Source organism: Ruditapes philippinarum, unplaced genomic scaffold (genome assembly GCF_026571515.1).
Source record: "Ruditapes philippinarum isolate M1 unplaced genomic scaffold, ASM2657151v2 ctg833_1_1_1_1, whole genome shotgun sequence".
In the NCBI taxonomy this organism is placed as follows: Eukaryota; Metazoa; Mollusca; class Bivalvia; order Venerida; family Veneridae; genus Ruditapes; species Ruditapes philippinarum.
Genome location: NW_026853013.1, coordinates 251,570 through 323,658, shown reverse-complemented (window position 1 = coordinate 323,658; position 72,089 = coordinate 251,570). Strand labels below are relative to the sequence as shown.

At 31.4% G+C, this 72,089-nt stretch overlaps 2 protein-coding genes across 3 annotated transcripts; one reads left to right on the top strand and one right to left on the bottom strand.

The window, feature by feature from the left end:
* Positions 1–11,153: 11,153 nt before the first annotated feature.
* On the top strand, positions 11,154–12,688 carry LOC132731549 (uncharacterized). The gene is made up of 2 exons (XM_060717744.1): positions 11,154–11,741; positions 12,299–12,688. Exons 1-2 carry the CDS (start codon positions 11,721–11,723, stop codon positions 12,686–12,688), a joined length of 411 nt encoding a protein of 136 aa, XP_060573727.1. The 5' UTR covers positions 11,154–11,720.
* A 22,705-nt stretch (positions 12,689–35,393) lies between these two features.
* Positions 35,394–53,896, bottom strand: LOC132731527 (leucine-rich repeat transmembrane protein FLRT3-like). 2 transcript variants are annotated; one of them, XM_060717728.1, is made up of 8 exons: positions 53,788–53,896; positions 51,028–51,262; positions 50,656–50,810; positions 49,960–50,226; positions 48,523–48,634; positions 47,385–47,519; positions 46,008–46,073; positions 35,394–36,247 (listed from the first exon to the last, which is right to left on the bottom strand). In XM_060717728.1, exons 2-8 carry the CDS (start codon positions 51,236–51,238, stop codon positions 36,036–36,038), a joined length of 1,158 nt encoding a protein of 385 aa, XP_060573711.1. In that variant the 5' UTR covers positions 51,239–51,262; positions 53,788–53,896; the 3' UTR covers positions 35,394–36,035. The 2 variants fall into 2 exon arrangements, with proteins under 2 accessions (XP_060573711.1, XP_060573705.1); XM_060717722.1 differs by lacking the exon at positions 35,394–36,247 and adding an exon at positions 42,933–43,194.
* Between the last annotated feature and the right edge of the window lie 18,193 nt (positions 53,897–72,089).

Here is a 72,089-nt window from a genome sequence, read left to right as displayed (position 1 = left end):
GGGCAGATCCGGATACAGTTTTTAAATAACTTTGGTTGAGCCTTATGCAACTACATGTTTATCTTTTTATCAAATTAAATGCACATGCAAGATGTGGTATGTTATAATACAAATGCCAGTTTAACTTGCATGTCCAATTACACGTGTATTAGTTAGCCTATTTATTATACAATGAATTTTTCCTGGAAGTGATGTTTCAGTGATATAGAGGGAAAATGCGTTACAATGTAAATGTCGTGCCGTCTAGTGCGTGACTAATTTTATTAAAAAAATTTGATTTGTGCGAAAAAAACACTCATTGTTCATTAACAGGACATGTTTGATAAATCAAAAGAATACCTCGTTACTGTTGTCAATTTATTTCACATGGACATTTAATTTATGGTTTACTTTTTAGCTCACCTGAGCACAATGTGCTCAAGGTGAGCTTTTGTGATCACAATTTGTCCGGATCCATCGTCCGTCAGTGCGTCCCAGCGTCTGTGCGTCCGTCGTCAACTTTTTATACAAACAACTTCCTTCTCAAAAACCAGTGGGCCAAATGTGATGAAATTTTTATGGGATATTCCTAGCATGAAGCTCTACTAAAATTGTTCAAATGGCTTTGCTGAATTGGGCATCTGGCCCCGGTTTCACAAAGAATCTTAAGTTATTACTCATAATATAACTCAAATTATGTCGTAAGTCGAATAAACATTTAAATAAACATATTTGCTCAGATGAGTAACTACCTTTTTGTGCATTTCACGAAAATACTTCAGTTTAAAACTCAGTTTAGTCGAAAGTTATAACTAAAATTAATCAAGTTATGACTCAAGCGATAATATTTTGAACGGGATAAGGTGTCACATCCGGTAACTTTTCAGCAAAAAAAAGGTAAAGAACTCAAAAAATCCGCGAAAGGCTGCCGTCTGTACATAACAGTTGTTAACTTATGAAAAATAAAATAAATGAACGGGCAGCGAATTTGGGAGCGGTAGAACGTGTCTTTGGCTTTTAATTGATTCTCGAGAATCTAAATTTATTGAATGGAAAAGCATTTTGGAGAGCATCGAATGGTGCCAAATCAAAAGAGAAAAATTGGCAAAACATTTTCGATTAGTTGAAAGCGTCAGTATAATTATGCATCACTTGTATTTCTGTGATGATATATCTTTGGATTATAAATATTAATACTACACGTAGCGTAAGTAAGATTTCTAGAAAATTACAATTGTTTATGATTGTAAACACACGTTTATACACATGGAAATCGTGCATTGAATAATTAAAAAATTTCTATAATCTGTAAATCGATTTACGGTGAACTGGTGAACTGTTTTGTGGTTGTCTTGTAACTATTGTCAGCAAGGTGACCTGGATTTTACTTTGTCCGCAAAATTCAGTACCTTTTTGATAATTAACCATACTTTCAATATAGTCTGAATATTGATGTCTTTTATGAAATAATTTAAAAATAAATAGTATTTTAGTGTGTGCCAGTTGTTCTATATGGAAAAAAGACACTTCATGCCCCAGACATTTCAATCATTCAAACATCCCCCTTCAGTTCTTGAAGACGCATCACCCTTTTATTTGGGTAAAACAGCAAACAAAAAGGGGGTCTGCAAACAAAGGCTTGGGATGAACTGTCTGAGGGGTAAAGTATTAGAACAAACTATTTAATCAAAGGCAAATTTAATAATATTATCAACATATATATTGCAGGAATATTTTTTTCTAATCTCCATTACATTTTAAAATTTTCACCTTCTTTAATGTAAAACAGACAACAAAGTTGGTGAGGGATGTTGTTTGGGGTTTGGTGTCTCAATCAGATTTCATAATAAAGTGGTGAAGTGTCTGCCAAAACTGGCTTTTGATGAAGTGTCTTAGGGTTGAAGTGATTGTAAATCTAGTATATTATTCTATTTATAAAATGATATATCATTATTATTTCAATTCAAAAACTACATCAAAGAAAAACTATTATTGGAATTTCTCCAAATTTAAGTATGTGAAAGAATCGCAACACAAACATGCATTGTAATTGTGATTTTCTTTTTTCAAAATCTACATTCAATTTTGCATCTAATTTCAAAAACTGTCAAAATACATTAATTGAAACTTAATATATATCTGTTTTTTTGTGTTTTTTTTGGGGTGGGGTGCATGAGAATGATGATATGAAGTGATTTTCTGAGATCCATTTCATCACAAAAGTTAGACATACATGTAGAGAGACAGAGTTAGTAGAGCATGACAATAATGGTATTTTAATACAATTTGATAACAATAGAACTGCTTTATCTGTCCCTAACTTTCTCCTTTTCCCCCACTTACACACATTTTTCCCTCTTTATGGGCCTTAAGTCTGCCATCATTCCACTAAAAGTGAAAAACAACACACTGATCGGATGTAGTGTCACAGACACAAGTACTGGTTGGACTCAAAAGTGATAAATATAAGATTTTGTTTTGTAATCAAGCTTAAATAAATATGATTAAACTAGTTGAATCCCTTGAAGAGCAGGAAATGATTCACATAAAGTAGATGTGTCCTGAGTAAATAAGTTATTCATGTTTACAGTCATCATTATGGTGTCACTATTTTATGAATGTTTTTTGAAACTGAAAAAAAATCAACAATTAATTCAATTTTTTTTTAAATTAATGGGTTTTTATTATTTGAAATGTTTCTTGGTCTAGGTTCATATATGAATTTGAACATAACTTCCAAGTAACACAGAATAACTGTATAATTTTAGGAAAATGTTTTGGTTTTGATATTATAAAAATACTATTGTAATCACTTAAAGTAGGTCTGGACATTCAATATGTGACAGAATCTCGTCAGACATTACAAAGATGTTTTGCAACATAAAAAAACAGAGGTAACTCTCAATTAAGAATAAAATATATATTTACATAAAATACATGTATTTTCTTATTTCTACTGTATTCTTTATTTAACTACTGGCATTGTAAACATGACCAAGGCAGGTGCTAAATTAATGTGAGATAGACAAAACAATATGGTCACTTTTGTTTAAATTTTGCATACACTGAGGTACATTTTTATAATGTAAATAATTCAGATGTGTTGCCAACTTTCAACCTCCATATAGTGTCTTTTAGGATGTCATACCTGAAGATGATTTTGACAAAATTATATTGTCAGTTGATATGTAAAGTTTAATGAGTCTTACATAACACTGTCTGTACAAACACAGAAAAAATCTTCTTCTTTTTTTAATTAAGCTAAAGTAAAATACGATCAAAGTAAAATAAACAACAGGGTTTTCCCGGCCCCCGTTGGAGGACCAGAATGTCTGGCAAACAACAGAAGACAGTTGAAAGGGTTGGAAACTGGAAGTGATTCCATGTCAAGTAAATTGTAAGCTTATTAGTATGATTTCTTACAGATTATAGAACATATGTACATAAATATTTATTACATACCTGTAGATTTCATTCTCAAAATACAAGCAAATCATGAAAGGGTTCAACATGACTAAAAATATTGTGTTAGTGACAAAAATATTACCATGTTTGGGTATCATTTCTCATTTGTCTCAATTTTACTGTGCATTGCATATCGATTCAAACTGGAATCAATATTATAGAGGGCATTGTCTATTTTAAAAATAATTATTTATTCATCCGTCATTCGTGAATTTCATTTCCTCGTTTTGTATGAAAATTTCATTACCGTAAATAATGAAATAATAATTTTGTAGTAGCTTTCAGAGGAACACATTACATTTTGTTACACTGAGAATATAGGAACATTGTGTGTCTAGATGTATTTTATTTTACAATTTTCAAATAAATTCTTTATCAATACATCATTGAATAACCTTTATAAATTCAATAGCATAATTATAAAATTACATTTAATACATTATACTTATATATAAAATTACATTAACAGGACGGATGGATCTCATTGAGGAGGAGTGCAGTGCTTAAGAATGAAAACTCTACCCTGCATTATTTTTGAGTTATTGCCCTTTGTTATCTTCAAAATTAATTTTTGTCCAGAGCATAACTCAAAAAGCCTTTGAGAAAACAAAATGAAACTTCATAGGTGCATAGTTCTAACTCAGGAGGTGTGCACTGCACAAGAATGATAACTCTACCTTTTATAATGTTTGAGTTATTGCCCTTTGTTATTTTTCATACTTAATTTTTCAATTCATTTTTTTTCTCAAAAGTATTTGAGGTATCAACTTGAAACTTCATAGGTGGATAGATTTTACTGAGGAGGGATGCAGCACACAAGAATGATAACCTACCCTGCATTATTTTTCAGTTATTGCCCTTTGTTATTTTCAGCCATCAGTATTCACATAGGTTTCAAATCTGTAATCACTATAGCCATCAGTTTTCATTACCAAAAGACCTCTTAAAATGGAATTATTCTGCTCTACTACATATACATTCTTCCAATGAGCAAACACATTCGGCGGGGGATGGCCATGTTGACATGGCTCTTGTTAGTTTTAACTTTTCGGCATTTTCTAGTTGGGTGGTTCAAATATTCCTACTTGAATAATGTTGAATCACCCTTAGGATATGTTGCCTGCTTTTTAACTTTGTCTTTTGACGTCTTTTGTGATGGTCCCCAAGTAATAAAAAGCGTGTGCCCTAAACGAGAAAACAATGGGCGGAATTAAATAAAATAGAATTTTGAAAGGGGATCAGAGGTTATGAAGCCTGCGTATCACAGATAAGAAGTCAAAAGACAAATTAAAAAGCAGGCAACATATTCTAAGGGTGATTCAACATTATTCAAGTAGGAATATTGGAACAAGCCAACTAGAAAATGCCGAACAGTTGAAACTAAAAATACCACAAGCACAATAATAATGTCGTGCTGAACGATCTTCAAGGATCGAAAATATAACATCATTGATTAAATGTACGGGGAGACTTTTTACAGCCGCCACACATAAGCCTTGGGTCTAGACAAGCCATATTCCTAACAAATGAAAATTTGAGTGGGGTCTTTTCTATAATCTTTTTCAAAACACCTATCAAGAAAGCTTTGCATTGCATTTTAAACTCCATTAACTGTTTATCTGAAGCTTTAACATCTTTCAACCTTTCATCAGCACCTAACCCAACATCTATTTTCTTGTAGCTTAAATGATTTTCTGTGTCAGAAATTACAATTTTCACAAGTTTTCCAGCTGTATCTGCTTGATCAAGCACATTACTTTTCACAAACCTTCTCATAAGGTTTCTGATCAAACCAGCTAATTCAACTGACAAAAATGGTACAAGTGGTTTTTCTGACTGAAAATTGCTGAGGAATGGTTGCAAGATGTTAGCTATGAGACAAAAGAATTCAAACTTTGCATATATAAACTGATCTTATACAGCTTGTTCAAGAACATCATATGACCTACAAGATGGTTTAGAGTACTTTTTTGCCTTAACACCTTTTACATTATCAATTACATATGGCCAAATCAGGATGGCACGCTTACAGACAGGAACATTCTCTAGCCACCTATGGTTCACAAACTTTAATGGTAATTTTGCATCAGACCCTGAACAGTGAATAAAATCTTCCCTCCTGGCTGGGGCGTCATTTAAAAACAAATTATACTTGCTGGATAGAACACTATAAATGTCCCATTTTGCTTCCGATAAACCAAGTTTAAAAGCATTATGGAGGCTATGAAGACCGCATGAGCCGATGTCTATAAGGGAATGTCCAAAGTCATTATTTATTTCCTCCTGGAATATGTTCAATAATATAAGGTTCACTGCTGGACCATCCATACTAATTTGCAGCATATCTCGAACATTAAGTTGTCCTAATATCTCCTCTTTTATTGCTTTCAAAAGATCGTCAGTTTTGGCATGTCCTGAAGTGACAAAGAAAAAAAAACACACTGTAACTATTACAGTAATACTAATTATAACTTATATCACATAATTTTATTATTTATACATAAATTAAAACATACATACTCATACTGTATTAAATACATTTATTAGTCTCCTACCGGTTTACCGGAGGGGACTGTAGGTTTACCCTCTGTCCGTCTGCCTGTCCGTCTGTCCGTCCATCAGTTCGTCCGTCCACAAAACTGTATCCCGCGATAACGCAAAAAGTACTGAAAATATTTTAATGAAACTTGATATATGGATAGATGGCAGTATGGAAATTATGCACGTCTTTTTCTTTTCTTCCTATGTTGAAAATTCTGGTTGCTATGGAAACAAAGACTGAAAATATGGCAAATTTTACACAAAACCTGGATCCAGTGATAACGCAAATATTACTGAAAATATTTTTATGAAACTTGACATATTGGTAGATGGCAGTATGGAAATTATGCACATTCTTTTCTTATCTTCCTGTATTGAAAATTCTGGTTGCTATCGCAACAAATAGACTGAATTTCAAGATTTCTGATTCTAGTTTTTCAGTTTTTGTGTCGCCTTGAAAAAGGTGACATATAGGGGTTACTTTTGTCGGCGTCGTTGTCGGCGTCCCCTTAAGCTTGTCCGGAGCATAAGTCAGTCATTATAAGTTGGATTGACTTCAAACTTGGTATGCATGCTTCTTATAATGACCCGAAGTGCAGTGCATAAGAACCGGTACTCTGCACTTTCTATTTTTTGAGTTATTGCCCTTTGTTAATTTTCATACTTCATTTTTGTCCGGGCCATTTCTCTTAAAGTATAAAAGCTATGGACTTGAAACTTCATAGGATGATAGATCTCATGTAAAAGAAGTGCGGTGCACAAGAACTGGTACTCTGCATTTTTTATTTTTTGAGTTATTGCCCTTTATTTATTTTCATACTTTATTATTGTCCGGGCCATTTCTCCTAAAGTATAAAAGCTATGGACATGAAACTTCATAGGATGATAATCCTCATTAAGAAGAAGTGCAGTGCATAAGAACTGGTACCCTGCATTTCTTATTTTTTGAGTTATTGCCCTTTGTTTATTTTCATACTTTATTTTTGTCCAGGCCATTTCTCAATAATTGTAAAAGCTTTAGACTTGAAACTTAAAAGGATGATAGATCTTTTTGATAAGAAGTGCAGTGCACAGAAACTGTTGCTCTGCATTTCTTATTTTTTGAGTTATTGCCCTTTGTTGATTTTCAAATTTCATTTTTGTCCAGGCCATTTCTCCTAAACTACATTGTTCACAAGGCGACACATCCGACTTGCGGAGTTCTAGTTTCACTATAAGTTCTTTATTTCTTAAGGTATTTTCTTCAAACTTTAAATATAAGTTGCTAGTCATCAACCACATCATATGTGACAAAGTTTACAACTTTAGCACAAAATTTATCAGAATTACCTCCCTGGAACTCAAAATTTTCATAAAAAACATTGTTTTTTTAATAACTTCTTTTTTTCTGAATGTATCTACTTCAAACTTCATATAAATGTTTCTTATTATCTCTCAACATTTGTGAGTGTTCAATACTCTAGCAAGACTATTTCCAGAATTATGCCATTTTTGAACTTGACGTTTTTAGCTCACCTGTCACAAAGTGACAGGGTGAGCTTTTGTGATCGCTTTTCGTCCGGCGTCCGTCGTCCGTCGTCCGTAAACTTTTACTTTAAATGACATCTCCTCATAAACCACAAGGCCAATTTCATCCAAACTTCACAGGAATGTTCCTTTGGTGGTCACCTTTAAAAATTGTTCAAAGAATTTAATTCCATGCAGAACTCTGGTTGCCATGGCAACCGAAAGAAAAAACTTTAAATATCTTCTTTTAAAGAACCATAAGAGCTAGAGCTTAGATATTTGGCATGAAACATCTTCTAGTGAGTGTCTACCAAGTTTGTTCAAACAAAAGCCCTGGGATCAAAATTGGCCCCGCCCCGGGGGGTCATTGATTTTCCCTATATGCATATAGTAAAAACTTAAAAAATCTTCTTTTAAAGAACTGAAAGAGCTATGGCTAAGATATTGAGCATCAAACATGTTCTTATAGGTGTCTACCAAGTTTGTTCAAAGAATGGCCCTGGGGTCAAAATTGGCCCCGCCCCAGGGGGTCATTGATTTTCCCTATATGCATATAGTAAAAACTTAAAAATCGTCTTTAAAAGAACCAAAAGAGTTAGAGCTTAGATATTTAGCATTAAACATGTTCTAATAAGTGTCTACCAAGTTTGTTCAAATAAAAGCCCTTGGGTCAAAATTGACCCCGCCCCGGGGGGTCATTGATTTTCCCTATATATGCATATAGTAAAAACTTAAAAAATCTTCTTTTAAAGAACTCAAAGAGCTATGGTTAAGATATTTAGCATCAAACATGTTCTAATAGGTGTCTACCAAGTTTGTTCAAATAAAAGCCCTGGGGTCAAAATTGGCCCCGCCCGGGGGTCATTGATTTTCCTTATATGTGTATAGCAAAAACTTAAAAAATCTTTTTTGAAAAAACCCAAATAGCTAGAGTTAAGATATTAAGCATGAAACATCTTTTAGTGAGTGTCTACAAAGTTTGTTCAAATAAAAGACCTGGGGTCAAAATTGGCCCCGCCCCGGGGTCATTGATTTTCCTTATATGTGTATAGCAAAAACTTAAAATCTTCTTTGAAAAAACCCAAATAGCTAGAGTTTAGATATTGAGCATGAGACATATTCTAGTAAGTGTCTACAAAGTTTGTTCAAATAAAAACCCTGGGGTCATAACTGGCCCGGCCCCAGGGGTGTCATTGTTTTTTAACTATATGTGTATCTTCTTTTAAATAGCCCAATGAGCTAGAGCTTAGATGTTAAGCATGAAACATCTTCTTATGGGTGGCTACCAAGTTTGTGCAAATAAAAGCCCTTTGGTTAAATTGGCCCTGCAACGTTGGAGGGGGGGGGGGGTTGGGGGGGGCCTATATACAGGTGAGCGACCTCAGGGCCATCATGGCCCTCTTGTTTTGAGAAATTGGTAATTTTCTTCAATAATGATAGGATTTTCTTCAAACTCCCACATCATAATAATATGACAATAATATGACAAGGTTTATAAATCTAGCATCAATATTTCCAGAATTATCTCCTCCTTAAACTTTTTATTTTTCCTATTCGTTCTTTTAACTTTCATTTACTTCAAATTCAAAATAAACATTCAATATTCATACCTTCATTACTAATTATTTTTTGTAACACATCATGTATGACGTCGTTATGTCCTTTTTTAAAAAATTTGCTTTAAAAATGTTATATTTTGATAACAGGGATGTTTAAAAAATAACTTTAGAGTGTCCTTTCACGGTCCGTCATTTCTATAATAAGATGTAGATGGGAAAAAAAATTAAAAGGTGCCATGTTTGATTGTCTAAAATCCGTACTACTAGGTATACAAATAGGTATGGCTAACTGCTAGACGCGGTAATACGGACTTTACAATACAATATCTTTATACCTAAAAAAATGTTTTATCTCAAGAAAAATGTTAATAAACAATTGTTCCCAATTATAAAGTAGAAATATCGTTTGTCTTTTGCATCTTTTAAAGGCATAAGATATGTACCAATAAAACAATTAGAATATATATTTTTTTATTTTTACAGATAAGCAAATATAGTATAAGTACTGCATACAAAAAGTCAAACATGGACCATCTATCCTTTTCAGCAAGTATCGAAATGGTAAATATTTTGTTATCCCCCGCCAAAAAATTTCGGCGGGGGATATAGAAATAGTCTCCGTCCGTCCGTCCGTCCGACCTTCCGTCCGAAATTTTTGTCCGGAGCATATCTCTAAAAGTATTTGAGTTATCAACTTGAAACTTCATAGGTGGATAGACCTCATTGAGGAGGAGTGCAGTGCACAAGAATGGTAACTCTACCTTGCATGAATTTTGAGTTATTGCCCTTTGTTATTTTTCAAAATTGACTTCCTTCCGTCCGAAATTTTAGTCCGGAGCATATCTCTAAAAGTATTTGAGTTATCAACTTGAAACTTCATAGGTGGATAGACCTCATTGAGGAGGAGTGCAGTGCACAAGAATGGTAACTCTACCTTGCATGATTTTTGAGTTATTGCCCTTTGTTATTTTTCAAAATTGATTTTTGTCCAGAGCATAACTCTAAAAGCCTATGAGATATTAACATGAAACTTCATAGGTGTATAGATTTCACTCAGGAGGTGTGCAGTGCACAAGAATGATAACTCTTCCTTTCATAATTTTTGAGTTATTGCCCTTTGTTATTTTTCATACCTAATTTTTCACCAGTCCTGAGTGGAGCATAACTCAAAAAGTGTTTGAGATATCAACATGAAATGTCATAGAAGGATAGATCTTATTGAGGAGGAATGTTGTGTGCAAGAATGATAACTCTTCCCTATACAATTTTTGAGTTATTGCCCTTTGTTGTTTTTTTCATGCTATTTTGTCCGGAGCTTATCTCAAAAAGTATTTGAGTTATCAACTTGAAACTTCATAGGTGGATGGATCTCATTCAGGAGGAGTGCAGTGCTAAAGAATGATAACTCTACCCTGCATTATTTTTGAGTTATTGCCCTTAATTAATTTTTGTCCAGAGCATAACTCAAAAAGCCTTTGAGATATCAAAATGAAACTTCATAGTTGCATAGATCTCACTCAGGAGGTGTGCACTGCACGAAAATGATAACTGTACCTTTTACAATTTTTGAGTTATTGCCCTTTGTTATTTTTCATACTTAATTTTTCAATTCAATTTTTTTCTCAAAAAGTATTTGAGGTATCAACTTGAAACTTCATAGGTGGATAGATTTTACTGAGGAGGGATGCAGCACACAAGAATGATAACCTACCCTGCATTATTTTTCAGTTATTGCCCTTTGTTATTTTCAGCCATCAGTATTCACATAGGTTTCAAATCTGTTATCACTATAGCCATCAGTTTTCATTACCAAAAGACCTCTTAAAATGGAATTATTCTGCTCTACTACATATACATTCTTCCAATGAGCAAACACATTCGGTGGGGGATGGCCATGTTGACATGGCTCTTGTTTGTAATTATTATTCATTAGACAGCACGTTTTCTGTTTGCCTTAATAATTATTTTTAATACTAAATTTAAAAAAGAATAGTCATGGACCTTAAGCTATGTTCCCGATGGGACAAAAATAATCTAACTGTCCAAATGTTTAAATGTTTCCAACATATATGGGTACTGTTATGTTAATTGCAAAAAGTAATTGTTTTAAGAAGATTATATACATACTGTAAAAGTGAATCTTCTTATCAAGGGTCAAGAAGTGGAGATAGAGCTGCCAATTGCAAGTGATGCCCCGGCAGAGTGTACAGCTGTGGAAATTATTGACACACAAGTAATTCTTTAAATTGGACTCTAGTTGAAAATACTAAACAGTGCATTTCTTTATTAAACAATTCAAAACACTAAAATTATACACATTCTCCATAGCTATATAATTATGTAACTGATCAAGTGGGATAAATTTTATCCTTTTTTTAACAACTCTGATTAATATCTTATGCATAAGTCTTACATAATTATATACTTTGATATAAAATCATTTCAAATTGAAAAATTAAAAATTATGCAACTACATAGACATACATTTTTAACATCTTTTGATCATATTTTATAAAAATTGTAAATATGTATTTTAACACACAAACTATTTTCTAGACAGAAGACTGCACAAATGGTGACAGCAAAAAAAATGCAAACCACCACACTGGAGCCATAAGTTTAGATTACATAACAGATAAGAGGGCTCGCCAGAAGTGTTTCTCCAAAAGGATGAAGACATTTAAGTCTCAGGTGAGTACTCAGAACACTATTCAATATCATCTATCAACATGTAATAGAAATAGAAATATTCTTCTTTGCATTTACCCTTTACAGTTTTTGTAAATAACTCTTCCATAATTTTTGCTTCTTTCAGAGGTTTTAAGTCCAGCATTTGGAGAATTTTTTTATGTATTTCAGCTTTAGATTGGGTGTGGATCGATTGTTTTTCATTCTTCTCCTCTTCAGTTATATAAATTATTTCTTTCTTGTAAACACTTTATTCCTGTGAAATAAATTCCTGCAGATACATATCTTTGATAGCTTCACTCTGTGAAGTGAAATTTTTCAAATCATCACACAATTTAATGTTCCCATTTAAGCTTGAATGTGGCTGATTTTTTTGCTTAGGATTTAGCAAATATTTCCTGCTCCTTAACATTTCCCTCATGGGTACAATTTCATTGTTTTCTACTTTTTGTTCTTGATTGTTTTTTCAATTTGCAACACCAGATGATGTATCCAGAATCTTCTTTTTTACCTTGAAGAAAAATAAGTATTGAACAAACATAAATTTCATATTTTTGCAGGCAATTGCTTTGCATAGAATGTGTGGAGCACAAGTCTCCTTAACAGTTGTGGCAGAAAGTGGCAAAAAAACCACTCTTTCTCTGCCACAAGTCCTGTCAAGGCATGTGAAGTTACAAGCAGGGGAAAGTTCATTCTCAAAGCATACGAGACAGATGTCTTCCCCTCCGCCACCACAGTCGCATTCCCCCAAGAAGACAAAAGTTATTAACCATATGCCAGGCAAAAAGACCACAGGAAAGAAAAAGCATATTAGTATTAAAGAAAGAATTTGTAATAAATTGTCAGTATGCTTTGTAATATTTAATTATAAGAAAGATCAACTATTCAAAAAGAAACATGGAATAAATGCTGTCTGGCTGGGGTGTGACCATGATGGCTGTCACTACTGAGCGCATGCTGTATGTGCTGGTCAGAAGATAATTAGTATGAAAAATATTCCAACTATGAAATTTCTCTGTCCAGCACATCAGTAGTGTCAAGTAGTGACAGCTTTGTTTCAGACACAGAAATTGAGTTTAATGTTTATCTAATTTAGATTTTTATTTTTCTATTTAAGTACATGTCCTTAATTAATTAATTAATTTATTTATGTATTTATTTATTTATTTACTTGTTATATTTATTTATTTATTTATGAATTTATTTATTATAAATCTCTCAAATCTTATCTGTTTATAGTACATTTATAAATTCAATTTCATTACACAATTTTGAATTGTTTTCACAAAGTTTACTTATTTATATTTGTTTGCTTGAATTTGTTTTTGATTCATTAAAAATTTACTACTGAATATTTGTTTTTGTTGAGATTATCAAAAGGCCAAAATATGATCATTTAATAGTAAGTAAGTAATTCAAAAATAGCATACTGTCATCAAATTATCAAGATTTCGAAAGACTCTTAGCCATTCTTTATCAGATGGAATTCCTTTTGGTGAGATCCAACATTTGGCCTCTTTGTTAATTTCTTCAAGACATGCATCACCACCCTGGTAATGTCCAGTGTTTCCTGTTCTACTTAGAGTTAAAGAGGACTTCACTATATCTTTCAGTTCGTCAGTCATCATTACCTCAATATATCTACTTTGTGAAATGATCCTTTGATAACGGGGGTGGTTCCTGGGAAAAAATAAATGTTACATCTTTTCACGCCCTGCAACTATAGCATCTGCATTACCCCTACGACATCCAACTCTAAACAGTATCATACTATGAAGATAGGTAAAAACCATCTGCTGTATAAACATATAATTTGGGTCTTCAATATCTGATGCCCATAACCAGTACCCTTCTACAGATGGTTCAATATTTGAAATTTTACATTCCTCTTCATACGGTACAAGTAGCTCATCAGCTGCGGCAAGATAGAATATTTCTAGTATCTTCCAGCTTTTGTGGTGATCACCACAACTTTTTGCATAATCTAATGCTTTTAGTGAATTATAACCAAGTTTCGTGCAAAAGTCTTTAAGAACAACATCCCATGTTATTTCAAAGAATACTTTGCATGCGATCATTTCAATATGAAGAGGTCCAGGTAGTGGTACAAGCTACCCATATTGGTGCTGAGGCTGAATGTTATGCAGTATGCTACATCGATGTTCTTAAAAGTTGTCATAACAATAAAAACCTTCATCACATTGTGTACAGTGATAAACATTAAATATAAGTTTATCTACTATTGAATATATACCTCCATCACATTCTAAAAATAACCATTTTCTACCAGACTCTCTGTCATTAGTAAGTCCTGCTCTCTCTGATACATTTGTCAAAATTTTTGCAACATTTTCAAAACTCACAGGATTGCATAGATCTGGCTCACCTGTTTTAACAGAGAAGTTATGTGTTTCAGTTTCAATGCTTGAAAAAAAAAAAGAATATGGATTTAAATTGTTTTTCTTATCATATATATCAGAACAATTGTGGCATTCATGGACCAATGGTCCTTTACAATTAGTACATTTTCGACCTGTGAATTCGTTTTCAGCCCCACGGTGCAAGCAGACCTTTTCCAGACATGCTTTTCTACTTAAAACCGAATCAATAATATCAAAACTTCCATTTGAATGTTCAAGTTCAACAGACACAAGGTACCTTGATATCAAATTGTTCCTAGTAACTCTTAATACATTGACACAGTTTTCATCTTCACTTAAAAATAAAGCCTTTTGAAGGTCATTGGGTTTATCAAAAAGCCAATTACTTGGAGCAAACTTTTCATCATTTTGTATTGTACTTTCTGGGTCAATACAAATAAACAGGCGGCTTGTAACAATACTTGTGGGGACTTTACTGTTGTGCTTGTGGTATTTTCAGTTTCAATTTTTCGGCATTTTCTAGTTGGGTGGTTCCAATATTCCTACTTGAATTATGTTGAATCACCCTTAGGATATGTTGCCTGCTTTTTAAATTTGTCTTTTGACGTCTTATCTGTGATACGCAGGCTTCATAACCTCTGATCCCCTTTCAAAATTCCATTTTATTTAGTTCCGCCCATTGTTTTCTCGTTTAGGGCACACACATTTTTTTAATTGGGGACCATACGCCGCTTTTCATGGAATGGCACTACTGTGTCACATTGAAGGTTCCATGATAACCGCCGTATGAACACATCTGCGGATGTTTCTAAATTCAAAATTTTACTATTTCATGTTTAAATGTTGAATTCTGCTTAAGCCGGTGCTAGGGGGCGTGGACGGTAACTTGCACTTTCCAGTACCGTCCATGAACAGGCTCAATCAAACCGAGCCTGCAACATTTTCAATTTTGTCGTGTTGGGCTTTCTTTAGGGATTCTGTATTTATCTATTTTATGATCACATCCGTGTTATTTGTGCCGTGTGGCGGCTGTAAAAAGTCTCCCCGTACATTTAATCAATGATGTTATATTTTCGATCCTTGAAGATCGTTCAGCACGACATTATTGTTGTGCTTGTGGTATTTTCAGTTTCAATTTTTCGGCATTTTCTAGTTGGGTGGTTCCAATATTCCTACTTGAATAATGTTGAATCACCCTTAGGATATGTTGCCTGCTTTTTAAATTTGTCTTTTGACGTCTTATCTGTGATACGCAGGCTTCATAACCTCTGATCCCCTTTCAAAATTCCATTTTATTTAGTTCCGCCCATTGTTTTCTCGTTTAGGGCACACACATTTTTTTAATTGGGGACCATACGCCGCTTTTCATGGAATGGCACTGCTGTGTCACATTGAAGGTTCCATGATAACCGCCGTATGAACACATCTGCGGATGTTTCTAAATTCAAAATTTTACTATTTCATGTTTAAATGTTGAATTCTGCTTAAGCCGGTGCTAGGGGGCGTGGACGGTAACTTGCACTTTCCAGTACCGTCCATGAACAGGCTCAATCAAACCGAGCCTGCAACATTTTCAATTTTGTCGTGTTGGGCTTTCTTTAGGGATTCTGTATTTATCTATTTTACTGTCTGCTTTAATTCTATAAGTTTTTTCCAATCACTTGTTCATTGTCAAACACAGTTCTAACTAAACCTTTTGGAAACTCCACTGGAGTGCTAGCTTCATCTGCAAGCCATTTTGATATAGTATCACTACTTCCAGCTGGAGATACTTGAGTTATGTGTCAGCAGCTGCTTATTTCTAGAAATTGAATAAATTAAAAGGTTCTCCTGGAATGCCAATGGAAGTACTAGCTTAGAATTTCTACAGCCATATATCAATTCCACAATCTTAGCTAATTTGAACTGATTCTCATTTGTGATGTTTCTATCTAAACCACACAATTCTCGTAAGAGACCAACAAGTGCTTTATGTCGTTCTATGAGCAATTTCTCAGGGTCATAACCAAGTTAATTAGCTAAACTGCATTTGTCCCTGTTGTTGTATAACTGTGAAATATCAGATTCAATTAAGTCTCTTAAAGATTTAGCAGTGTCAATACGAGATTTGTAATCACTGATGTCCTCATCATATTATGCTGCTGAAATTGTGTTTTCTTCAGGCTGTGATACAACATAGGATTTTGCACTAGTATTTTGTTCAGCCTTAAGAACACAAGAATGGCAAATATACTTAGTTCTCTTTGAAATTATGTGTTTTTCAAAAAGGAAATCCAAAGTTGAACGTTTTATTTTTTCCCCTTTTCTATATTGTATAATTTAGAAGAGGTAGGTTCTGAGTCATTATGTGTTTATGCACCACAAGATTTTTTAAATGTCCCTCTTGAATCTCTTTCAAAGATCTACTGTCTTGTTTTTGGCATAACTCAGCTGAATAGGCATCACCTTAAAAGAAGATAATAAATTAATAGATATTCATGTTGTAAAATAGTGAGACATTATTACGTCACATTAGTATTTTCTACAAATCACAACAGTCATACAGTTGTAAATCATTACAGTTACCATTTTTTTAAAAAAAAAATCATCAGTTTAAAATACCTTATAACATCTGTTAAGAAAACAGTACATAAACATTATAGTTCAAGTTTTATTTGAAAAAGAAGAAATTATTCTTCAGTTCATTCCAATATCAAAAAATGACTGCAAGGCATTTGATAAGTATTGAATGGTCAATTAAAGGCTATCATGTGAACAGACTCAAACCACATAACAGCATGTATCTGAACCAGAACCAACTAACCGGTTTGACAGACATGCTTTTAAAGTTTTGATGCCTGGAATTAATCAGCTGCCTGACAATTTAAGACACATGATGCAATGGCAACAAGTAGCAGGAAGACAAGTTGATCATGTTCCTGCCAACCTGAGCAGGGTTTTTAAACAATTAATTGACTTATTGATGATAACAATATCTAATGTTAAGTGTACTTACATAGGGTCAGTTAGACTTTCAGCGTTAGTTACGATGAAACAAACTTTTTCCAGCCGTGACTGTCCTGGCGGTGGTGCTGAGCTACGAGCCAAATATAGCGAATATAGCGTGTCCCAGAAGTATGGTTCAGGGAGGCAATGTGTGTCTTCGAAGGAATTTTAAGTAAATGCTGATGAACTTAATATGATTGCTTACTAAAGCTTAATATAAAATACTTCATATAGTTGTTTTAATGACAAAATAAAATTAAAATAAAGCAACATCATTGTCACTTCATTTGGAGACTTCCTGTAATATTTTGTACTCACCTTAGATCTGTCACCCAATCTGGAGACTGTAACCTCAATTTGAGAGAGTCTCCCGATTAGGAGACACAATAATAATCTGTATAACAATGAAAATACTTTATAGAATGAGTCGCCCGAATTGGAGACATTCACAAAATGTGAGATTGTCTCCAAATATGTGAATCTTCCTTAGCTGCAAGAGTAAATGTCGAAGTTGCCTTTACATTAACAGCATGTTTGTTCGCTTTTTGCATGCGATTTAAGGGCAGTTTCACCCATATTTCTAATGTCGATTATTTTTCCACAAGGCCGGCTTTTTGCTTTTGCTTTGTCGTCACAATCTTCTACCCATTCTATTATACATTTTTTTTATTGAAAACACGTTTTCCAGTCGCCATTTTCTTGTTTTTACCGTTTCTATAGAAGAAGAACAAAGGGGCCAAACTACTGTATATTCGTACCCAAACTAGTCCGAAACAACTGTGATTCGTCCCCTTACGATTACGTTGTGCAAACAATTAATTGATTTTGGTAAAAAAATGGATTGTTTACTTTGTTTAATATCGTTTTTTATTGACAATATATCATTCAATCATTTTCAAGCGCATTTGCAGCAAATTTAAGGACTTTTTAAGTACTTTTTTAAGAGAGAAATCAAATTCAAGGTTTTTAAGCACTTTTTTCATTTTTAAACACTTTTTTTAGAAAGGGCCTTAAATTTAAGCACATTTAAGACTGTACGTACCCTGACACTTCATAGTGCTGGCATCAATGATCCCGAAGGACCAGAAAATATAACGACACTGAAGTGAAGTGAGGGGCAACTTTTTTACAGCTGCCACACAGCACTTGACACCTGCTGTTGTGAAGTACAAAAGGCGGCGTTCAATGAACGCAACCCCCATATGACTCAGCAACAAGAACCAACGGCAAGGAGCCTAGGCGGACCCCAAACAAAAACAGGACAGAGCAAAGACAGAGCACGGACAGGTTAAACATTAAATGATAAAATAATTTATAACTGATTAGGAATTCAAAGAAAATAATAAAAGGCCAACAAAAGGGAAGGGAACAGGAGACCGGGGGGAGGGGGCGGGTAATCAAAGAAATAAAAACTAGAGGCAATGGGGAAGATACTTACCGTAGACGAGAAAAAGCCTGCATATCATAGATATGACGTTAAAAGACAAATTTGAAAAGCAGGCAACATATCCTTAGGGTAATTTAACAGTATTCAAATGAGGAATACTAGAACCACCCAACAAGAAAGATGCGGCAAGAAAGAACTAAAATACAACAAGCACAGCAAAAATGTCATGCTGAACGACCTATAAGGATCGGAAATATAACATCCCTGATTGAATGTACTGGGCGACTTTTTGCAGCCTCCACACGGCACAGACAAGGCTGATGCGGTGACAAAATAGAGAAAAATAAGAATGCGAAAGAGAGCTGGTTTTAAAGAAATAAGGTTTTAGAAAAAAAAGGTTGAACCAGTTATATTATCTCCGTAATTATATTACCAAGATAATTTATACTATCAAGAGACGCGCTTGTCTCTTTGTCAACATGTAAATATGTCAATTAAAATGATATTATTTAATCGTTTTTGTGTAACGGTGTACACATCAATTTCAAGGCATTCTATTCTGGGCAATAACTTGTTAAATATTAAATTTGAATGCAATTAGAACTTGAAAACTTTAGAACTTGAAAATAATATTCATGTTTTTTGATTGAATGTTATCTCAGTATGTTTCTCAAAGTGAAAGTTTTCACAATTCTCAGCAGTTACTCAATTAATTATTCAACTTGTGTTGAATTTAAGATGATAGCTAAAACAGAAAAAAAATAAAGAACTAAAACTGATAATGAATTAAATACATTGTCAGTTTACAATTTTTGCACAATCATGATGGTTGATTTATTTCTAAAAACAAACGGATAGAGTCAGTATGCATTTTGTCGCATACAAACTTTATTTTAAACAAAATAAAATAAAGTAAAACAGAATCCCTAAAGAAATTCCAACACAACAAAATTGAAAATGTTACAGGCTCGGTTTGATTGAGCCTGTTCATGGACGGTACTGGAAAGTGCAAGTTAGCGTCCACGCCCCTAGCACCGCGTTTAGCAGAATTCAACATTAAACACAAAACTGGTGAAACTTTGAATTTAGAAACATCCGTAGATGTGTTTATACGGCGGTTATCACAAAACCTTCAATTTGACATAGAAGTGCCATTGCATGAAAAGCGGCGTATGGTCCCCAAGTAACAGAATGATTTTGGTCAAAATAGAGAAAGCTAGAATCCTTAAAGAAAATCCAACACAACATCATTGAAAATGTTGCAGGCTCGGTTTGATTGCGCCTGTTCATGGACGGTACTGTAAAGTGCAAACTACCGTCCACGCGTCATAGCACCGGCTTAAGCAGAATTCAACATTTAAAATGAATTGGTACAATTTTGAATTTAGAAACATCCGCAGATGTGTTCATATGGCGGTTATCATGGAACCTTCAATGTGACACGTAAGTGCCATTCCATGAAAAGCGGCATATGGTCCCCAAGTTAAAAAATGCGTGTGCCCTAAACGAGAAAACAATGGGCGGAACTAAATAAAATGGAATTTTGAAAGGGGATCAGAGGTTACGAAGCCTGCATATCACAGATAATACGTCAAAAGACAAATTTAGAAAACAGGCCACATATCCTAATGGTGATTCAACAGTACTGTATTCAAAGTCTTCGTTGGAAGTGATTCTTAATGACTATTATCTAAGATGTTAAAAAAGACATTATGTTCATTTTGTCATTTTAAATTGAACGATTGCAAAAGATTAACTATTGAATAGTGAATGAAAACAGTTGATACAGGAAAATTATAAATCTACCAAAAAATATAAAAATATATAAGATTGCCACATTCCTTATTACAGATAACTGGCGATGGACTTTTACAGACATTTTCTTAAATCGCAAGAGTAATTTATCATTCATGCAAAGTAACTAATTTGTCTGGAAGGCAATTTATAGTAGGTTTCCAGACATGTTATTCTAATACGTTAAACCCCCCTTAAAGTAATTGCATAATAATTTTATTTTTTTAATTATCAAAAGTTTATAATTAATGGACATCAGATGCGAAATAATTAGTTCTTATAAACACCAAATTATACCAAGTTATCATGTTTGCCACCTTTATCGTCCGTCTGTTCACTTCTCCATCATCCCTCAAAAAGTTTACTCAAACGCACTAAGTCTGGAAACACCATGTAATTAAGTTGTGGTGTCACCTATTTTTGCTGAGTTTTAAAAGCAGACGTTTTTCTGGTGATTTTTGAATTTATCAGTAAATAACATTAATTTTTCGTTCGCCACGGTTTTTTGTTGTTGTTTTCTCTATTTGTGTTGATGTTGTTTTTGTACCACAAAGACAATACCTGTAGAAGCTTTTAATTTTATAGATATAGTCAATAATAGATCGATCGTATTAAGATAAATTATTGTATATTTAGTTAGTAAAATAGTTTTAAAATATTTTTCTACGGAAATGTGATTTCTCAATAACGTCTATTCAGCCTCATGCAAAAAAATAGAGAGAAACAGAATCCCTAAAGAAAGCCCAACACGGCAAAATTGAAAATGTTGCAGGCTCGATTTGATTGAGCCTGTATATTTTTTTTTCAAATTATATACACATGTAAGATGTGATATGTTAGAATACTCATGTCAATCCATCTGGTTTATCCAATTACACCTGTATTAGCGAACTTATTTGTTATATAATGAACTCATCCAGGAAGTGATGTTCCATTGATAAAGAGGGAAAATGCGCTTCAGGGTGGATGCTATGCTGTTCATTGCGTGACTTATTCCATAAACATTTTTTGATTTGCATGGAAAATCACTTTTCATTTCAAGTTTCATTTTTACTATGCTGTGACTTTTATTCAGAATTAAGAAAATAATATCAACCAATTAAATACATAAATGCACCATCCCAATATTAATGTCTACAAAAATGATGATCTTATAAAGGGAATAGCAACATTTTAGTATTACGTTTTTGAAAAAAGGAAGTTAAACAATTAATTATGCTTAACAGTCATTTTCAGTTAAATATAAATAGTATATGTTTAAACATTGTGCACATGCTATAATTTTGTGTAAATTGTTTCTTTGCTTATATGTTTTTGCATGGGCCGGAGATTACCTGGTTACTATCGTTAGTACATGGATATTGATGGTTTACTTTTTTATTATATTTACAACAGGTTTACTTTTTTATCATATTTACAACACTTGTTGAAACTTATTTAAGTCACTAATGGCACCAGATTTTATCAGAATAAATTATAAGTTTAATCACAAATGTTATTTTTAGAGGTCTTCAAAGGGACACAAATTTATTTAGAAATCATACGCAGCTTTTAAGAGTGGCAGACAAATGTGTCATTGAAAATTTCCTAATGACTGCCATATAGATACATATGTGTATGTTTCAAGATTATACACATTATCGATTGTTTGATTGTTTGCCAATTTAGCGTTTCACTTTTTATCTATTTTATTGGAAATTTGATCAAGTGTTATTTTTCATTGTTGTTGTTCTGTGTGTATCGTAGTTTTTGTGTCGTTTTTGTTATAAAACTCGCATTGCAGATATGATGTTTATAACGGGAGCAATAGGGAGTTATATGAAGAAGGAGCATGTAATTACTGCCAGTTGACAGTAACTATTTTCATACCATTAATATACCGTCACCACATATAGTGGAGGGAGTCAGTGTCATTCTTGAAGGTCAAAGGTACAAATATAAGGCAGATACGTATTCTCTTTATACATCCTATACGCATTGATGGATTTTCTTCAATCCTGGCTCAAATGTTTATCATTACAAGGTAATTATAAAACCTATTCCACCCCAGTAATGGCTTAAGGTCACCCATGAAGGTGAAATATCAGAAAATTTCGTGTCTGCTCTATAAATCTTACACACATAAAGGATTTTCTTCAAACAATGCTGAAATGGCCCTCTCAAAAAGGCAATCTCAAGGTCAAGGTCAAAATATCTCTTGCTGAAAACGATGATAGGGGCCTGGATAGAAGCTTTCACTTTCCAGTACCGTTCATTAACAGCCCCAATCGAAATGAGCCTGCAACATTTTCAATTTTGCCGTTTTAGACATTCTTCAGGGATTCTATTTCTCTCGCTATTTAACCAGTAAAAACATTGGTGTAAATAACGACAAATTCTATGTCAGTATTTTGTTTTATCATTGTCTTTTTTGGTCGAAAATCAATTACTTTCTTTAATAGCTAAATATAGTCTGATTGAAATATTTGAAAAGAAATTCATAATATCAATAGAAGACACGGCTCGATAGAAATCTTGCAATTCAAACAGAACGCTTCGAGTTTTTTTGGACAACATTTTGAGAATATCGAATATGTTAAAGTTGTATATTTGTTTTGAAATATTGCTGTTTTTCTGCTATTGTATTCTTGAAATGCATTTTTTTGTCAGAGGAGAAACCTTCGATGTGACCGTGTAAGGCGATTTTCTAAGATTCTTGTTATACCTCATTTAAAAATATTGATATCAAAAGAGTAAATTTGCAGGTTGTTTTTTTTTTGGTATTTCTTTTATTGATTTTTTTTCATTTTTTTAACTTTTTTTTTTTTGGTGCGGGACGGTTGTTGTTGTTTAATTTGTTTTTAGTGATTTATTCGAGGAATGCGCTTGTGCATATTTTTTTTATATTCTATTCGCTTTTTTATGGTGTAGAATTTTGATTTAATTTTGTTCGAATGGCATGTTGTTGGTAAATAAAGTTAACCTGTTCGGCCTGTTTGAATGTGGTTACATGTAACTTATTTCAATCAGTTATTATACTTTGTATATATGTAATTCAAAGAAATGTAAAATGATTCAATATTAATTAAAGCCACAATTTACATATTATGTGCGATTAAAGACTTATTTTTCATCATTTTTCTACTTGGTGACTATTGCAACAAAGGGCTACTTTTACGTATTTCAACTCCTTTTGGTAGTTTAAGTGGAATGCGGGTGTCGTTTCATATTCACTTCCAAATAAATTTTCAAACTTTTTTTGAAAAAAGCATGAATCTAGAGACATGCTTCCTTTAAGTTTCAAGAATAACTCAATGAGGTGAGGGAAATAGTGTATTAATTTCAAAGATAAATTTGTCTGACCCCGTAAAGATATACATTTATTTCGAATAAAAAAGAACTTTGCATTCAAATGCAACGTGTTTTGTTCCGTTAGTTACTTTAAATTTCAAAGAAAGACGGACAATGTTCATGCATGTTAACGGTAGTACTGTTCATAAGAAGTGCATTGAGTGTATTATCTTATGAAATTCAGAAAGGAAATAAATTGCTATACCAATATTTGTAGTTTTGCTTATTAATAACTGCAAGCTGCATAATCTTTGAAACTGTCAGTTAGATTATCAATTATTCAACACTTAATAATCGTTATTGAGAGTTAAGAAACCAGGGAAATTATGATGCATTTGTTTACTGGCTAATAATCAGTTTTAGTCTAAAACATTGTTAAACAATGCTTAAACCATGAACATTTCTAATGGAAACATTGGAAACAATATTGTATACTATCTTTAACAACGAATTATCATGCTATATGTATGAAGTTTAATTCTAGGCAATTTTATAGTTAGTGTCGTTTTTCGTTTTGAGAGTGACTGGAAATCTGAATGTGATTGCATTCGGTTTTATTTACATACTTTACTATGCGCATTAGCTTTTTGATTTATTTGGTTTTGTTGTCATTCTTTCTATGTTTTGTATCTTCCATGTCAATGAATTGTTATTGTCTGAAAATATAATATTATCAACCACCTAAAATACTGCATCGTTTGTCATAGTTGTCTCTTTGTCATCGTTTAAAGTCATCAATAAAATGCAATTAGTAAAACAGTAAGATATTCATTGCCTTACTACGTCATAATTAACTTATAGACTTTTAAGATATTCCCGAAGGACCATGATAACGGTTTATTAATATTGTCATTATAAAATTGTTCTCCCAGCGACCGTTGACACCATTCCTCAATAAATCATTTGAGAGTCGATGACTTCTAATCCAGTTACCTCTCTGGCGTGGGTTCGATCCCCGGGAGATGCTTTGGTAGTTTAGCGCGGAGGAAGGTAGTCTAGTACTGGTGTAACTCTCCAGGAACGATGGTTAGGAAACTACCCGCCTATATGACTGAAATACTGTTGGGAAAAGGCGTAAAATGAAACAAACAAACAAAAATCATTTTACCTTGTTTACTTTCATTTTTAATATAACCCACTGGCAGTTGCTTTAAAAACGACACAAGTCATTTGCAAGCTTACATTGTCTTGTCTTGTTAGACGTTTACGATAAAACGCACAGTAATAAATACCATTGTCTGACTTGCTTGTGTAATGCATGCAGTATGTGAAGGCATTTATTGGTTATAAATAAAGCAACCGTTCATTCATTTTTACATCAGGTAATCCAATGTTTCTCTTTCCAATGTTTTGATTTTGATAGGAATGTATAAGCATGTTCAAAATATGGAAAACAAGCAATTATCATAGTATTGCAAGCAATCCATAAGTCCCCTACCGGTAAGAGCCCAAGCAACATTCTGAAGGGCCATTGGCCATTCACTTAGGTTCCTATTTTAAGTAATTGAAAAAGTTCTTTAAAGGTGATCACAGGAAACAGTTTTTATGTACAGACAAGATATTTTTTAAACATCCCTGTTATCAAATATAACATTTTTAAAATCCTATCATGATTGAAGAAGTTGGAGTAAAAATTACCAATTTCTCAAAAAAGTTCAAAAGGGGCATAATTATGGAAATAGTCTTGCTAGAGTATTGAACACTCACAAAATTTAATGTTGAAAGATAATAAGAAACATTTATATGAAGTTTGAAGTAGATACATTCAGAAAAAGAAGTTGTTTAAAAAATAAATGTTTTTTTCATGAAAATTTTAAGTTAAAGGGAGGTAATTCTGATAAATTTTGTGCTAGAGTTGTAAACCTTGTCACATATGATGTGGTTGATGACAAGCAACTTATATTTAAAGTTTGAAGAAAATACCTTAAGAAATAAAGAACTTATAGTGAAAAAACTTAAAAACTAGAATCGGAAATCTTGAAATTCAGTCACATATGATGTGGTTGATGACAAGCAACTTATATTTAAAGTTTGAAGAAAATACCTTAAGAAATAAAGAACTTATAGTGAAAAAACTTAAAAACTAGAATCGGAAATCTTGAAATTCAGTCTATTTGTTGCCATAGCAACCAGAATTTTCAACATAGGAAGATAAGAAAAGGATGTGCATAATTTCCATACTGCCATCTACCCATATGTCAAGTTTAATAAACATATTTTCAGTACTTTTTGTGTTATCACTGGATCCAGGTTATGTGTAAAATTTTCCATATTTTCAGTCTATTTGTTGCCATAGCAACCAGAATTTTCAACATAAGAAGAAAAGAAAAAGACGTGCATAAAATCCATACTGCCATCTATCCATATATCAAATTTCATAAAAATATTTTCAGTACTTTTTGCGTTATCGCGGGATCCAGGTTATGTGTAAAATTTGCCATATTTTCAGTCTATTTGTTGCCATAGCAACCAGAATTTTCAACATAGGAAAAAAAAGTGCATAATCTCCAAATTGCCATCTATCCATATATCAAGTTTCATTAAAATATTTTCAGTACTTTTTGCGTTATCGCGGGATCCAGTTTTGTGGACTGACGGACGGACAGACGGACGGAGGGTAAACCTAATGTCCCCTCCGATAAACCGGTAGGGGACTAAAAACGATCATCAAGGAAGAACGAACCCCCCATTCAATCCGGCAACCAACAAATAGTGTGCAACCCCTATAGGTTGAAGCATTTGTCTCATGTGGTCATAAAATCAAAATGAACACCATGTACTTTAATCGTTTCGAATTCTTTTCTAATTATCGCACTGTAGAATCTGATCAACACGCAACAGTAGGTCTATCAATAATTCAATTGTGCTTTTTTCCATCTTAAGAAAGGAGGTAGGAAATAACTTTACTTGCATTTTAATTTCTGTTCAAACTTAATTCAGGTACAAACTCTCGAAACTATTACAATTTTTGTTCAATATTATTCAAATTAAGTTCCTTTGGTCAACATTGTCGCGACACCGGAGAGATCAGACACGTTTTTCCTTTTAAACATATAGTAAACATTACCAAAAATTGTTTTCCTCAAACCGAACAAGGGTCACATCCTAGATATTTTCGTTTTTGTCAAACTGTATGGTATGATTGTTTTTAACATTACTTTATTTGTTGAGAATTATGATTTATCAAAATTAATTCAAGTTGTCATTTTTGATATGACAATAAAATATAATCACGTGAGTTTTGAAAACTTTTTAACAATGCCAGTTTATCTATCAAAACATTCAAGGTCATGATGATCTTTGTATTTACAGTTTTTTCTTCTTCCGTATTTAGCTATGTTTGTCATGTAAAGTGAAGCACGTAAAATGCCAAACATGCTTACCTATTCTAAAAACAAATTTAACCTTTTAATGGTATTCCTTTCTTAATTTAAAAATCGGTTCTCTTATTTTTAACGCGTTCAAAATAATTTTATTTTATCACATTTCAAAAACAAAATCAACAATAAATGAATAACAGATTATGTTTCATTGCAGATAACGGTTTGATATAATTCTTCAGCGATGTATTTCAACAACGCAATGACATGTTGTTTGGGTATTTCTGATTTTGCTGATGTTAACATACTCAGTTCGATACGGAAAGCATCAGATAAGTAATTATTGGATTACTTATTTTATTCTCGGACGGGGTGAAATTACTTCATAGCTATAGCGCGACACATTGAAGTGACCGTGTGATATTTAATATCATTATAATTAAAAATTAATGTGAGAAAACGATATTTAAGAATAAGAAAGAATTGCCAGCTTTATCTTATTGAATTGGTAATCAAAATTTGAGAAAACATTTTTTATTATCTACTTAACAATAGAACAGCATGTGACGGGGAATCAGGCGATATATGTGTCTCTATGTTAATGTTTAAATGTCTCAATAAAATGCAATTTTAGAAACCCTGGTAGGAAATCACTGCATATTTACTTGTAAATGAATTTAAAGGCAATTAAGTCGCTCTCTTAGGATTACGGGGACTCGATTATCAACTTATATAACTCGGATCAAATCCTCTCCAAGCTACCAGTGACTTTTATTCCTCAAACTTTCTTTACAACTGACATACATAAAGACGAAGTGCATGTATATGATTGTAGTAAAGTCGACTCTCGTTATCTGGAAGTCATCGGTCCCGTCCAAAAAATATCGAGATAACGAAATGTCGAGATAAATATATTAGTGTTTGGACAAGGCAGAAGCTGATCTTTACAAAAGACATGTACATACCTTATGTCCAAAAAAAAAACTATGATATCTCCATGTCTTCTTTTTATAAGCCTAGTATCACAAAGTCAGTATTAAACAAAATAGCATTGGCGGATGTTAACTAGTGGAAATATGGGTGTCTGTGATAAAAACACATATTGAGGTTTACTCAGTAATACACCAAAATAGTGAAAACATTGTTTTCAGGGTGGTTGATCCGGATAACCCTTGGCCCTTCTCGATTGTTCGAGGGCTGTTGGATTTTTTGATGTTGTGAAACAATATTGTAACGATAACGTTTCTATACTTTAACTATTTCATTTACAGTTAAAGTCATATTGTCTTATGAATTAATACAGTGCTCGAATATTTATAAAGAACATCAAATTTGGTCATTTTAGACATCAGTCAATCAACACGCTAATTAGATTAACTTTTATGATAACAGCTCAACTTATTACAAACATAATCATTATTTTTAACGCGCTATTGAGCAATAAGTTTGTGTTTTTCTCAAGACGAAAATTATTAGTCGAGATAAACAAAGGATAATAGTGCGAAAATAACTGTTGGGATAGGAATTTTACATCGAGATACTGAATATATCGAAATAAAAATATCGAGATAAACAAATATATCCAATATAGATAAAGAAGGCAGAAAATCAGGAGTTTCAAAATTTCATCGATATTACGAAATATCGAGAAAAGCGATGTCGAGATAACGATAGTTGACTGTATATGTGTTAGCATTTGCGAATAGCTGTAGCTATAACTTCTAATTATTTACAGTTGCGTTATTTCTGAAGATATTAGGAATATGTACAATTCAAATGGGAAGGGAGACAATTGAATTTAGTGATTAAAATCAAGCAAGATATAATAATATATAGAAATGTTGATATTTTTAAACCCACATTTTTCCACACATTAAAAAGTTTAAATCCCGGCTTGAAAGTAGTTGGCATAATATTTTCAATTTTTACTTTCACTTGAACGAAAAAATATACTTACCTTATTCTAGCATTTTTTTGCATGGAATAATACCATACTTTAGATAGAGCGAGGATCCTCAAGGGTTTAATGTATCTGCCATTAAACAATGACTTGTAGGTTCGAGCCTTTTTTGGTCAAAATGACACAAGTACTGTTAGTTTCAGGAACGCAGATTCAAGAGCGGTTCACATAAACTTTAAGCTTTTATCACGATTAAACTGTAATAATTTTCTTTTTTGTCAACTACATATTAAAAGAAAAAGATTGTATTATTATTGTTTTAATTTTGTTTTAATATTCATTCAATCAATGAATAAAACCCATCTTGTAAATCCAAGATAATGAGAATTATTTGCTTGCATAACGTAGATTTAAGGAGATACGTTCAGATACTTAGGCATCACTTTTAACAAAAGGCATCATAGCTTATTAAAATTAAATTATTTAGAGAAGCATACTGCCACAAAATGAATTAGTCAGATATCAGCATGATAAATAACTGCTTTAAAAATAAATATTTAAACATAAAATTTCGGAACCAGATTTATTATTCTCGTAATTAAATTACCAACATGATGTATACTATCAAGAGACGCGCTTGTCTCTTTGTCAACATGTAAATATGATAATAAAATGTAATAATAATCATGAATTGTATTGTGTAATGGTGAACACTTCAGTTTTAAATCATTCGAAGTATTCTCTCCTAGCCAATAACTTGTTAAAAATTAAATTCGAATGTATGGTGTCTAGATAGTGATGTTTGAATTCTGACTTGAATGTAATCAATCAAAATATATGCAATTAATTAGTTTTTCTCGCTGTAGCTATTGGTTTTGTTTTTAGCGGTCTTGTTTCAGCCAACAATCAAAATTCATGTACACAACAATGTTCGGTGCAATTTTAGATATTCAGAACAACTTGAAATATGCTCAAACAAGTTTTTGGTTTGCTCATCGGACGAAAAACAAGGTATAAATATAGATAAAATATAATGTTTCAGGACATAATTATTTACCAAGACAAGTGATTAAAAACTCCTATTATATCCTTCTTGAATGAAACACTTATAAATATCAAGCTCCTCTCACCAGCATCAGCTTATTGTTTCATGTGTAAAGGGGTCCGAATATTTTCTTTTAAAAACATCTTCTTTTCTTAGTTATTTGCTTCTTCAAAAAGGAAATACCCATTTAGCTCGACTTTTTTTAAATAAAAGTTCGAGCTAATGCGACAATCATGGTCTTGTTCAAGTTGACGTAGTCGGTGACAGTGCTGTTGCCTTTGACGATTACATACTTTGACATTTTTTATTTCGTTGTCTTCATACCTGGATATAATTAATTAATTGAATATACAAATCGATAAAAAAAATCTGACAACTTACAAATATGATTTAATTTCTCTTTCAACATCTACCACGATAAATAGTTTAAATAGTTTTCTTTATTTATCAATCTATTTCAACTCTATTTCAAAATATGTATAGGCTGAATAGGGATTAGTGCAGATGTTGTAGCCACAAGCGGGCAAAGGGTTAGACCGAGCATGCAACATTTTAAATTGTGCCGTTTTGGACTTTTTAGGGATTCTTAGGGATTCTTAATATAAGAAACGTATATTACTGATTAGACATCCAACAGCGATGTATTGCCCCCTTTAGAACAATAATCAGAGCTCGTTGTCATTCTCAACACATGTGACTGATACTGGATTTCATGTGATAAATAAATTCAGAGACCGTAAAATCTTACACGTCATGACAGATATAATTGCATTTAAAGCAAAGTTTGGGAATCTTCCTTAAATGTGATTATTTATTGGACCACGTGACATCCTTTATTCATGTTCTCAAACGTTGCTAGTCCTTTTTGAAAACAACACGGTCATTCAAAAGTTTCTTGTATAATCTTGCAAAAAAGGACGTGGAATCTAGAAGAAAAGATAAACACGGTAAATTCGTATCATTGCTCTAAAACTCTCATTGAAAAAGATGTTTTAAAGATGAAATTCATGGCATATAATATGTGCCTCTATCTCCCAAAATTATAAGATAATACATACATGTCAGCACGAAAGAGGTTGTAACTGATTTCTAAATTCATCTCTGACACTTTAGTCAGATTGTGATTGCTGGTCTTTGCCCATCAAATTATTGATAATTTCATCATATATTCATACATGTTTATATTCAGCTTTGTTCTCTAGAAAACTGAGGGATGATGATTGATAAGTTGACAGAACTAATGTTAGTCAGTATGCTATTAGATCATATGATTCTAGAACAGAATTTACAAAATGTTTTTGAACGCTCTGGGGGAACATGATATTACTGCTTATTGACATGAATTCTATCTTCATTTTATTATTGTATCGTAGTTTACTATCATATATTGATTCAAAACACTCAAATTTTCTTAATCTATCTAATTCCCATATATTGTCATGTTGAGTTCCTTTTTTCTAACACTAAACTTTTGTTTTATTGTAGCTACTTAAGTATGTCATATATATTCAATGTAAACTATTTTAAGTTCAGGTCAGATAAATACGTGTAAGCAGACGATCAAAGTATGTAATTATGTAATGATTTGTGTTTCTCTGTAGTTGTGCTGTGTCTTCATTCAAAAAGTTCATGTCTTGTGCTTATTGAACTATATCTCTAAAAAGGCTGATGTTCGTCAACTCAACCTAAGTCTTGTGTACAAGCTCTTACATCAGTGGAAGTATGTTACAAGACTCATGTTTATAAATAGATATATTGAAATTAAACAACTCTTATTGAATTACAAGTACACCTCTGTTGTTTGATTTATTGTTGCTTTTATTTTTCTATAATGAAGTAAATTCCTTTAACGTCTGATGTACTGTTTTTTATTCAAAGAAGGGCAAATCCATAACAAAAATTCAACAATTTAAGGGTAATGATAAAATTAAGGATAGGAATGAATCTTGGATATTAAAATAATTGTTTCATTCGTTTTAATAATTAATTTGTAGATTTTAACTTTGCTATAGGATTATAAAACAATCTATTTATGATATAACAAATGTTTTCTAACAGTTACGTTGTATATATGAATATCTTACTACGATTTCTTAACTGCATTACAACCAATGGTTGTTGAGTGTTGTATCTAAAAGAACACTACAATGTAATGAAATTTATAAGTATTCGTGCATTATGTGATGACATAAATACGATCTATATTTCTTTAAAAAACATATGAAAGATGTCAAAAGCAAAACCGGTTCAACTTCATTAAATGAAATTTTCTGTCTCAGTTTTACCTTAATCTTCGTTCTTTTTCAGAAATATTCTGCATTTTTGTTCTTTGTTCTTGCTGGCACCAACATGAAATGTCAATAATAAACGAATATATTGACCAAAAAACAAATAAAGATTATTATTTCTTTCTATAAAATAATGATTTGAAGATGATACATGTGCAAACCAACTTTTGCTAATGAAGTTACAAATCACTGACTAATTTATGTGTGCATATGTTCAGACTGGTCCTTAAATTTACAATTCCAGACTTATATTAAATGTGAAAAATTAAAAAAACTAATATCTAATTGGTATCCTTATCATCAAGGTTGTTTAATTTCGCACATTGTTTTCTCGTTTAGGGCAAACGCTTTCTATTACTTGGGGACCATACGCAGTTTTAACTGCCGTATGAACACATCTGTGAATGTTTCTAAATTCAAAATGTCATCACTTTTATGCGAAAACGTTGAATTCTGATTCAGCTGGTGCTAGGGGACGTGAAAGATAGCTTGCACGTGACAATACCTCCATACACAGGCTCAATCAAACCGTGTCTGCAACATTTTCAATTCTGCCGTGTTGGACTTTCTTTAAGTATTTTTTTATCCATTTTCTGCTGATGTGAGCTCTGCTATAAAGATTCTGTTCTGGAATGAATATATTACTGTTAAATATTTATTCAATATTGCCATCTTTTATGCAGCTAATGGAATTAGAACTTGACAAAGAAATTATTCATGTTTGTTTTTATTCAGTGTTATCTCAACATGTTTCTCAATGTAAAAATTTGCACAATTCTCAGCAGTTACTTTATTAATTATTCAACTTGTGTTCATTTTTAGATGAGAATTAAAACAGGGATAAAAACTTTTTTTTAAAAATGTTAATGAATTAAATACATTGTCAATTTACAATTTTTGCACAATCATGATGGTTGATTTATTTCTAAAAACAAACGGATAGTCAGAATTAATTTTGTCGCATACATCTTCATTGGAAGTGATTAATAAATATTAGCTTAGATGTTTAAAGAGATAAGTATATGAATTTGCCAAGTAGAGCTGAATTGACTTTATATTTCAAAAGATTGACTGTTATAATGTCAAATGACCAACAGTTGATATAGGAATTTAACATTTTAAATTACAGGAAAAATCATATAAATTATTCAGACATTGCTTTAAGCTTCGAGAGTAATTTATCTTTAATGCAAAGCAAATTATAAAATAGAAAACAATTATTGCATAATGCAAACTTATTTTGACTTCTACTTGTTCACTCTATATGCAAGTGAATGGGCATATTTTAACGTATGCAGCAATTCGTTTTCATTTTTACAGTCATGTAGTTCATATACATGATGCATTCTGTTCTTAAAGCGCCATCTAGTGTCTAGAATGTTGCCTCGTTACACACTTTGTTTGTTTGTTTGATACCAGCAGTGTACATTGCGACTTTTTCACCTCATAGTGTGACATTTTGCATTTTCCCTCAAAATAATCAAATATCCTCTATTATATGTATTTTTCATATAAGAAAATGACATGGCATATGAAAAAAAAAGTTTAAATAATAATTATTGTTACAACTACAAGGTATGTGGTATTTATTAACAAACTAACATCATTCATGTCTTTGTTACATGGGATTAATATCTTTAGGTCCGTGCTAGGGGGTGTAATATTTCATTGCCTCTTATAAACATACTAAGAAAACGGAGTCTCCATGTGCGTGCGTGCGCACGCCCCGTTCGTGCGCGGGTTTTTAAAGTGTATGATATTATTTTATGCAGCAAAAGCAGAAAATTTTGTTTGCTGCAAGATGTGAGTAAATCAGCTTTTCGTAATCTGACGTAAATATACATGTTAAGAGAAATTATTGTGAATCCGACAAATAAATGCAAACTTTTAATAATCAAACATAACACAACAGAAATGAAATAAGGAAAACAGTACGGAAGATTTACTTATTTAAGGCTTATAGAATGAAACATATTTCAAACAAAATTATGACATAATAAAAACATAATAGTTAGTACTGAGACAATAACTTTCGAAATATTAATCTAAAGTGTTTTAATTTGAATTTTTATTTGTTGATAGTCTGCTTACGATTGGTTTAATCTTTCTATATTCACAACTGTTCATTGCCCTTCCACAAATGTTCATTTAATTTTGTTGAATTGCGTTTGACTGTAATCCCATAATTATGTATTGGATGCCCAGTATGTTACTATAATTTATCCGATAGATATATTTTGCATTTGTTGACTACACGTAAACACTTCATTTATCTCGTTTTCTTCTGGTCGAAAAAGAAAACTCAGAAGACCAGACGTGTAACTTGTATATAATGACAACAACAACACCGAGTCCAATCGTTCACTGTGTTTCCCAGGCGGAGAACGCGTGAAGAGATCAATTTAACAGGTGGAAAACCGATATTGTGGTAAGTAAACCAGAGATGTTTAAGCCAAAAAAAAAAATTCATATAAGAACATAAAATTTTGAGTCACAGGATCGATCTTTAAGTGTATTTTCTGTCTTTAATTATAACATGCAGGAAATTTAAGTCCCATCAACCAAGATGTTGTATTTTGCAAATATTTTACTCAAAAATTTAGCAATGAGGATTTCTATTATATTTTCACAGAACCGAACAGACCTTCATCTATTGCTTATAAGCAATTCGACATAAGGTATGAAAATAAAGACTTCTGTTTGCTTGAACATTTGGAACGAAAATATTGGAATTTAAAGGTTCAGTGATCAATAACATGTGAGATATCCATAAAAACTGGAGTAACCAAAACATCCACCTGCACATGCGTTCTTTTTGCAATCTGATGAAACCACATGAAAAGTTCGGCTCATGCGTTCATTTTGAAAATTCGCTTAAACGACATTATACTCCAAAGATACAGAATAGAAATAGAGCAGGCTTTTGGTGGACGAGGATATGTTAATAACGAACCTTTAGAGCAGCAAATGTTTAGAAGTTTGCTTGGATGTCAAGTTATTGGCTATCAAAGAGTGATTTTACCAATTTTGTGACTTTTCTTGTACAGTTGTCGATAATGATCTAATAAGTTAACAAAGATTTGGCGTGTTTGAGATGCTTGCCGGATAAATTAATCATACGAGATAAAAATAGGCTATAAAATTTTGTGAAATATGCATTTCAAAGAAATTGAAGACAATTTCTAATCAAGTATCGGTTTTCCACCTGTAAAATTGATCTCTTCATGCGTTCTCCGCCTGGAAAACATAGTGAACGATTGGACTCGGTGAACAATAGTGTGTGAGTTTCAATTCGTACAAATTTTGCACAAAACAAAACATGGAGTTTCGTAGCCTGGGTTCCAGTCTGATGATTGTTTATGTGCTTTTGTTCGGCAAATCGATACTATCAAAACCAGAGATGTTGTGCTATCTATGACGATCGAGTATGTTAAAGCGCGTCTGTAATGAATAAGCACAAAATATCAACGCCTGAATCCCAGGCTAAGACTTTAACTGAAGTGACCTCATCTATTGAAAATGTAGTACAAAATTTAAATAAAGAATCAAGGTTATGTTTTAATTAACACATTTTTCCGAAACAAAGACACGTATTTATAAAAGTAAACCCCTAAATACCTGATCCAAATATATTTGTTAAGACACATTTTCATACTTGAAACATGAACAATTAAAGATTTGTTTTGTAAATCACGTACTTGTATATTTATTACTAATAAAGTAAACTTAAATCTATCCATTCTTTTATAGCTAAAAAAATTTAATACATGTATACGAAAACGTGGATGTTTTCACATCACTCATATTAAATGTCTGTAACATTAACGAAATGGGATACAGATTATATTCAATCAAACAAATTTTCCTCTATTTTTTCAGGTTTAATTTCAGCCTTCCTATGTCCTTGACTTTGTTCCATCTGCCACGTGCTTTAGCCTGTCGATTCTTTGTTTGTCCGGACTGTTTACGCATACATATTATTAGACCTAGACACACAATTGCTATGACCAGCGCGAGAAAGGCACAACCAAATGCTAGCATTCCAAACAACGTGAGACATTTCTTGAGCAATACAATCCCTGCAATTAAAAAAAACAACAGGTAATTGACTTATGTTAATTTTTTATCTTTTTTAATTATGTACATACGACGATCTGTCATCAGTTTGCATTGCATTTTCTATTTTTTTGTCATTTAAAACAAAGCCGTACATATGATAACGAAACATACGAAGAGAAAAGACAAGCCTTAAATAGCTGCCATTTCTGGTGCTTTTAAATATAAATCTTCTCTCGTATAATAAATGTTTTACTTTAAATCTAACCATTAAACTTTTTTGAAAATGGATTTTTTTCAATTGATGCCAACATTTTTTTTAACAGGTGACATTTAACATAGGGTTGCCCGTATTTTCAATGCGAATCTGTATATACTTGCAACAATTATTCTAATATCCATTACTCAGTGAGTATTACAATAAGTATTTCGTTATCATTGTTTCGTGTTATTGCTGCTGTTGTTGTTAATGTTGTTGGGTTGTACGTCGCTCAAACACAGTAGATGTCATATGGCGACTTTCAAACTTTACTGGCGGACGAAGAGCTTAGGGACCCCTGCTTACATAATTTCTGACAAGGGGCATATGATATAGTAAACGACCTTAACTACTAGGTCACGAACGCACCATCTCGTAATTACGATATTATTATCTCATTTTACAGGATTAACATCTAGTAATTATGTTCCTAATTATAAGATACGCCCCTTTATTATATGATTTTTCGGTAGTTTATAGAAATATATCAGTGATATAAAACTTATATATGATAATTTCACTGTTTTGAGTTTAAGCCCCTTCATTGTTTCAGTGAAATACCAGCGTGCACAGTAGTGGAAACCAACTTAAAGAAGAGACGTCAATGACGTCACGTTTATAATATTTGGCGCGCTTTTCATTTAGTATTAGGTTAAATGACCTTTTAAAAGTTGTTTTTTTGCATATAATGAAAGGAAAATTTGTTTAGTTTAGTGTAAAATCAAAATATATTTCACCTTGTTAACAACAAAAGTTTATATTTCACTCGTGGCTGCGCCACTCGTGAAATATACCTTTTTGTGCTCACTCGGTGATCAATTTTCGGCTCTTACACTGAACTTAACTAATATCCTCTATATCATAAAATATTCTACGTGACACACTTCTGCTTTTCTAGCAATCAATAAATAATGTAGGAATTAAAAGATTATTTAAATCTTTATATAGTACATAACGGTCAAAAGAAAAACATGTAACCTACTTTGCGTTATATAAGATAATCCCGTGGCTATATAATTTTACAAGTCTTTTCATTTATGAAAGTTAAGTTCGTTAACGTACATGTTCTTTAGATATTAAAGTTTGTTATACATGGCTGTTATGATTTATACTTAAAACGTTGTTTTGAACGAACCACAAATCCTAAAGATAAAATAGAACACACACCGAAGAAAAATACAAAATAAATAAATATAACAATATAAAGGGACATATAATTTCTATATCTTAATACAGATACATTAAATTTATATTAAGAAAACTGTTTTCGAGAAATTGTTTAATTGCTGTCAAGAGGGTCTTAAAATCGTGGAATGTTTCATAATCCTAATATGTATCAATTTTAATCAAAGCAAAATATTGTTTTTCTTAAATAATAGATTTAAACAGACGTATGCATATATATATATTTATCACACACCCGTGTTGATTTTGCGTCTCCATAAATATGGTATTGCACGGCCGTGCATATATTTTGACGTTTTTGTTTGTTTGGATTTTTACGGCACGTCAACACATAACTGGCCATATCGTGCCGAATGCTATAATAGGCTTAAAATATTATGTAAAACATTGTAAATGACAATAGAAATGAGCCAATTAGATCCTAGAATACAAATTTATCTCTTTTAAATAATCAATTATGTTTTTTTCTGATGGAATTGTATTAAAAAGTTCTTTGAGTGAATTTACAGAATAAAATCTATTACGGGCCTGTGAAAAATCATGACATTCAAGAAGAAAATGCTTGACAGTAAAATTTTCATTACAACCTACACAGAAAGGGGCATTGTCATTTGTGAGGAGATAAGAGTGGGTAATTTTAGTGTGTCCAATTCGGCATCGAAGAAGAACTGTTTGATCACGGCGGTTTGACAGAGATAGAGATGGTGACATATCAAGAGATGGGTTTATATCGTGAAGTTTATATTTTGACGTGACGTCATTACCGTTATACAAACAAATTGTAATGAAGCGCTAAATGTAAGCGTCATACTATAGGCGCGCTAATGAAAAAAAAACTCTTATTTCACTCTAAACGATCTTTATTTTGGGTTTGTGATAAACTGAATATTGAATTTGTGTTAAGTTCATTGCTGAATTTATTAAACTCATTGAATAAAATAATATAATTTATTCAACTCTTGCAATAAATTCAGGATTGAACTTACACTCATTCAATATCCTCTATATATAACATCAAATGCATATATTAGTGATTTCAGGACGTGATCTTCACAAACTGTGGAAATACGGAAAATTCTTTTGGATTTTATGTATTTCCGCTGTTGAAAAGGAAAACAGTTCTGTCAGAAAGCTTGTAAGTTATAAAAATGAGTTTTAAAAAGATAAGTCATTGTTAACAGAAAACAGTCAGCCTGCTAGAAAATTTCAATATCAATGTTGATAAGTAAAGCTTTGAAACCCCTTTATCATGAAGTAAATAAATGATAAACAATAAACCAGAAAGTAATTCAACAATTACTCCTTATAATGAAGGATAAATGAAATTGATCCCCTTTGGTAACAAGAATTACGTCTTTTTAAGTCTCTAACTACGCTACTGTCCGTAGGTACATGTGCTGCTTTTGTATTCCAATTTCACTTGAGCTTGCAAAAAAACAAAAACAAAAAAAACAACAGATATTTAATTATTTATCACGGGTATACAATAACTCAATAACAATAATGTGAGTTTGTTTTCAATCCTGTATTCCTTTTATAGAATAATATTCTTTATTATTTTATTCCCTGGAAAAAACCCCCGAAGAATTACCATAATTATAAAAAATGGACAATTTGCATCATTTACTGATTTCTTTATGAATTTTATCCCAGAATATCTTTAATACATCATTTTTGCATATATTATTAGGTCAACTTTGAAAAAACGCTTTTCATTAAAACAATTTGGATAATTATCGGTATCAAATGAAATGCTAAGATCATAAGTGTGGCAGTTAAAGTTATTGATTATTAGAAAGAATCTGTTGCGTTTAAATCATTATAATATCAGTCTCTCATTTTTCATGTAAAATGTTTTAGATACGCCAAAAAAAAAAAGTTTTTGGATTTAAATATGATCAAATATACCGACAAGTTTATCATATATCTCCGTCTATTCAGCCTTGAGATCAATTTACTTATCAAAGAAATAGGTTTCATTTGTCAAACATGAAATAGCCCTTACTTCTGTAGAAAAAAGGGGAAAAACAAAGCCGTTAAATATTTCATTCATAAAATACTATTCTCGAAACATGACATGTGATTTTTTATACATGTCTCATCTAGTAACTATAAACAAAACTATCTTCAACATATTCCTTTAAGAAAAATTATGTTTTTTTATTCATTTTATTTATTTATTGGCTTCATTGTAACAGCGAAGACTATTTATCAAAAAAACATTGCATATTTTATAATGTTATGTATAACAATATTGCTGTAGTCCCGTTACATCTATATCACCACACATATTGTCATAATGATGTAACCTCTTTTTAGCTATTATAAAACCTCATTATTACCGCATGTATTGTAATAGTAAAGTAACATGTATTGCAATTGTTTTAGTGTTTAACTTTAAAGCTTTAACATCATCACGCGCAACAATAACAAAGAAAGATGAATTCATGACTCAAAACAATCTCTTATGTATTTGTTGATGTTTACTGACTGCTAGAAATGATGTAGACTTACCATATTCACCATACATAGTTTGATATCGGTGGTATATATAAATATAGACCAATCATTTGATACTGAGTAAATATTAAAACGGAAGTTAACTAAATAACTGTTTACATCACTGTTGCGTACGTCAATGCTACAAAGGTGAAAATAAGCTGACAACAACGTTATATAAATTTATCTTTTACATTATACATGACTCCAAATAGTGCATATATTGCAAAAACATCACGTAAGTCAATCTAAAATAAGAACACAAAGAACATGCAACAGCCGGTTGCCATGGTGACAAATTATCACAATTATAGTTATATAACAACTTAAATGGTAGTAATTGTCTACTATATACATGATAATTTGAGTCATTATCTACAATATACAAGATAATTTGCAATTCTTGACAAAGACATGTATCATGTGTTTGAATACCAGCAGAATCTGGTACACTTCTATGTCATTTTCGAACAAGATGCGCATAAAAACCTTGAAATACATGTAGAAAAAAAAATAGAGTCAAGACATTGTCGGTTCGATAATATAAATTATAAATATGTTCTTACATTATGAGGTTATAATGCGGTTTTTATCCATTGTTGAATACAATATTTAATACAATTGTACGAGTATATAGCTGTTAAATTAAACAAATTTTGATCCAGGCACTATGGTATGGTAGCACGGCACAATGAATTAACTAAACATTAAAGGGACTCCACTGAGGTTTAAAAGCCTAAAAACATAACATTTGAATTTCTTACTTAAATGAGCTGGGGCACTTTAAAGAGAAATATATACAAAGATAGTTAAGAAATATACTTTGAAATAAATTGAAAATCGTATTTTTATGCTTTCCTTAGTCCGATTTGAGTGAAAAGCGTTTAAACGCTTTTCATTTTGGGTCATTTTTTACAATTTGAATAATTATTCTGGAAAAACTTAGTGCGGCAATGATCTGAAATTTTGCACAAAGATTAGTGGTCTAAACCTACATCAAATGGTACATTTATCTGGAAAAAATATTTTCAGTCCCATCATGTCAAAAAACCTCAGTGGAGTCCCTTTAATTTGATACGGAAGTCAGTCAAATGAAAGAGAGACCAGATAAAGTTTAATAAGGATTTGTTATTATTTTTCTTTATGCTGTAAATGAAACCAAGGGCTGATGAAGTATGATATGCGTTTTATTTACTTATTTTTTTATTACTTAGATATGCTTAGATAACATATGAGCCGTGTCATGACAAAACCAACATAGTGGGTTTGCGACCAGCATGGATCCAGACCTGCCTGCGCGTCTGCGCAGTCTGATCAGGAATGAGGATATATGCTGTTCGCGTACAGAGAAACTACTGTGGATGCGCAGGCTGGTCTGGATCCATGATGGTCGCAAACCCATCATTTTGGTTTTGTCGTGACGCGGCTCAATTATATTTTTATTATTACTTGCCTTTTTATATAGATATGTACAATCGCTGATGCTTTACCCATACCATGCTATCATATCAAATAGGTATTTATCATTTTAGGGAAAATTTCAAAGTATTATTTGACTGAATAGCGATCAGTGCAGACTATAACCCAACGGCTGATGTGTTTTGCACTGGTCGTTTGATTTGAATAGGTTGCCTCCAGGAGGCAAAATAATACTAAATTAAATTTTGGTTTATCATTTAATTGTCATATTAAATTTTCCAAATGGATCCTTGACTTTCACTTAATACACTTACACGATAATTCGTTAAAATGTTGAATTTCTTTTAAATAAATATATCATTTGGGATAAAGTGGAAGAATGTATGCATTTAGAAAAAAACACTATTTTTTTTTTCAAAATACTTTAATATTAAGTTCTGAAAATCGTCATAGTTTTATAAACAAAATGTTCACGTTTAACATCATAAAATTCCCTTATCTGTGTCAAAAATAAACTCTGAAAAAATAACATAGAATGTTTCCAAGTGATCAATCAATTTAACGTGAAAAAAAGCATATTTGCAATGTGAGGAAAATATCCGATGCGAATGATATTTACAAATGACTATTTAGAAAGAGAATAAACTAAAATGTTAAAAGATAAAAGTATTGCATATCATAACCTTAAAACGATTTATTAGAAAATAATGCACAAAGTACAAAAGTTCTCGTTACAGTAACAGCATATAAACAACATAATGTACCCTCTGTATAGCAACCGTCTCCATAGCAATGACCTCTTTACAACGACGGTATTTATAACAACTGCATACAACAGATTTAACCACAGTTCCAAGAATCGCCACACGACAAAAATAATAAGCTTTGTCTGGCAAAAGGTGTTTGCTCTGTGAAAAGATGTACTGCAACATGAACCAGAATGTGTTTAAATTGACATAAGTTATTAATTCATTAGATAATTTTCTTGCACAAATGTCTTCTATTTACAAGCTGCCTGCAAAATATTTCTTTTATTCTCTTCGTGACCAGTGATAACTGTTCAAACCGTGTTTGTTACAAAAACGATTATCATATTTTGAATTGTGTTTATACAAAAAAATAACAATTCAATGTAAGAAAAATAAATATGAAAAAATGATAGATGTTAAAGATGGTGTTAGGGATGTACACAGATAGTAAACTCCGATACATACAATCGTCGGAGGACTTTATTCATTGACAAATTACAGTTTGTTATTTGTGTTTTTTGTGTTTTTTTTTTCCAAAATAAATGATTGTCCACAATTATTGTCATGAAAAAGTGAGTTCAGGATCGAATTTCAAGAGTGACGTCAATTGTTGAATTACTTGAATGACGTCACATTAGAACACATTACATCTTTTGAACGTCTTTAAGTCTTATTCCAGCGTCAAGTACTTTATTCCACCGTTTTATAGCGTTCCCTCTGCGCTGTTTCTTCTGCTGATCTTGTTTTCGTACATGGACAATCAAAATCAAGCTAATTATGACGAGTATAACGGCTACGAGTGCGCATGCGTATGCAAGCAAAGCGAAGAGGGTGTGACACTTTCCTAACACTACTGCCCCTGTAAAAGCAAAAGGTTGGATGGTAATTTACAAACTAACACATATGAGCATTCATAAGCATTTGTCTAGTTAACACAAAAACAATTGCTTAATTAAAAATCATATAAGCTTATGCCATTATAAACTGTGTAATCATGATGTTTTAAATTTATAAATGTTTAAGAATGTAACTGTAAAAATATCAAGTTTTACTGCGAAAGGGTATGCGATGAAATATAATTGTCAATCCTTACTCTCCTAATTGTTATTGCCTATCCAAGATTATTCTTGAGAATTCGGTTTTAACTTGTCGTTTTATGATAGAGAAACTATATCATTTGTACAATGTTTGTTTAAAACTTCAGTTTAAATGAGTATAAATATTGGGTACCAAAATGTTGATATCATACTACAACTTGTTAACTATTTCGCGGATTTTTGAATTACTTTTATTTGTATTCAGTATATGTATGTTGCATATTTGTATATTTATCACTTAAATATTGGTCCGTCTAAGAAATGTGGACTCATGATATAAATTTTATACATGCAACAGATCCGTCCATCTTCAAAAAATCAAAATAGTATGAAAAAGAATACGAGCGTAGAGTCACAGAAAATTGATAGGGTTGGCTGGCTATCCTAGTCTGCTAATATAATGCTAATATGTATATAATGTATATTTGCACATTGGGATAAATAAATTTCGATTCATATGCAAAAGCTTTGATTTTTTTTTTGTGGTACTATTCACTCATTTAAAAGAAATAGATAGATTTAGAGAGATGCAAAATGTAACTACTACATGCTTTGGCACATTCAACTAGAGAGAAAAACCAAATCCCTTAAGAACGTCCACAACGGCAGGATTGAAAATGTTGCGACCTCGGGATCACTTTGTTTCCAGAATTTTTATTAAACTGCCTGTTTATGCACGATACTGAAAATTGCCAGCCCCGGTTTATGCCCTCAAGCATCGGTTTAAGCAGCTTTTTAAACATTTTACATGTTGAGGTGTTCTTTAAGCAAAAGCAATCCCTCAACATACCGATTCCTTCTATTTAAAACAAAACAATCAAAAAATCATTACTAAATACAAACAATTCAACCTACTATTATTTCATGTAACATATGTGTATTTGGATATTTGAATGTATAAAAGAGTCATACGTCATACATTTAGCAAAATATAAATATAAATAAAGAAAATAAACGGACGTCATAACAGAACCATTTTGCGTAGGATTATTTTAAAACAGGTGCACTGATTTTGGTTAATACACGTTGTTAGAAATTAGGAAAATCATTGCGACATCATACAAATCAGCCTAATTCGTATCAATATAGCCATGTGAAATGATGTGGTAAGTATCTGTCTAATGTGCTTGATGTCATGAAAATTATTGTCACGATAACCATTTATTGCCATATATAGGAGTTAAGTAACAAATAAACGGTTGGTAACATGTGCCTTTTGTTATGTTGTTTTAAAGCGCTCTAGCACAATAAGGTAATGATGCTGAAGCAGCAAAAATGGTGCCGATCCAAACAAATGTCGTTCAACGTTATATCTTTTCAAAAAGTTTCAACTTTTAATTTACTAATTAAGTTTTCTTTCAATACCTTTCCTAAACATTAAAAAGCTCATAATGCTATTAAAAAAACATTAATCAGGCAGTAAAAATGAAAAAGTTTCAGACTCTGTGTAATTTAGTTTGTTCATTGACAGTAGACAGTAAAGTAAAGTACAAGGTACCGTTCACATCCTCAAGCACTTATAATGTTTGTTGAGAAATTTTGAATTCAAAAACATCCATAGATGTGTTAGTATGACGGTGAATAAGTTTTGTTTCACCTTAGTAAACGAATGACAATGTGTCCATATTGTGAAAAACAATTTCATGAACACGATTTTATATTATGCAGTTTGTCATTTGTTTTGGTACAGAATGTTTTGAATAATAAAACCATAAGTCATCAAAATGTGTGAACACATATGCAAAAAGGTAAAATTCAAAACCCTTACCAAGTTTAATCATTATCCGAGTTCTGCATGCCGAAATTCCTTCCTTGAAACGGTGCCACCCTGTAGCCACATGGTCGTGGTCGATATGTATAAGAAAATGGTGTATATTCCATTGTAAGGGAAACTACACGACATTCTGTTCGCTTTAGCCGTTATATGGCAATTCTTACAGACTGCTTTGTAAGATTTTGGAAATAAAGGTTTTATGAATGTTTTGTTCTTTTAATGAATGTTCTGTCCCAACGTGAACCAATTCTGTTGCATATTAAGCGGATTGCACCCCTTTTTGTCACCCGCAGTTAGTCTTTATTGATACATTGTTTTTGTAAATGAAAATGTACGGAAAGTCAACTAAATAATGAAGACGGTGTTTTTCAAAAGTTGATTTAGTACTGCTAACTGTTAATAAATGATTTAACCATCACACATTTGAAGAAACTATAGTCAAAAATTCTGAATGGTATATATGTTATACTGATGAACGAAAACATTGTCATTCGCTTATCATATGTCAAAAATATTCGATATGGACATTACCTGTTATAAACATGACGGTTAAATTTTGATTTTTACAACAAATTCTTTCTCAATAATTGGAATCCCTTACAATTTCACATATATTGTTAACTATTATAGTGAAAAATAGAAAGATTGCAATGTAAGCTATAAAATCCTATACTATTGGAAGATAAAACGAAGAAGAAAATACACAAAGACAAGTGTGAAAATAATAAATCGGTGATGTATTAGTGAATCAGAAAGGCTTTCTTATGTAGCTGATTATATATCATTGCTATCCTTTCTTACCTATTGTTCCATCGCAGAGATTGGCTATCCTACAATTGTCCTCGTAGTATTTCCATACACTCATACCTGTCAATACAAGATGATTCTGTTACAAATCAGGAGAAGATACTCCATTTTAAAATATCAAAATAGTGAATGAAGGGTCCCTAACAAACGCCAAAAACGGCAAATTTTAAAATGTTTCCAGCTCGGTTTGATTAAACCACTTGAAAATGCAAGCTGCCTTCCACGCTTAAGATTTGTAATTTTACACAAATATGTTCTTCAATGGGTATACACAGTATAAAATTTTTATTATCATTAAATATAAAAATCACATGAACATGTGAAGATACGAAGCAATTTGAAACAAACATTGTGAACGAAAGCACTTTTCCTGATATTATTGCTAGGCTTAAAGATGTAACGCCTAAATATTACCTCTAGGTTTGTTTAACCTTATGCTGTTCACATATGGTCTGTTCTAGACTAAACACATTTTTAAGGCAAATGTATTGTATTTAGTCAAAACAATAACTCAACAAACTTTTAATATTGTGACTATTAAGACCCCACTATATTATAAGTTATAATTTTTTTACCGGTTATATGGCCATATAGTAAACAACCTTTTATATATGGCCATATATTCAGACAGGAATCTTTATATCGTATTTTAATAGAGCAAACTTCCCTTTTAGAGACAAATACTTTTATGAATTGACAGCAGCCGAGTATTTAAAACTTTATAATACTGCAAATTTGAAACGTTGCTTTTCATTGGATAATCCTGACGTTAATATTGTTTTATATACACGGCTGCTGTCGATTAATGAAGAAATTTACTTTTGACTCTTGCTGTATTAAAAATTCGTTATAAAGATTGTTGACAGGTTTTATATACGGTTGTATATAAACGGCTGTTTGTAATATAACCCTTGCCATCGGATCGGGTTATATTTGCAAATAGCCGTTTATATAGGGCCATATAACCAACAATTTTTTATCTAATAATATAAACGTCACAATTATCCAATGAAAAGAGACGTTGCAGAATCTTGCGGTATTTTAGTTTCTAAAATAAAGTATTTATTAGTCTGTTTATTAAAATGATTATTGCGCAGTCATTGTAATAAAAGATGTTGCAAGGATTTCATTATTGGTAGAACTAAATGATTGTATAACATGTTTTTTGTTTGTTATTTAGTTAATGTATTATTGCTTACTTTACAGTATGGCGTGCCGAAACATGAAAAAGCTCCGGCATTTGAGATACTTTTTCGTTGTAATTGTACATAAGATACAATAGTGGGAAACATATATCTTACATTTTGTCCAAAACAGCAAATTAAAAATGTTGAAGGCTTCTTATCTTCCCCTTTGGAAAAATAAACGTACCTGCAACATTGCTACACATGTAGTCTCCGGACATTGAAATGTTGTTTTTTGCTGAATAATCCACAAACCAAGTGTTGTCACAGCTACATGTCCACTGTATGTTGTAAATGTCCACTCCGGATAGAGAATTTAAATCTAAAAATAGGAACGTCCGAAACTTACTTCAAAATGACAACAAAGAAAGTGTAATGAAGGGCGACATATCCATGGTAAATAAATTGACATGATCATGTGATAATTACTTCATCTGGTTTTAGTGAATATAAACTGTATATTGTATATTCAATAGAATATAAAATGATCACTTTTTCCAGATTTTTTTCTTTTATACTTTCATCTAATAATCAGGAAAAAAGTTTATAAAGATTGCTAAATATTTACATAATGCCATGGATTACTGAAATAAAATGAATGATAAATATTACTTTTATGTAATGAATTATTTTTAATTATTGATTTGTTGCTTTTCTTGCTAATTATTATTATTATTCCGCAACATTCTATGAAATTATCGGGGTAATTTACCTTCCTTTCAAACAAATGATGTCTATATGTATATATATTTATGTAAATCATGTAAATCTTTCATTCAAATCTTGTATAACTTTGTATTTGCAATTATCTGTTCATATAACAGTGTTAACAGCAAAAGGCAAGAATTGCGACCATTTGTTTAAATAAAAACTTGAACGCTAAAAGGGACGTCAACAGTAATTAATATGCTCCTCAGATTATATTGAATAATGAAACAATTATTATCAATTTTGTATATTATATTTTAACTCGTTAAGGACACTGTAATTGTTTGCCGCCAATTACTACTCTTACATACAATAATCAACTCATTTACTGGTGTACATTATCAAACAATAATGCACTAAGGCAAACATATCAAAGGATATGTTTGTAATAAAGAGAATGACGTGGGAGGGATTATGTTATATTGCTCAAAACACTATAACTTGTTTCCTGTTAGATAACAATTATTCCTATTTTATAACAATTCCATTAGTACAGTCCCATGTTTCATAGTAGATAAACAGTGGCATGAAATTTTTGCACGTAATCTCGTGGCTCTTGTGACAACTGATTCATTTTCAAATGTAATAAACAAATATAAAAAATCAAGCAAACGTACTGTCAAATATTCCACTTGGTATGGAAACGAACGTATTGTCACTCAGGTCAATATGGGTTAGCTTGGAGTTGAAAGTAAACACATCAGCGGAGATAGTTTCCAAGTCTGCGCCCTGAAATATGTTGATTTATATTAATAGCTTGACCGTTATAAAAATGTTTTGACCCCTGATTTTGCTTTGAATTTTGCAACATCCGAGGTAAGCTAAAATCAGCTTTCTTATTCCTAAAGTGTGCTTATGTGCCGTAAAACCAACCAAACAGGCAGACAATTATTACAGAATTTATAAACCTTTACATTATTTCGTAAAATATATTTTGTGGATTTATTAACATTTTTTTTTATATTTAATGTATACATTGAATTTTAACGTTGAATGAAAAATGAACTGAATTAAGCATTTCATTTTGAAACAAATCACGGGAACGTCAACCTCGTTCTGTATTCGTCAGTTATTTGTTCGTTTAAAAATCTTTAGTGCCGCGACTAAAGTTGAAATACTCGCTTGGAACGCATGTTGTTGTTAACATGGAATATTTGACAAATATAAAACAGATATTGTCATCGATCATTTGGCTAGATGTTTTTTTTAGTCATTCAAGAGACATTTACATGTTCCGTGTTCCTTACGTATATAACTATAACAACAGTAAATATCTAAAGTTAGTACTATCATGTGTGTACTCTAGGGATGTTCAAAATAACACATCAAGGCACGTGGTTAATTATTGTCTAAATCAAGAATACATGTCACGACTAGCGGAATAAGTGATGTAGGCCCACTCAGTTACGTATTCATGTCATATGGCTGTTATATCAACATATGCGTGATTGTTTGAGATGGGTGCGATCCAGATGTTTCTATAAATAGCTTCAACTAGTAATGGGTCAACAAACTGAACTATTTAACTTGTATCTTTGTTATTAAATAAATATAAGGTTGTTGAAATTTCCATTTCCATTTTCTATATAAAACTATATCTTAAAACGATAAATTTATCTTGTTTTCACAATTTAATGTTCGATTCTCGAAAGAATTGTAAAAATGTCTTTTTTATTTAAGCGCATGAATATTTAACTGTTTAGCAGTGTACGATTACAGTTTCACCTTTTCCTGGTGTTTATAGATCAAATGGGTAGTGTATTAAAAAGCAATAATAAGTGATTACTATTGATTTTGAAAGTTGCTATTCGATCGGCAGTTCAACAACAACAACAACAATCACTTTTATTAGAAGCCACGTCACAACAGTTGTTTGTTTATGAATATGTCTGTGCCCTCAAAGGTAACTATATATGATAACAACATTATAATGAGCCCCAACAAAAACAACCAAAATAATTAAGAAGTCATATGGTCAACGATTTATATATATATATATATTTACATGTCTAGTGCGTAAAGCCCCGGGCCACGCCGACACATAATAAGCTTACCACTAAAGCAACAGTTGACAGATTTTTCCAGTTGAAGAGGAGACCTGGTGGTACTGACTTGGTAGAGAAAGGAGTGTATTTCAAGTCAAACTTTCCCATGTTTCTGGGTATAGTATGTGAGTCAAAGGTCATCTTCTCCACACTGAGACCAAACATTCCATTTGGGTCGATGTCATCTATAGATCCTCCTTCGAAACTAAAGAAGTCGAGGTTGTTGAGCTCTGTAAACATCTGAGATGGTATATAATATGTGTCACAATTCCTTATCTGAAAAACAACAACAAACAATAGTGTTTATCACCTACCTCTTAAATGACAATATAAAAATTGTAATTGTTCTAGAATTTAAAAAGACCGGATTTATTGATATCTAGAGTAAAACTGAATGATTTTTTATGTGATTAGAATTAAAATGAATGTTTGAGAAGGTATCCTATACTGCGTCTAAAGAATCTAAACAAGGGGGATAAAATTGGAAAATAATCATAATGCATTTAAAAATATAATTAGATTTATAAATTGATGTTTATAACTTATCTAAGGCATGTTTGCAGTCAGTTCTGTATATAAATATTTAATAATGTGAATGATATTGTGAAGTTCCATGACTTTAGAAGTTTTTTTATCTTTAAAATGACTAAGACAATGCCATTGTGTTTTTATATTTCAAAACCTTAAATATATATCACGTGATACCTTTAAGTACTGTACGTGACTCATGTTGTTGAATGCTCCCGCCGTCATGAACATACTCCCGCCGAAACCGCAGTCGATCGTTAACGTTGACGGATAGTTGTTATCAAACGTTGTTTTATCAATTGAGTCGAAGTTGGTGAAAACCTTTGTGTCACCTTTAAAATAATAATATCTTTTTTAATCTTGTGTGAAGAGTTATACCATTAAGCGAGAGTGAAAATGAGAGTATAAAAATAGGAACTTTAAGTAAAAAGTTGGGGATATTTAAAATACTTATCAACGTATTGGGATGGCCAATGGGTACATAATTTATAAGCAAACTCGAGTAAAACTATTTAAAAAATCAGAACCATCAAACAACAAAAAACATACCAAAGTATGGAAGGAACCCATTGACGGTGATCTCTATTTGTTGTGGGTCCTGACTGAAGCCATTGAAGTCGATAGGACGGTCTGACGTTGAAACCATACTTGCATAGTCACATTCGAACACACCATCGTTATAGGAACAAAAGTTGGGACCTGTCTGTGCCTGCGTGTACGCAACCGACAATATGAGGACAAATACATACCGGACAGCCATCCTCGCGGAGTTTTGATTAACACGCTAGAAAAAAACAAATGAAAAATTGTCATTAATATGTATATATTCTTTGCAGTAACGTTAGTTTTTCAAAACAACATAATTTATAATATATATAAAAACATGACTAGTGATTCAAAATCCACGCCTTTTTAAACGGAAGCCAATTATTATATTTTAAGGAAAATACAAAAACAAAAAACGCATAATGCAGATCAATGAGAAATGAATTAAATGCTTTGTTTACTGATAGAAATAAAGAGAATATTTCGAATCCTATAGTTATAGTACAAAATAGGAAAAGTAAATTGAATGCATCTAATGGATTAATCCGTTAATTCACCAAATTGCTTATTACTTTAAAACATAAGAATAGCATGACAGTGTGTTAATATTGACAAACGACCAATGTCACGTGGGACGTTGTTACTTCATAGATAAATGGGTATCATGCAATTTATTGTCTTCTAGCAGCACTTAGAATCTTAGATGGTAAATTAAAAGTTTAACAGTTGACACTTCACGTTACACATAAGAGTTTCATTTCAGGGCCTAAAATAAAATAGTTTGTTTCCCCTCATGTTACCTTACCCACTAGGGCAGTACTGCATCTACTAATATCATTTCTCTTCATCACATACATTGTTTCGCTTTAAAAATGGCAATGCACGGCCATGCATATTATATTATTTTGACTTGGCGACATTTGCGTATTACATACATAGCGTAAAAAAACACTAAATGTTAGAATTACACTATCATCATTTAATGAAAACTTAAATTACTGTACAATTATTATTTTGTATATGTAAAAACATTGTTGTTGTTTTTTATATTCGTGTAGGTTCATTCCTAAATTAATTGAACTCGTTGAATGAAATGATGTTTTGCTCGTCAGGGAGCCGCATTATATGATTTGTTCAGCTTGTTCAGTAAACTCAGTTTTGAATTTACACTCATTCAATTCCCTTTATTTTATTAAAATTGCAACAGTCTGTTAATGAGTATCAATTATTATACAAATATAATTTTTTTAGCTGGTGAATACAAGGGTATTTGATAGAAAGTAATAACATTGACGTGACGTCATTTGTGTTATATATAATTCTAACACTCCTCGTGATTTTGCACTATAGACAAAGAAGGAAAAAACCGGCGTTAAACTGCCAATAGACACTGGTTAGGAACTACTTGTATATGCGGCTTTTATGTTTTCTCTCTCGATTATATAGTTTACAAACCCTTTTAAAGAAACAATAAAAAAGCATTTTGATTTATATTTCAGTTCTTATAATGTTTTTTTTTCCCAAAAATTTCCGAAATAAATTATTTTAAAACACTAACGCTACGGCCCCCCTTCCCGGGTCATTCCTACTTATTCAAAAATCCAAAACGGTTTTTTAAAAAGTTTTTTAAATAGCGAAATAAACACCGTAAGACCGTGTTATTTTCTTAAACAAGCGTTTAAAGGGCCCCTTTTAAAGTTAACGATACTTTTTTTGAACAAATTATTATGCTTTCGACAGTGGGCCCTTTTCGTATTAAAGAATTTTTTTAAATTTAACTCGTTCAATAAATTTACTATTAAACCTACACTCATTCAATATCCTTGGATTGTAAATAATTAAACTGGAGTATAACTTGAATTAAACATTTTTTTAATCTTAGTTATATGCTTAACAATCACAATTTTCTTTCTTTTAAATTCATACTACTTCGGATAAGAATATAATATCAATTGAAAATATATCAAAAATAAAATAAAAAGATTCAAAAATAGTTTAGCTACCAACCTACCTACATTTACTACCTTACCTTAACTCGCATATATATTTTGAGTTGGCCTAGTACATCTTCTTGTGCATTTTAACAATAAAATCTAATAGAAACTAAGCATTAAGAGATGACAGATGGGATAAAGTAGTTATTAAACACATGTCATCATGACACATGAAAATCTACATTAACTGTATTCAGTTGTTAGCTAATGTACTTGCATTTTATTTAAGACACATATTCCATAACTCCTCATGTTGATTTTTACCATCAAACCCAGAGAAAATATACTTTTACTTTTAAAGCTTTGTTAAATATCGTAGTTATCGTCTTTTTATGAACTGTAGTGCTCTGTAAAATAATTAGAAACCGAGCCTGCACAAACATATAGGCCAAACATAAAAAATTATACTGGTATCAAGTTTGTCAATTCAGTATAAATGTTTTTCTTTGCCCATTACACTCCTTAAAGGGACTCCAGTGAGGTTTTTTTGTCATGACGGGACTGGGGTATATGTTCAACTTCATGTCCGTAATATAGATACCAATATCTAGGTATTTAACTCCTCGTTTAATATATGAATAAATTCTAGAATAAATTTTAAAGCCACAAGCTAAACAAACGTAAATAAATAAGTGTTATAGTCAATTTGTAAATATTTCTTTAGTACATATTTTAGAATTATTTTAATAGAAGTATTTTTAATAATTTATTTTAAGTGAAGCGGCAGACAGATAATTATATATAATTACAATTTATCCGCCATATTTACCGAAGACTAGGTATCCTGTAATGAGTATATCCACAAGCTCGATCAATATTTGAGATTTACATCTTAAGCAAAATATGTCCAATATGTCCAATCTGTCAAACACGACTCAAACATCAGACGGCTTTTAGTAGATACCCTATTTGTATTATTACATGGTCTTAGATTAAAAACACCAGACCATGTGCCAAATATAGGGGTTTAAAAATCATTCGAGATATTTAAACTTTACATTGGTATATTTTTGTTCTTTAGAAATCTGATCAGATTAAATACAGGTTAATCTTCTAAAATGTGATATTTTGTGTTGAAATTATTTTCTTAATCCTTTTAAAGCCTCACCTTAGTTTTACCTCACTTTATTCTTTCAATAAAAAATATATCGCTTTTTATATAAGCTGGATTAATTAGTGACCTGAATTTGAAAAGATTTATTGTATCTTATTTTGTACATATAATTATGTACTTTTATTTCGTTATTAAATACCATTTAACGATTAAATTGAATTAATACGAATAAATAATTAGGGTATTGCACATATGTAACTGTGTCGCGATATGGTTTCTTTTTTGTTTCAATATTTTTAATACTTTATGCCTGATTATAATAGAAATCGTGATGTAATTACGACGACTAAAAATAAATTAGTAAACTTTAATTCTTTTCGACAAATGAGCAGTATTGTATTTCTTTTAAGTTTTATAGACATTCCCCTGGTTACTATTTATGTTCTTCTACCCGTTTGTCTAGTTCATAACCATATTCCTTTATTTGAAACGATGACGGTCCACTTTACACATTAACTTTACATCGACTAAGCTTTTCTTACATGAGATAAGGTCAATATGTAATAAGTGTTGTAAATCTTGAGATTACTTAAAACAAATGTATAGGGTAGTAATTCTTTGATAAGTGTTTTTCCTTTTTTTACGTCTTTCTTTGTTTTTTAACAATAAAATAGGTTGATTTACCAAAGTAAATGTGTTACGATTCATTTGAAATACTACAACCCTATTTGATAAAGAATTATTTTTAACACTAACACCAATTAAATGTTAAAAAATAGTTATAATAACATTTCAGTATGTAACAAAATTATCGTGTAACTTGTAGCCTACAGAAAGTGGCGATAAATGTAAAAGAGTTAGCAAAATGTAAAATCTCCATACAAATTACTAAATCATACCCTCCCCCCCCACAAAAAATCAAAACAAAAACAATAAAAAATCCCAACAAAACAATTAATAAAGAAGAAAAAAAACGTATCAAATGAAAACAAAAATAATTGGCCAATGAGCTATGAAATTACACTAAAATGAAAAGTTTTGAGAAAAATGAAGTATCTTTCAAAAAAAAATAGTCGTCCTAAGTAATACTGGTAAACATGCAAAATTATGTTGTTTCTAAGTTTTCAATGCAAAAAGAAATGTTTTTAATGCCTGCAAAACATTGATATAATAATAAGTACAGGACGTCAAACTGATAACAGACGGACTTTGTCCGAATATAAAAAAGCCATTCTGGGACATAATATGCCTTAAACATTAATTTTACACATCTTTTATCAGCAAGCGTTCAAATTTTTAATAGAAAGAGAAATATTATAAATCTAGAACTAGTTGATGTAAAAGCTGAGGTACATAATTCCACTTATTTTAGGAAAAGTGACTTTGACTTTTGTCAAAAGTACATTAAGTTGATTATATTATCCGCCAAACTGTCACCCCCTAATGTATATATGCATTAAATTCCGTCAGATTATATTGTTCTTTTAGAAACAACACTCAAGAATCATTATATCAAAAAACTCTTAATCTTGTATGAAGATATTTGTTTCAGAGTTAACAGTTCAGCTTCCCATACACCTCGAACAACACAGATACATCTATGTCTTGCTGATAAAATGTTTTTGATCAATATAAAATATAAATATAAAATATATTCGATTTTTTTAAAGTCAAATCAGTGAATTAAAATAACGATTCTAAACCTTCTATTAAATGCAGTAATTTTATTTGGAAAATCAGTTCTTCATGATACAAACTTTACGTGGTGCAAACGCTGAAAGTTCACTAGTTCAGTGTTCAATTTGCTAATATTTTGCAAAGTGTGAAATAAACGAGCAAATTTCTTTCATATAGATAATTTTCAATAATCAAACAAGAAATTTGTTTACTACAGTTAGTAAATAATTATAAACTCCAAATATTCAGGACCACTCGAAATGTGTACACACACCAAATATGATGTGGACAAACATTGGTGAGGGCACAAAGGCCGGAGCTGGAGGCTGCATTTCAATCAAACACACTTAGAAAACGGGGAAAAAGATAAATTATGAACTAACAATAAAAGGTACAATTAACAGGGGGCGAGAATCAAGGGTGTGGATGGCGATATGAACTATACTAAATCAAGGAAGGGCCCAAGAAAATGTTGTCAGAACTTTTCGCCCAACCCTTTTGTATGTACACTTGATTATGTTTGTAAAATTGTGAAAATATATAGTGTGTATATTTATACAATGAAATATTATTAAACATAACTAAACTTAAATGGTGTATGTGTGTTTGACAATAGCATAAATTACACTATTTAATAAGTTACTAGTGTAGTGGTAAACGTTAGTTCCTTTAGGTCTTGGAATATCACAAGTTTAACAAGATGACGATATTCATGCTAAGAATACAACTAGATTTAGACATGTCAAGAACTTGATGGACAAGCAAAGACTGTTTTAAACCTTTTATCTATTGTTTTCTTCTAACGTTATCTTATTGTGTGTTGATTATAAACATCTCTTCAAAGGAACATTATGCCTAAATAACGAATAACAATTAAATTCTTCGAAAAGCAAAAACTTAAAGTTTTATAACAAATGAAAAAAGAATAGTTTAGAGCATGTAAGATGCCTATTACCTGAAGAAAGCAGCTGCTGAATGTGAAATATTTTGTCATTAAGGTAGTACAATGACTTTCATACAAAATACTTCATCACTTAAACTGTACTTATTGTCAATATGCAACAAAACAAAATATGTTTCAGATACTTAGCCAATGAGTAGCTTTTTCGGAAACTAAAGAAGAATACCAAGCATATTCAAAGCTTTTGATAGATAAAAGTGAAAACATTTCTTGGACATAAAGGGCCATTAACATCCCTCCTGCTGACATGTTCAGATAAGGTAGTTGTTTATAAGATAGATGATCAACAGACTAAGTGAACTTCATCTTCAATAATATCTGTGAAGCAAGAATAGGTAAGCAAGAAGGAAATGTCTCTTTATGATAATTATGACATGATGGATTTCGGAAAACGTGAAATTACATTTAAGTAAAATATTTTAAGGATATATTCTACATGTGTTTCACGGCTTGGGTAAAATAAAAAAAACGTATCGCCAGTGAATAGTCATGGCATTTAAAAGAAACAAAGACTTTCACTTCATTGGTTCTTATTGACAATATTACATTCTGTATTGGTCTCAGATGGCAAAGAACGTAGTCTGATTTAAAGATTGCTCTTAGGAACAGTATAGATCGTGTTCTGTTTCTTAATTAGCAAAATACAATTCTTCTTTGAAATGTGCCACATTGGGACGTTCCCAAAGGACAGGGATACATGTTAAAGATACAAAGTTGAATTAAATTCAATGTTCGCAGAATAACTTTTTTCAGACTTTGTTTTATTGCGCTTTTCCATTAACGGCAGTGTTAATGCAAGTCTTTATACAAGTCTTTATGCAAGTCGTATATTAATACAGTTCTTACACAGGTAAATATGCACCATATGTTAAACGTATGTGACACAAATGTTTTAAATATGATAAAAACATATAGTTTTTCCAATAAAAGTACCCCGTATATCTTACATATGGTGCAGACACATGTTTTTCATATGGATACACATGAATAACATATGTTTTTATATGGTAGGAAACAGTGTTTCTCCAAGAAAAGGACACTGCATGTTATACATTTATGGCATAGACTTATGTTTTTCACATATTGATTCACATGAATCATGTTTTTCATTACAAATTGTAAATTGTGTTCCAGAGTTTGGTTTGCTGGAACTTGACAATTCATATGAATTTAACAAGTGTTATGTATTCAGTGAAATTATATATACATATATAATTATGCTTATAAAACAATTAAAACAATAAAACAAAAATTGATAAATCTTAATTTGAGCATCATATTTATGATAGAAAACCATAAAAAATGTATTTCACGATTTATCAATTTTGTAAGTTCCAAAAAAGCATTATTTATAAATATTACCGAACTTAACATTACATGTAAAAATAAAGGGAGGTAATAAAAAGTTGTTTTTCTAAAAAAAAAATTCAATAAGAAATGAATGCATATATTTTAATGATTACATATAATATGTACAAATATTAGCAGTACATATTTTACATATTCATCGATGTTTGAAAATTGTTTTATAAGCATAAGTACGATATACATGTATATAATTTCACTTTAATGTGGTATACAATAACAACATACAGGATCTTTAAACACTTAGTTTGAATTAGTTTTTGTTAACAGTCACTCCCTACTGTCACCTCATTTTGGGTTCTTGATTGTTAAAATTTCGCTTCATAAACACAAGCATAAACAAAGGGAGAAAAAATCATGAATATAAATTAATGGCAGACTATTTAACATATAATCATAAGTTGCACATAGATGCTTGAACCAAGAATCTTTTATGAATTTATTTACAATCATGTAGAACCTAATTGAGACTGTTTAAAGTGCAAAGCTTGCAGAATATATGATTCATAAATTGATCATATGAAAAACACATAAAAGTTCACATATAGTTAACATATGAAAACTTTTTCATATGAAAACCTGTGATAACAATGAGTTTAACATACGTTTGTTGACACATGTTTTTCATATGGTCCTGTTTAACATAAGTTAATCTTACATATGAAAAACACATTTTCTTAAACACATGTTTTTCAAAACACATGAAACACATATGTTTTACATATGGGGTACCAAACATACAGCAAACATGCGGTGCATATTTACCTGTGATATATCAAACTATCAACAGTGTTAAAATCAAATAAATTCTTTCATTTTTTTATTAAGATGATTTAGGCCACCAGCCCATACATCACAATTAACACAAAACGTATTTACATATATAACACATAATCTCAAATACGGTGAAAATCTACAGTAATCAACATATTAACATACATAAACAAGCATGACCCATATATCACAATAAACACAAAACTTATTTACATATTACATGTACATGTATAACACATAATCACAAATACGTTAAAAATCTACAAGTATGCAAGTAGTTTTATCAATATAAAATTACACAGATTGACTTTTTTATTTGTCTGTAAACGAAAAACAACAAGAACAAAGTTATATTAATTAAATATTACCTTCAAGTATTAACTCTTACTACTGGGTAATCTAGATTGTTGCAACACGAATACCGTTATTTCGTTGTGACCCACGAACTTTTAATATATTAAGTTTAGTCTTGAAGTCCGCCAGTTTACAAAGCAACATTCGTGACTGTTCATTACCTTGTCTACCCACTTTTTTGCGAAAATGATGTCTTTATAATCAATATAAAAATTGTGTCAGGACAGGCAACATAGATAACTGACTTCCTAATCAAAGTTTCAAGATGACATTAGTTTCATCTAATACCAAATATTCTGATTGAAATCTTGCGTTGTTCTGCTTCTAACTTATCAACCAGATCTGCTAATTGATAACACATTTCACAATGTTTTAATAATATCCTGGCCAGTGCATCTATATCATCTACAACAATGTCATGTGAGTATTCAATATTGTACATTATGTTGTCTAGTTCATTCACTTTTTCTGTTGTTATTTTTTTACAATCTTCAACAGTATCTAATCTTTCTCGTATTGATGATATTTAATTTTTTACACTCACAATATCGGACTTAACTGACAGAATTTCATGTTTGACTTCATAAATTTCTTTTGAGAAGCCGCAATGGCATCAAGAATAGATCGAATTTCTGCAAAGGGTCCTGTATTAAGTTCATCACCCGATGATAGGATAAGTAACCGTTCGCTAAGAAATATGTACAAACTTGTAATTTCATCATGTGTCAGAGTGATGATACTTGTTCCTGTCTTAAAGCATATTTTTTAATGTGCATGGAGCAAGCAAAGGTCATGATTAATAGAGAATGATTTTCATATATAATAAGGCACATATTAGGGGCACTTTTCCCATTAAGACAATGACAGAGCGCACAATACAACATATATTTGCTGAACTTGTTCCATGTACATATGATGTTGTAGGTAAATAATTTACTAGGTATTTGTGGTCACCACAAAAAAAATCCTATACGCATTCGATATAATGAAATATCTATAACCATGGTGTCTGACAGTATTTATTTCAAGTACTGTTTGAAACAAACTTCATTTCAGCTGTTAAATAGTTCACTCCTGCTTGATAAAAACAGTTATGAACCATTATACACTACTGGTTGGCTTGCAAATAAAAAATGGTCAACAATCCAAACTGTGCCTGAAGGTATGAATATGCACTTCTTTTGTTAGTGATAAAGTACAAGCTTTTAAAATACTTTTCAATAATTATTGTTCATTGAACAAAGAAACATCAAATTGTTTATATTATTTTGTCTATATCTTTTTAATGAAAACCTATTTCATGAAATAAATATTACCATATTCTGCAAAGTTATATCAGGAATCTATCTGTATAACTCTCATATAAATCCAAGTAATATAATAATTCACAATAGATCAAGTTTTTTAGGCCTTAAATAACTCAACTTCTCGCGTATTATACATTTCACACCATTCACAAATGTGGCCCAGAAACATTGAAACAGTTTGATTAATACATTCATCATTTTATGCATTAAAATTTATTATAATTATCTTTAAGGATTTATTTTTTTGATTTTATATAATTATATTTTTTCATCCCTGACACCGCAACTAATCTTTTATCTAGCTAGTTGTAAACGTTACCTTTGAAGGATAATTTTCATAACACAATATTTTTTACAGAGACTCTTGTCTTACATAAAAAAGACTTGTTATATTACAAGTATTACAATTCATCTATAAGTTTTATAACAAGACAAAAATAGCAAATTTATGCAACACAAATTCAAACACAAATTCAAACTGATGTTGAACAAGTCATTAATGTATTATCAAGACCTCTGGAGAATATTACAAATGTTTTAAAACTAATTTGTAAGCAATTACGCAACAACTTTCTAGCTCGTTTTCTAATTGCATTTTATTGAGATATTTAAAAGTTGACAATAAGACATATTTCTCTCATGATACAGAACAACATCTTGGTTTTATTCTTCTGGGGGTGATAAAAATAATCCTGTATTGCGATTCACAAAAGTAAATCAAATTTGCAATAGAAATGATTTGTCTTCGGTGAATAATCCGTTTACATTGATCAAATTGCTGTAATGTTGTTTTATTCTTGAAAGTAATCTCCCGTTTGAAAATTCATTTTTTAATGAAAATAGACAGGGAATAATGTTAACACAATCATGTACGACAAGTGAAATGCATTGTTTATGTTAAGATTTGAAACGTTATTTACTATTTTCTATCTCTTACTCCGCATAAAATTATTCTTTTTGATAATTATATCTTTTACTTTGAAATTGTACACAAGGTTTTATAATAATTGAATTTTAGAGTGTTTCCTTTTTTGCTGGTGTTTTTTTACAATCCCATTTATAATTAACCACATTTGAATAATTAAAGGCCTAACTGCTGTGATTTGTTAGTGTTTTACCGGTTCAGATAAAACATGAGGAAGTTATATTCCATTTATTATGCATCAAACTACAAGATGCCTTTTTAAAAAGACTTAAAACATTTTAATCGTTAACTCTTAATTGATGCTGCACTTTACCAGCATGCAGTATAACCAGACGAGTAATAAGTATATGTTTTCATAATTCCATCTGGTTTCATAGTTACCTTTAATCAAGGTATAGAATATAAACCCGTCCTTAAACTTTGCAACAATATATCGATGATGCTTCCTGTAGCTTTGCAAATTGATAATTGGCCCCTTTATGCCCCGTATGTCTGCTCCTACCAATTTGTTTCCATTTGGATGCCATTGATTTTTAGGATGATGTAGGTACGCCTGCGTTCCATGCACGTTATTCTTACCGTAAGACCCTTGTTGATCTCATATTTTCATATCTTATCTCCAAATCCAAACTTAATTTTGAAAATGGATCTTTCAAAATGACTAAGTGGTTTTTCTAAAGAAAACAAGTTTTTCTAACACAAAGAAAATCTCATACAAATATTGATGCTATGATTATTTTTTTATGTTGAGGCTGTCCGGTTAGCTCAATCTATAGAGCGTTGGACTGTAAACGCGCAGGTCATTTTAGAAGTTGACACATTGTTGCCAAGCGCTTTTTTTCAAAAATTAAACATCTTGATATATCAAATTGTTTCATTGTTTCAGGTAATTATATGATTAAATTGATTTTCCACAGTTTTACATGAATGTTTTTGGTGTGCGTTAAAGTAGAAATAACTTTACTAAAACAAAGCAATATATAAATCAATGTTGGATATTGTAATTTTTCTCAAAAAAAGCTATAACACTATGCTTGTTTATCACTAAAGTTTATGAACTTTGTGATTTATATTGTTTCAAGCGCGAAGTATGGAAATTACATGTATTTCCCATTAAAACGTTATGAAATGAGATTTTAACAAAGTAAATACAGCTCAGTAGAATATGTTTTAATATACTTCCTTTTGTTTTTAATATATACAAAGATTTTTTAAGGATAATAGACACATTAGCTTGGGAGTAATACATGTATACACGTATGGATCATCATGATCCTTAGAGAGTATCTCAAACGACTTTAACTTAATTTACATGTAGTTAGGCAGATATTCTCTTACTGGTTTAATAATTGCATTTTATTGAGATATTTAAACGTTGACAAAGAGACAAGTATCGGATTTCAATTCATTATTTTTGTTCCCGGAGTAATAAAATAGTTCCCGCATGTTGATTAACAAAGGAATGACTTATGTTTCTTTGCCAATTATCTTTTCTTCGGTAACCTCACTAATATTGATACACATTACAACATCATAGAAAGTTATCCTTTATTTTAGATTTATGAGGTCTTCTTGCACCAGAAAATTGAGCATAGAGGTAAGGTTTGAACAAATTGAAAGTGGTTATAGTCTGATTTTATTGACCTGTCAATTATGAATACATTACAGGACTCATTTAAATATTCGATCCCACTTCGGTTTGGTCCGTGTAGTTTACGAGAATTAATGTGGAGTATATTAGTCATGGATTGTAAGTCACGCCAGCTTAATGTGAACGTTTTCGTTAATTCACAATAGGACAGTCGGTAAAGAGAATGCCTGATAATTGAGAGGTCTGTGGTTCGATCCTTACTGTTGCCATTTTTTTAGTACTCTTTCTTTATATTTGCGGTATATTTTAATGGAACAGATTTGTAGTGTGTTTTACGGCATTGAAAAGACATTTATTGATAATTTTAATAAATGAAATGAATTCTTAAAAACATGTTATTTAAAAAGAGTATATACATATCAAAATTAAGTAAAACATAATAAAAAACGAACAACATAAAATAATCATAATTATATAGATTCAATAATGTTAAAAGTATTAATAAGAAGAAAAAAAACATGGACCAACGCGACCTCGAACTTAAAAAACACGTGTGGCACTTAGATTATAAACCATGTTTTACCCTATTGCGCTATAACGCTGAGTACACTTAGTTTAGAGATACAAATTAAATAAAATTTCATCGTACAGCGTACATCTCACGGAACTTACCGAACATCTACCGAAGATTAATATACTGTGTGCATCGACCGTGTAATCAGTATGTAATTGACAGGTTAATAAAACCAAACAATACGTTATTGTTGTAGTTGTGGGCCCATCGTAAAATAATATGCCGTACACCTTGATTTACTTAACATGTTTTTATTTCTTTCATTATATGATACATTCTGTAAAGCTTTTCTGACACTAAAGAGATTTTGCTTGTTCAGAGGTAAAAATTTTTTACTGTGTAACAGTGTAATATTTTAGTATATAAACAAATATAATATTCTTGTAAGGTCTGATTACCTAAAAGAGAAAATTTAATCTCATAAATTATCTAAAGCGATTATTAAGATGGCAATAAATATCATCGTCTCTAAATTACATGCTATCATTCCCACCATTATTCAAAAATTTGTCTCAAGGAAAATTGCATTTGATTAGAAGCACAAAAATAAAGGTGTGTAAAAATTACTACATCTTTTTATCAATTAATGCATTAAATGAAAAAATGGTTATTCTTGGCGTAACATTAACAAGCATAATCTATGTCAACTGATTAATGCCATGTCGTATTTATCTCATGTGATCACTTTGTCGTTTCCCTTGTTTTCACCTTGTGCTCCGCGGGACTACAGTAGTACAAAGTTTTCAATGTGTCATATTTTCATGTTTTCGTCTGGTGCCCCGCGGAGCAAAAACAACATGACACAAATTCAGCCATTATAAAATTAAATTAATTCAGATAAAGCAGTATATTTTAACTTTCTTCGAAAGAAAGAAAATGAGATGTTACTTGTTTTCCTGGAAAGTAGTTTGATACCAAGTAATTTTGAAAGTTTGGTTATTATTTAACACTATCGGGTTACATTGTATGTCTTGCCACTCTATTCAAGTATACACGAAGACGGTCATATGCAAACTTTCCAGTTCCTCTCTTCGGGAAAGATTTCAGAGGTTATTCTGTGCGTTTTTAAGTCATAAACGGGCAACGTAATAGAACGAATGACCTTCCATGAGCCAGCTTGACAGCTTTCTTAAGTGAAAAAATCCAGAGTCTCTATACGAATCATTAGTGGTAATGGACAATTGAATTGAAGCCACATAGATATATTAAACGAAAACTATTAAAACACGTTACTGATATCATTTATGTTCACCGCGAAAACGGTTCAATAATTCACCTTTACTTTACAACATCAACAATATATTCCCAAAATGTGTTATTAACACCCACACGATCATTTTTTGAATTATAATAATTACTTTTGATGGAGGCATACACTTTTGTCTTTTTTACAGCAAAGCCACATGTTTGATTTACCGCCGTTTAAAATAATTCTAACTATGCTTGATATGTTGACAAAGTTTAAACATTAATGCTGGATCATTGACATCCATAAGTAATGCCTGAATAATTAAGTCTATCAATGTCAATGATAATATGAGAGTGTGATATCACGTGACTTTTAAAAGACATTCACTCTAATCCTTGGACGTCGTGAAAATGTTCCAGTTGTGGTGAAAAATACAATTTATAACTGCTTTAATTTATACTTGGATCTGAGTTTGTTATTTCTGAGTATATATTTTTATTATCCTTTGCAGATTTTTCCAATCTAAGTGTTCAATATGATCAAAATTTATGTTTTAGGCTATTTGACATCAGCGGAGCTCCTTTAAGACTCTTCTTTAAAGTAAATATGTTTGCATTATGTTTCGTATACTGTTTTGTATCCAGTATGACACTTCATATATTCGGATTTAATCTAGTGTTTTCTATCTATTTTTTATTTACAGTTCTGAGTATCAAGGAAATAGGTTCATGTTTCACATATAATTGCATTATGTTTGATGTACAGTTTTTATTGGTGCGCTTCCTTTATAATATGGATTTAGATTTGAAGTTTACTTTTTGTCACTTTTGATTTTTATATTTGATGAAATTTGGTAGAAAGATATTAAACTGATCAGTTTACTTTGAGAAAAGTATTTATTTCTTGGAAATAAATGACATATTTTCAGAAACTAGGATAAACGAAAGTTCTTTTATGTTCTAAATATAATATATATCTGTAATAGAGATTAAAACGAAGTTATGATGATTGACATTGAAACATAATAAAAGAGAAAAATAGAATCCCTAAAGAAGTTGAAAATGTTGCAGGCTTGGTTTCATTGAGTCTGTTCGTGGACGATAGTGATATTTTCAAGTTGCATACTTTTGTAAATCAAAAGGCAGGAGTTGTTTTATCTTTCCCATGTCATAGATAATAAGTGATACTACTTCATGTACTTCATCGCATACTATGATTTGTTTAAAATACTGTGTAACTTCTATATATTTTTTATATATATTTTTTTCTTTGAATTCCTAATCAATTGCAGATTATTTATCATTTAGTCATTGGCCTATCCGTGTTCTGTCTTTGCCCTGTCCTGTTTTTGTTTGGGGTCCGCCTGGGCTCCTTGCCACTGGTTCTTGTTGCTGGGTCGTGTAGGGGTTGCGTTCATTGAATGCCGCCTTTCCTTGTTGATCTTGTTTATCATATTCTATAAAATATTGTCCATGCAACTTCTGTTTTTATCTCGAAAAAAATAAATATTTGAATTAATAAAGGTAATATAGTTCTTTTGTGATAATTATGTTAAACTGATCTGTTTACGTTGAGAAGATATCGAAAGACACTAAAGTGACAGTCATAAAAGGCCATTTTCGGATAATTGTAACACTCATATCAAGTCTTCTTAGATGGGCACATTTTAATTAATAGTCTTCCTCAGTTTGAATACATATAGCTTACCAAACGTTTCGTTGAAAGCATTCTTTGATTTACATACAAGCATTTTATGTTTCAGGTCGTATAGCTGCATGGTGGTAAATTTGCAGCACTATTTAAAAGATTCAGTCATTTGAAAGACTAAAAGGAAAAGTATATTGCATTTCAATGTTCTGTTTTTATTAATTATAAATGAAATGTCACTTCTACATGATTTTTCTCTGGATCGGGAAAATCCAAACCACTCACAGCAGTTAACCTTTCAATTATTCAAATGTGGTTAATTATAAATGAGATCCTAGAAAACAGCAAATTAACATTAATTCTATAAAACCTAATGTGTAATCTAAAATTAAAAGATATGATTATCGGCCAGAATCATGATTTAGTTAATTTACACGGAGTATCAGATAGAACAATAGCGATTACATTTAATAAATTAATTATACAACGATATATCTGTGCAAAAAAGAATGATACCGACAATTATATGTAGCCATAGTAAAGTGGGGAGAGGATTAACGACGTAAATTAAAGTATGACATTATAATATCTGGCAACGTGTAAGTTTCTAATTCTGCACTTACAGGAACTCCACTGAAGTCAGTCCAAAGATACACACTTAAAACAGAAGGATGTGCAAAATATATTTTCGAAATATACTCTGAATAAATTAAAAATCGTATTTTTATGCTATTTTAGCCTGATTTTAGTGGGATAAGCGTTGCAACACTTTTCAGTTTTAGATTATTTTTCACAATTTGAATAATGTTTTTGAAGAAAACAACAAACAGAGTGAACGAATTATCTGAAATTTTTCAAAAATGAGTTAAAATCCAACATAAAATGCAGCAATAATTTAAAAAAAAATTTTAGTCCGGTCATGTCAAAAACCTTCACTGGGGTCCCTTTAAAGCCAATATGTCTAGGAACGCAATAAAAAGAGTACATGTTTGCATACTACTTCGCAGATTTATTACTTGTTATCCGGCAGAGAACCAAACATTTTTTTAAATCTTTTCTCTATGTGCAATAATGTAACTGTACTTTAATAACTATCATATTTCATTTGAATTATCTATCAACCAATAAGCGTATAAAACGTCTATATACAGTAAAGGCCATGTAAAAAGTTGGAATTATTTTAGTAAATAGGACAAATATGGATTAGTATTATATAATATGTACCCATATTCCTTTGTGACACGATTAAATTCACAACGTCATATACAACACCTCATCACAACATTTAATTTTCTAATTTTGCGATGATTTCCTAAAAAAAACCATAAATATGTAATATTGTAATTTGTTCTCAATTTATAAGTAAAATGATATTGCGAAGTAGTAACTTTATTCACTGACCGTATATTCTGCCATAATTATACATTGGAACGTCAGACTCATTTGAATTATAATGCAAATCTCATTACAATTTATTTACTGATCACATAACTACCCTTATTCCTTTTATTTCATTTTCAATGCTCATGTCTTCGTGCAGTAAGCATCTAACATGCTCTTGAACCTTTATTTAAAAGTCATAAAATGTTTGTCCTTTCTAAGAAAGGAAATGAAATGTGTTTTGTGGTATAATGAGGTATAACTATTCAATAAAAATGACACACAGTTGTGTACAAGACATACTTAGAGTAGGTACATTTTGATTGCATTTTATTACAGTGAAAAAGTACAACAAAAAAAGGAATCCCTGAAACGCCCAAAAACGAGAAGATTGAAAATGCTGCAAGTTTGGTATGGATTGTAAAATGCTTGTAAAAACCTTCCATGGCTTAAATATGTACTATGCTCAAATTTATTATTTGAAAATAGTGTGCTACACAGTCAAATAAACATGTTTTGATTTCACATAAAGAAGATACGTTATGATTTAAACTCTACACAGTATAGTTGGGCACAATATGAATATATAGTGACATTAAAAATAAAATAAACTGGCAGATTTATTTTTGTTATTTTTTTAAACCAAATGACCAACTTTACTTGACCTGTTACAGGAAAAGTATTCTCCGATGCATAATTTGTATATTCTTTTATTCAAACTAGCCATATTCAATGAGAATATAATTTAATAGATTTTTTCGACTAAAAAATAACTGACAGATCTTAAAATCCAAACACGAGTACGAAAAAAAAAAACGATAATCAATAACAAATATCTGTATGATTTTGATTAATACCTAAATTGATTATATTACTTGATAAACAAAGAATGTTTTTAATTCAAATGTTCACGATTACTATGTTTACATTTTGTCTTCTGCTGTAACAAGTGCTGGGAGCGTGGACAGTAGCATGCATTTTCCAGTGCAGTACTGTCCATGAACAGACTGAATTCAACTGATACTGTAACATTTTCAATTTTGCCGTTAGCACTAGCTTTATGGCTTCTTTGCTCTCTATTTAATTCTCCCTGCCTTGTGCCTTGTCTTGTTTTTGTCTGGGGTCCTCCTGGGCTTCTTGCCACTGGTCCTCGTTTCTGGGTCGTATGGGGTTGCGTTTATTGAATGCCGCCTTACCGTGTTGATCTTGTTTACCATATTTTATAAAAGATTTTTTTGTTTCACGTTGAGTCGATCATATTGAATTGTTGCTCAAACAAGATAGAGCTTAGAAGGATTAGTGAAGAGTGAAAGCGAGTAATTAAATGTTTAAATATAGGAATGGTTTACTGAATCAGGTACGATCATGGTGTAATTACTGCATCCAATAAAAACAGACATCTCTTTTACCTCCAATAAATTATTGAAAGCATTAAACAATAGCCAGTTCCAGGGGAGATATTAGTTAGTGCACTTCTCATAACGGTACAATATAATGAAATTAAAATCGCCTTTTTCATTCAGTACACCCTGTGTTTTTATTTACTTTCTAATAACATCAATCGTTTTTAGGATCCGTAAAAATAGTTAGAACTGAACCATGTAATCAAATAAAAAAGACATTGCCATGCAACGACGTGTTTTTGTATAAACAAAAATAGTCATTGCGTCTATGGAATTCGTAGTAATTTTCTCGAACGTGCACTGTCATATGACTGTTATTATGCTATTGGTGTTACAAAATTGTAAATTCATTTGCTTTTGCTATTGAAGCATAATGTTTTAGCTTTCATAATAATTATTTCACTTGAACAAAAACTATTTGGTGCGTCCGTTGGCCAGTTACTATTTGTAATTTTTGCCGTTAAACAAAATCGATTTATTCATTCTTCTACTTAACAAAACAGACGAGAGATAAATGTCCACGGTACAGTACTATAAAACAAACAAATTATACAATAAAGTTCGACTTTTGAATAAGATATTTTCATATATGGCAAGTTATAAGAGATTTTCAGTTGAAATAAACAATTACAGCGTTAATATGAAATGACGATGATATCAAAAATGCCAATACTGTTATTTGAAGAAGTTGAGATTCAAGACGTCAATTGTACATTAATTACTAAATTTCTCCTTAACACATATGCTTTAACAAGAAACTGTCCAAACTGGACAAAGCGCACGTGCATATCACGGACAAACCTTTGTTACAATATTTGTAATTCACCTTAGATTTGCAATTGGCAAAAATGGTATAATATAATTTCAGTATATCAAACATTGAACAAAGAAATATGTCTCGTGGAGAGATTACAAAATAAAATATATTTACTAGATTTTTTTATTACTGAAAACATTGCTTTTATTTTCAGAGCAAAAAAATTGACATAAAATGCATCGTGGTGATAATGACAGGATATTGCGCGCCATGTTCTCAAACATTTTTATTATCATTCTTGCATGTAAATTTATAGAACATGTTTTTTGTTAAACTTTATTTAACAGTTTTACAGGAACAAATACAAAATACATCGTTTTTGCTAAATTTAAATCGATCGCACCTGGTAATAATAATTGAATTTCTGACAAAGCGTGTCAGTAAGTCAGTTAATTCAATGGCGGTTATCAGGTTATAAAATAGCACAAATATGAATACACATCTTGTAGTTTTATAGAAAAGCCTCTAGGGTGTTTGGCAAAACTTGATGTTTTTGTTTCTTGAATGCTTAAGTCCGTTGATATGAATTATATGATAGATTAGTTGACACCAAAATTGAAAATGCTGCATATAGCTTTATTAAAAAAATATATAATCTTTAAATAGATGATAGCTGTGATATATAGAAATACAGTCTAACTTGCCCATGCGACCACGTGTATTAAGCGACTTTTGTCTTCAATGACCACTTTAAATTTCCCCCGATCATTTTCTCTCTATATCTTTAATGTATTAAGCGACTTTTGCTCAACGCGACCAGCGACCGCTAATTAGTCACCTAATTGACATCAATCTTTTCATTAAACGACCACTTTTACCTGTCAAGTAATTGTGTTTTAAGAGAACGCCACCTCGTTATGTCACAAGTGTCAGCAATCAAAACACAACAATAAACGTGTGAAAAACTCTATTTCCCATACCGTTTTAGCGTATGCAAATGAAGTTAAGTATACGCGTGACGTGTATTATCCAATAATATCGGATAAACAATGCAACGCTCCGCCCATACTGAGATGGTGTATACGCTTCGCTTGTTGACATTTAGACTGCATTGAATTGACCTTGAACTTGATCAGCCATTAAATTAATCGTAACAAATAGATGTAGTTTGTTTATTTCAAATGAAAAAATGCACAACAGAAAACATCTTCACTAATAGGGTTTTCGTGTTGGAGACAAGGAAAAACAACGGAGAAGTTAAAAAATTCTGGAAAAAATGTCAAACATGTACGTAATGGATCAAAACTGTTTTGTCAATAAATATCGGAACGTTATTTTTACATTTGCATCCGTTTAGATAATCGGACCGTACTTATTATTCAACATTTATATAAAAATGAAGTTGAAAAACAATCCCATCGAATAAAAAAGATGTCATTTATAAATTTTGACTTTTATATCATGCTGACTGTCTTAAGAGACCGTTTCATTAAGCGACCATTTTTGGTGTTTCCCTTGCCCGGTCGCTTAATACACGTTTGACTGTAATTATTTCAGGATGAAATAATAATGGTTAGGTTCGTTTCTAAGGTTTTGAATATTAAAACCATCATTCCGTTTCCGTAGTATATTGGCTTCAATTCACATAAGAACTTTCAACAAGCAATATGGTAGTTATTCTTTGTTTGGCTATTAACTTTTCTTCCTTTTAAAAGAGCAATCAATAGTTTTACATTTTCGCTCTAAGCATTCCATGTCTCTGTTGTCAATTGGGTCCGTTTAGAAAACGACATGGTAACATTGATGACAAAAGAGGAATGTTTAAAAAAATTTGTTGGTTGAAACTGAAAGATGAGATATTCTATATTTGGCATTGCTTGATTGGCATCTATAACATCAACCATTGACCTTGGTCAAATATGACTCATCTCTGTGGATCTGTTTCAAATGTCCTTCAATCTTTCTATGTGAGTGTGAATGTTTCTCTGAAATAAGAGCAGTGAAACCAAGTTTATCTGTATCTATTTTGAACAATTAAAGTGAATGAAATTGTTTCTTTTCGCACGAGAAAACAGTTCATGCTTGCGTATTCTTATTTTGAGAATTATACTGT

What these genes read in the sequence shown, in the direction of transcription:
- LOC132731549 (XM_060717744.1), top strand. Translation starts at nt 11,721, where the DNA reads ATGAAGACATTTAAGTCTCAG. An exon ending in TGAAGACATTTAAGTCTCAG is followed by an intron (nt 11,742 to 12,298) that starts GTGAGTACTCAG and finishes ATATTTTTGCAG; the next exon opens with GCAATTGCTTTGCATAGAAT.
- LOC132731527 (XM_060717722.1), bottom strand. Translation starts at nt 51,238, where the DNA reads ATGGCTGTCCGGTATGTATTTGTCCTCATATTGTCGGTTGCGTACACG. An exon ending in TGTCAACTGTTGCTTTAGTG is followed by an intron (nt 48,635 to 49,959) that starts GTAAGCTTATTA and finishes AACATATTTCAG; the next exon opens with GGCGCAGACTTGGAAACTAT. An exon ending in ACCAAGTGGAATATTTGACA is followed by an intron (nt 47,520 to 48,522) that starts GTACGTTTGCTT and finishes TCCTATTTTTAG; the next exon opens with ATTTAAATTCTCTATCCGGA.